This window comes from Coffea eugenioides, chromosome 8 (genome assembly GCF_003713205.1).
Source record: "Coffea eugenioides isolate CCC68of chromosome 8, Ceug_1.0, whole genome shotgun sequence".
NCBI classification, from domain to species: domain Eukaryota; kingdom Viridiplantae; phylum Streptophyta; class Magnoliopsida; order Gentianales; family Rubiaceae; genus Coffea; species Coffea eugenioides.
In genome coordinates, this window is record NC_040042.1 from 41,570,820 (window position 1) to 41,626,182 (window position 55,363).

Consider the following 55,363-nt stretch of genomic DNA (forward strand, 5'->3'; position numbering starts at 1 on the left):
TCATGATTGAGGCCTTCCACTCGTATATTCAAAAAGAAAAATTAAGAGGAGATTAAAAAAATATGGAGAGGAGATTAAAAGGCGTGGCAATTTTTTGGCTTCGTGTTTGGCTGATTGATTCATCATCATCATGATGACAAACAAACAGACTATCAAGTTGTCCGCCTGCCACCCTCGAACAAAGCACCGCCGCCCTCCAATGCCTCCAATGTCCATACGATACATTACCACGACCTTTTGGGTACATTCGAATGAACATATCATGCTTCTTCATACATCTCATTTCTTGTTTTGGGATTTAATCTGATTGTAGGAATTTATTTTTAAAGGGATTTTCAAATTGTGCTGTTTTAATGCTAAGTTAATCGTGACATCTAACTTCTGTACTCGTTGCCAAGGTAATTTTTCAGTTTTTCTTTCTTTTTTTTTTTTGTGATAAACCATACAATTTCATTCATTCACGGAAAATTGCAATAATGGGGATAAATACATCAAGAACATGCAATACATATATAGATAGAAGTTTTATGCATGATTTTCCAATGAAGACATTAATTTCACAATCAGTACCATTTTTTTTTCTCTCTTTTCAGGAAGTAATGATCATCAACTCAATGCATAGATGCTAATAAAAAATTATCTTACCCATATGCATTTTTACCACTCAATATATATATATATATACCTTTGTTGTGTTTGTGATTTTCATGCTGCACAGAATTTTGGATAATAAATTATTTGAAATAATTTTTTTACAAACATACTGTAACACTTTTTTGGATGTTATTCTTTTTGATATGATATATATGAAATAATAAAAAGGTGATTGAAATATTTATCAATAATGCGAGCAAAAAATTTTTTACAAATAAATTCAATATCCAAACAAACTTAAGTAGTGAGGCAGGCAAATGCTTCCACAGCATGGGAGAGGTCAGCCATAAGGCCCGTAACAATAACGGCTGGCATTTAAAAAGAAAAGGCAATATAAATAAATCTACACAATGTGAATGTGTGGAGAATAAAAAAAAAGCTGCTCATACATTCTCCTAAAAATAAAACAGATATGTTTTACAAGCAAGGATACTTTATACAAGCCCTGAATTTAGTTGACTGGAAGAGGGATTGACTGATAAGAAACTACGAACTTGAAAAGATACATAATTGGCAACAGCCCTGACAAGAAACGTAATTGGGTATACTCAAAACAGGTTTGGATTGAAGTATCAACTATCATGATTACAAATAGTACAAGATATAGTTAGCTGCAGATACTACACTATACAGCAAAAAGCATTTGGAAGAATGAGAATGCAGATATGCCATTCCCCAGGTAATCGTGGGCAGAAGGCAGCCAGTAGCTGGTGTTGCCTATCTATCATCAGGTGGCAATGTGGGACTTTTAGAACACATGCTGGTGTTATGAAGCTCCTTCATCCTTGTAACTGGATTGCAGAGACCTAAGCATTTGGCCAGAATCTCTAATTATGCACCACCCAAATTTAAAAATTACATCTTTATCTTGAAGATAACATAACTAGGAAGATATAAAGGAAAATAAGAAGAAGGTTAAAACAATCAAAATTCAGTAAAAGCAGAATCCTGAAATCCAGATGCGTAATTCATGGTAACAGAATAATGAGTCGATAGAAATGAGTGGAGCAATATAATCCTTCTTTTATTGAGAAATATAACAGTAAGACCTGTATATAGTTTGTTTATCATGAACTAACTAAAAGCCATAAAGCAGAAGACTCGTCTCATTATTTCAAATGGTTGAGATAGAGCAATAAGCTATATCATGAAGTAAAATATGTAATTTGCATTCATCGCTGCTGCACCTGAAAGTTATACAATACAGAAGAACATGAAAGTACTATTACCAATTACATGTAAGAACAGGATACATTCAGGAAATATTATTTTCAATTAATTTGACGCACTGAGCCTGTTGATTAAATGTTAACTGCCTCAATGACCTTGCCTTCTAAACACCACTTTGTTGTGGCCGAACAAGGCCAAAGAACAAAACACATCCAATGACATGTACTACAAAATGATGATGTTGAAATACCACAGACATTGCATCAAGTCGAAACAATACAAGGATAATGGGAAGAGATTTTGTGGAGGAAAGCCCGTAGCGTCAAAGGTGAGTGTAGCAGTAGAAGGCTTTAAGAGAGATTTGAATTTTGTGAGGCTGTCTCCCGATAATCTAACTCAACTTAATGCGAGTCATGAACTAGAGACTACATTGTTATTCTTTTCTGAAAATTAAGGGGAAAAAAAACCATGTAGTTTCATAACTTTAAATTATCTGACTTGTATCAGAAGGAAAAAATTGGAGAAGGATAGATGATTCAGCACAAATCAGGCAATCAGGTCGGACACAGGTTGCCAATCTATGTTTTTTATGATCTTGTTGATGTAGATCTTATAGTATGCCAGAAATTGGTTAAGACTTTAGCATAAGCTTGATATATAGGCAGAAATCTGTCGGAGATGCATGTTATACCTCTACATTTTGCGACTTTAACCATGTTACAGACAAAAATACAGTAAACTCCAATGTGGACTCGAAATTATTTTGATCTCATGAAAAGGTATAACAGCATAGCAGCACCTGAGCATTTTGGGATATCCCAAACTGCGATTGATGTTGGAGTACATCGAGGATCACATATTGCTCTATTATCTTCATGGTCAACATTCATAGCAAGCATCCATGAGCCAATTGTGACATCCTCATTGCTAAACATTCTCAAGCTGTAAAGCAATTGTGTATAATTTGATCAGTGATATAAGAGAAATAAACCGAAGAGTGTTTGGAAGAACAAGCATGCAGAAATGTAATCAAATTATGCATTTTTATTCCACAAGATGTCTGTCAAGGTCTTCTCCAATACAAGTTACAGGAAAGGCAGACTGCAACATAACTAAGAGAAACAGCAACTATCAAGTGATGAACAATCAACAAAACAATTATGAGAACAATTATCAAAAGAAGTGCACACTTGATAGGAGGTTTTACAAAGAAGATAATACATGGATCCATATAGTATATTACACACCTGTTATTTCTTGCAATTGCCAGGGATGCGACCACCTCTGCAGAAAGAACATAGATAGGACCGTAAGCATGCAGGAAGTATTCATTTCCAATTAGATGTCCAGATTTCTCATACCTGAAAGTTTTTATGGTACAAAAAGTTCAGGTAAATGGTACCAGAGATGAAGACTTTTTAGCCTCAATATTCTCTGTCTTATAGCTGAAAAGACTCATTCATAACGCCCTACCACTTCAGTTTTGGGTCAGTAATCACAGGTCCCTTCTTCATGCAGCCAATATAACTGAGTTTATGGGTTCTCTCCTTAGCCAATAGTGTTGCAAGTCGATCTGATGGAGCGAGGTATTAGTAATACGATGCAGATTCATGAGCTGGAGACAGAGGATTATCCAGAAAAAAGCTCACCCGGACGAAGATATATATCATCATCAGCCTTGACAAAATAGTCAGCTTCAAATAACTCAAAGGCAGCCTTGAAGAATGCTAACCTACAATAGGAGGCAAAAGCACTGATAAATAAGCTGCTTAAATCCCATGATACAAAACAAGAAACCATATGCTCAACTATACGTTTTGTATGGCAGTTTGAAATACTCTTCCTCCACATCAATGATCATAAAATCCTGAAACTTCTCAATCTCTTTCTCAAGCTCAGCCATCTTCTTTGCGTCTTTTGATCGTCCAATGACAAATCTAAATGCCAAACCAGTAGCTTGCTCCAATCTAGGGTTAGAAATGACGGGCATAACAGCAGGTCAGTTTATTGTAAAATTCTAGAAAACGGTACTTACTAACATGCCAAATTAATCATTGAGAGAATGCCACTGTATACAGGTTCTCAAAATTAAGCAGCCCAGCACCAGATGCGGAAGATCTTACCTCATACTTGAGTTAAAGAAAAGGACATTGAATTGCTTAAATCGACCAAGATAATTCTTAACTTTCTTCCCTTTTTTTAAGGGGCCCAAAAGGGTTTGGAGGGTGTTGAAAGTTCATCAGAAGCAAGTAGCCAGAGAAAATATATTATATCCAACATAACATTTTTTCTTATCCTTTTCTTACTTGTATTTTGTACAATAAGCATAGGCTAACATCGTGAGAACTTCCTCTTAGCAATACAATTAACGACAATAACCATCCATATTCACCATCCATTCTGACTTCTAAAACATGTAAGGGAATCAAGCTTTTTTTTTGTTAGCATATAACCAATATTTTGGAAATTACAGTAGGAAAATTAACAGTAATTGGCTTGACCAACTTGACTGGAGATTGGTATCAAGGATGAATACTGAAATCTGCTACAATCAAGAATTGGTAAAAATCGATCATAGAGTGATTAGACCAGTCTTTTGTCCTCTTGATTAGTTTATAAATTTTTTCTCCCAGCAAACTGGATTGCGTCAGAAAAGCAGCCCAATTGAACCAGTTCAAGCTCAATGCATACAAAAAGAAAAAAAGAAAGAAGAACTGATTGGAAGCACCTAAGAAGACCCTCAGGCTCAGAAGGGAGCCAAGTACTCCTCAAGGCCTCCCGGCGATCTGCCGAGGAAAACCCCGTCTGAATTCCGACGAACCCAAGCAGCTTCCGCCGCTCCATGCCAGTGGCATTTCCGACGCCGGAGTCTCCTCCTCCGAGTCGCCAAGCGCTGGAAAGAGAATAGAAGGCCCTGAAAGTGTCCTGAATGCGGCCACAGCGGAAGACTGGAGCGGGCCTGGGGCGGAGGACGGCGAGGAGAAAGAGGCTGATTCCGGCAACGCCGATGAGGAAGCAAAGAGCTGAAATTACGGTAATGGGTAGGGGAGTCCGAGGTCGGGATGGGATTTGAAGGGGCCTTTTAGTCTTTCCGGTCTTGGAGTACTCGTCGGAAGTGGAGAGTGGCAGGTGAGAGTGTGTACGGGGCATTTGAGTAAATTTAGAGAGAGTAACGGGGAGGGGTAGTTTTGGAAGGCGAAATTAGTGAGAAGTTGCTGATGACGATTTCGTACAACGTTAGACTTTCACGACTTGACCGGAAGTGATGAATCTTTCTGCTTCGATCTATCGAAAGTTGAAGCTTGCCAAAGCTCAGATACTACTGCTGAACTGTCTTTGTACAGCTAGTCTGAGATTGAAGACCGAAGTGATCAAGGCAACGTGTAACCAAGAATATGAATTTCTTTTGGGAAACGTTCTAAGAGCACAATGGGTAACCAAATTGTCTTTATTCCTTTGTAGCAGCAGCCTTTTAGGCTTCCCTATTCTGTCTATCCCACACCATTCTTGGTGGGTTAAGAATTGGGTAGTTAAGTCTTCAGATTTGCCTTAAAAGTTACCGGCTTTTGAGATTAAATTTGGGATTAGGTTTAATTAAACAATTTCTTACTTCTGTAAGAAAAGGAAAAAGGATAAACAAAATGTCGTAATGGAATTTTTTTTTTTTTTTGGTGATGCGTTGTTTGGAAAGGGATTTTTCACCAAAAAAATCTATATATTTTTCGTGAATATATTTTTCAATTACCTTTTTATCTTACATATATTAAATTACTACAGTATATTTTCTACAAAAATTTCAGAAAATGGCAATCCAAACATGTCCAATAGATGCAAAGGGATGGGAATAAATAGAATAGGATTAGATGTTATCCATCGGTGTCCGTCAATAGTTAATGCAATTATACAATTGATAAATTATCTATTAGAATTTAGTATCAAAGAGAGGTTAATCCAATAAGAGTATGATAAGAGATCCCAAAAAAAAAAAAAAAAAAACCGATACCCCACACAAACATACAGAGACATCATCAGGGGTTGGAAAAAGCATATTCGATTTTATCTTCTAAGGCATTCTTAACTCATTTGGTTCATATTTCATTTTCACCATTTGGAGACAATCATTGAAGTGATTTTTTCAAAAAAAAAAAAAAAAAAGAAGTTGTATGTGATAGGATTGTGAAACCATGATTTTAACTTATGTTTTTATTTTGACGGGACGTTTTAATCTCGATGTACTAAATTTTTGGCTTAACAAAAGTTAGCTTCTAGAGTTTTTGAATTATTTAAATATGTGTATCGTAGTTTCATGAATGATTTGATAAAATTGAGTAGCGAGTAGAAAGCATCTGATGGTTAATCCCAAACCACAAGCGAGAGCATGTTCAATATCTCTACAATAATAAAAGTAGGAGCAAGTAGTTTGATATAAACAATCTAATGTTGCTTTTTAGAATTTCCTTTTTACCCTTTTATTTATTTCTTACCATTAACCCATAAAATTGAGTAACGAGTAGAAAGCATCCAATGGTTAATTCCAAACCACAAGCAAGTATGTTCAGTAATAACAATTGAACCTGTAAGGTTAATGATAGGATTTTTTAAAATAAAATATCATAATTTCATTAAAATCTGTACTAATGGCAGAAATTATATTATCTAGATAAAGGATACTCGATGAACAATAAAAATTACATTATAAAATTTCAAATTTAAAAAATGAGACAAAATACTTGTAAGTTCATGAACATCTGGGCATGCTTCCAATTGTCAAATCTGTTGATTAACTGATTCAAATCCAAATATCACGGTGAGATCTACCAAATAGATCTAAAAAATTCCAGATCTGATAATCAAAATCTAAAAAAAACTTAGATCTAATAAAAAAATAAAAAAATTATTAAAAACTCTCACTAGTAATCCTTATGAGAGAATAAAACTCTCACTAAACAACCTTAAGGAGAGAAGAAACTCTCATTGGAAAATCTTAGAAGAGATTTTATTCACACATATGAAAATAATATATAGAGAGGGATCCTCCCATAGGGAAAGATCAGAAACATCTGATCTCTCTCTCCATGAGAGAGTTGAAAGGAGTTTTAGTTAGAGAGTTTTTTTCGATAGAAAAGAAAGAAAGAAAAAGGAGAAAGTTAATGATAGGATTTAAAAAGAGACTTATTTAAATGTGTAATAATTTAGTAAGAGAGATTTTGCTAGATAATGACAATTGAACCTATAAGGTTAATGATAGAATTTAAAAAAAAAAGACTTATTTTAAATGCGTAAGGATTTAGTAATAGAAGTTTTAGAGAGCATCCCATTGATGCCATCCTTATGTATATGAGATAAAAATGAAATCAGAAAATATAATAAGATGGTTGAAAAAAGGGCATAACTAGAAATACAAATTACTGGGGGGCCTTGGGGGCAAACTTAACATATTAAATTATGCTGCTTCCGTCGAATTTAAATTTCTGATAGAGGATTCTGTAACTTCTATCAAATTCGTAATAAATTTTCTCCATTTGTAAAAATGAAACAAAGAGAGAGCAATCAATTTTGTGGTGGAAAAATTGAATAAAGAACACCATATGATCACTGAACAAATAATAGGTCTGGTTTACCTAAACATTTGTCATTAGGTTAAAGGACACTATAATATTCTTCTGTTCAACTTAACTAGCTTTTTATGAACCATTTGGCTGGATGTTATATTCTACGCATGAAAACAACTTTAGACCAAAATCAATTTCTTAGATGAATTGGCATTTGAACAAATCTAATTCATTTGCACAGTATGGTTTGGTAATTAATAATTGCGATATCTTTTTTTTTTTTTGCAACGATAATATTTGTATAACTTGTATAATTTCATCTATCCTATTCTAGAGGGAGGGAGAGCCTATATAGACCTGACTAAACCAAAGGAGTCTATTTTATTCTAGAGGGAGGGGGAGCCTATATAGAACTAACTAAACTAAAGGAGTACTCTGACACCTCCTTTAAAATTTGTAAGAGACTGGGGTTCGAAACGACGATCTCCGATCCAAAGAGGAGCTTGGTCCCTTTTTTATGATCACTCAGTTTTGATAACTGCGATATCAAGTAAAGAAAAAAAAAGTGAGAGTGCCTTTGAGTTGGCCCAAAATCTAGGGCTGGGAGAAATTTAAATGACTTAGACTCATTTTCGTCCGTCCAAAATTACAGTGACTCGTCAGAAATTGATCAGAACGGAATTGATCTCTCAATTTTTGGATCTTGGTCCCTTTTTTATGATCACTCAGTTTTGATAACTGCGATATCAAGTAAAGAAAAAAAAAGTGAGAGTGCCTTTGAGTTGGCCCAAAATCTAGGGCTGGGAGAAATTTAAATGACTTAGACTCATTTTCGTCCGTCCAAAATTACAGTGACTCGTCAGAAATTGATCAGAACGGAATTGATCTCTCAATCATGATCACTCAGTTTTGATAACTGCGATATCAAGTAAAGAAAAAAAAAGTGAGAGTGCCTTTGAGTTGGCCCAAAATCTAGGGCTGGGAGAAATTTAAATGACTTAGACTCATTTTCGTCCGTCCAAAATTACAGTGACTCGTCAGAAATTGATCAGAACGGAATTGATCTCTCAATCAGCACCGTAAAAGGAACTTAAAGACACTTCTAGTGGCCTTAGCCAATGGTTATTACTAAACGTTTATTCGAGATTCAAGAATTTTATAACCTCATGAACATAAGAATATTACCTTAACAAGATAAGATAGAGGGAAGTACCGTTGCATTCACAATTTCCTAAAATGAAATTTTCAAAAATATTGACTACAAATTACGGCGTTGCCCTTGCCAAAAGCTTCCACTCCAAAGATAGATGAAAAATACTCCCTTCGTCCTAGATTATTTATCACATTTTTTAATTTCAACAATTTAAGAACAGAAGTTCAATGACGGTGGATTTGTTTTTAAAATTACCCACAAAAATTCAAAATCCAAAATTGAATTTAATATGAAATATAGGTAAAGGTGGGAATAACATTAAAAAAAAAAATCAAATGTAACTTTAACTTCAATAAGATAACAAATATTTTAAAACATTCCACAATATAGATAGTATGATACTTTCAATGGTACCTGGAGAATGAGTATACGATGACTTGTTGCATCAACTACCACTCAGTGGAGTCCTTTTTTTTTTTTTAAGGCGGGGAGGGGTCCTTCAAAAGAACCGAAAAAAAAAATAGAAAGAAACAAAAGCAAATACAAATACCTAAAACTATATACGCCTAATTAAGCCCAAAGTGCAAGCAAGGACATCAACCCTGCACCCAAAAACAGTGCAATATAAGAAGCCACTTGAAGTCTTGTATTGCAGCTCATTCTCTTACTCAAAAAGTCAGCAGCAATTAGATCAACTAAGGCCATGTAAACAAGAATGCCAGCAGATATAGAATCAAAGATGCCTTCAATGATCAAGGCTCTTGGACTGTTTGGATTGTAACTAGTAGAAATCCCAGTCCCCACAGCAATCCCCAGTGGGGTTGTGATGGCGAAAAAACATGCCATTATGGTAGCATGGACGGTTTTAAACTGGGCCTGAGAGATGCAGCCTCCAAGAGCAAACCCTTCAAAGAACTGGTGGAATGATAATGCCCCAATCAAGGGTCTTATGGTACATGGACTTTGTGACACTCCAAGAGAGAGCCCAATGATCACGGAGTGTGATACTATCCCCAATTCCAAGACCTGTCAATTAAGAGAGACATGAGTGAAATCCAGATAAACTTTTAATCTATATGCAAAAAAATGGATTTAATTGAGATATGGCAACTACAGAGTAAAAATAGGGCCGAGAGAGAGAGAGAGAGGGAGGGGGGGAATGCTTATGTTCAACTATCTTGGCCTATAGATACAAGAAAAACCTATAAAATCAGGAAAGCCAGCGCATAGCTCAGTAGTGATGATGCTGTGGTTTTCTACAAGGTCAAAACAATATTTAACTCGGCCACAAGAACTTTATCAGTCAAGCACACAAGGATGTGGAAGAAAATCCTCAGAAAAAGAGGATGGCGCTGAACTAGCAGTCAGACACTGCAAAAGCCACCCTTCAGCACACCAGTCTGCCCACAGCTGAGACTTGTATTCCCCAGAGAAATTTGGAACGAGGGAGATTAATGAGATAATATACATAATGTGCAGACTCCATTGTCACTGATTGACTTCCCAAAAAAAAGGAAAAAAAAAAGATCTGTAGAGGGGGGAGGGGAAATATTAAATCATAGCAACATATAGCATGAAAGAACTATTACGCCACAAATTCTCTAAAGTTTTGTTCCAAGTGAGGTTTCATTCAATGACAACTATAAAATGCATTTCATAATGAGCTAATATCTGGAAAAAGTAGCATAAAATATTCTACACCTGGAGAATGAATAAATGGTCATCATAAAATAAGAAAGGCAAAATTTTATGATCCACCTTCTGAATATTTAGCAGGCATCAGCACAAAGTATGATACGTAAGAATGAATGGGAGAGGAAAAGCTTGGTATAAGAAGAGTATCAGTCAAGTAGGATCATAACGAAATCAAGTTTGCTGGCCTCCAACAAAAACTAGAGAAACTTCACAGAATCTCTTCAATAAAATGCTAGAATTTGGGAACCATGAAGTTCCAAATATCACTCAATTTTGTCAATTTAGGTTTATTCCCCACAAAGATTTAAAGAAATTGTTGACAGTCAGAGCCTAAAGTAAGATTGCATAATGAATGGGGGCCTTCTATGGTCTTTGATCATGAGTCCAAATCTTATCCCCAATCCTCTATCTATTTCAAAAAAAAACTAACTACAACATAAAAAGAGCACAAATAAAAACGTTTTGAAGAGTATTAGCAATGAAAGTGCAAAGATGCTGCCAAAATGAATGTAACACACAAAACAAAGCAATTTAAAGTACCTGTGAAACAACTACATGCCTCTTACTACCTTCTTCATTCCCATCATCTATCTCATGTGAATGTGAATGACCGTCTGAATGACTCCTCTTATTTCCAGCACAAGCTCCTTGCTCTTGAGGGTGGTTATGTCTATGATGTGCTGCATGTGCATGCATCCCCACAATGTGCATGCCACCACCTTCTTCTTCACCAAACACTTTCCCATTCAAACCTTCATTCTCTGCTGGAACAATTCCTGACTCCATGTCCACTGAATCAACCCGCACAATTTGGCTTTCTTTCCCTTGTTTACGCTCATAGTACTGGGTTCCGATGAACTCAATCAGAAGAGTCCCCAATGCCGCCATCATTGCTATAAATCCAGAAAATGGAAATTTTGACCATGGAATTTCAGGCAGACAAGAGTCAGTCAAATTTGACGTGGCATCTGGCAACATGTGCACAAAACCTGTAGCGAGAATGACGCCACCTGCAAAGGCCTTGGCTGCGACAAAAAGGTTGGAATCTGTTCCAAGGAACCAACGTTTCTTACCAACTAAGGGTATTGCAACACCGCATACCCCAGCAAAAAGGATTGCTGCAATCGCCACCATTTTCAAGGTGAATGCTGTTCCCTCATCTCGGCAGCTGTCCAATTCAGAATCATGACTGGTACAGGTCGTGTTTGCCATGGATTGAGAGAGGTCCTGCAGAAAGGAGCCTTTTTTGGAGCCCCAAATGGAAGACACTAGAGAATTTAGAGTGCATTTCAACTTCCAAGATGATTATAAACAATCTAAAAGTCATCAACAAAAGAGGCTTTCTGCTCTACAATCATGAACAATTCAAGTGAAACATAACCACCATGGCATTAGTGACCTATAATAATGGACAAGCAGCAATTACTTCAGTCGTCCTACCATTCTTTTGTAATTGAGAAAGATATTGAACAAAAACACAAGATACACAACTTTTGTTTTCTCCACGATTCCAACAACAGAAAAAGTAAATGATGAGGCAAATTCACATGCATGCAGCTTAAGAAAATGCATTCTCTTTGTGATCATACTGTAATATAGCAAAGCAGACTACCTTTCTTTCATCCCAACTTAAACTAATGATTAAGTCAACTCAAATACTTTATAGAATTGAAATTTCTAGACATTCGAGAAGCCAAATAAACAGTCAACTCAGATAACTAAGGTAGAAACATCAACTCTTCAGCTCCATTTTTTTTTTTTTTTTTTGGTCGAAATATACTGCATGAAATATACTCTTCAGCTCCATATTTGTGTTATTCACAAATATACTGCATGAAATCAAAACACCAACAAGAAGAAGAATTTAATTCGTCATCTCACGTTTATCAATGTACAACATCAGAAATAATAGCAACTTAATAAAAAAAGATGTCTACTTATGAATTGAAACAGAATTTTCAACAAATTGGAAGCAAAACATGCAAGAACCAGCTTGATAACCAAATTCTTCCAGTTGTTTCTCAATTTTCTAGACAAATAAAGAAAAGGGTATATCAAATTCTCGTTTTTACCAGCAAAAGCCAGAGACTTCCCGGTAATTCCCTTCAACTCAATCAAAGGCAATATATCCTGAAACACCAAGAAATCCCAATAAAAATCACAACTTGATCAACAACCACCTACCCAAACATCAGATTACGAGCAAGAAGGTAACCAAGAACGCTGAAAGAAGAGGAAACTCAAGGCAGGGAGGAAAGAAGAAGAAAGGATCAGAACAGAGTACAACACTGAGAGAAGCCTAACCTCAATGAATGACATGGGATGCAAGCTATAAAGGGGTGCACAAAAAAATGAGTTTCGGTATTCTCTTGAAAACCCTCTAGCTCTCTTTTGAAGAGAATAATAAAATCAGCACGAATCTCAACACCCTTCTCAACAGTGGAACTATTTATACCTCCAGCTCCACTACGAACCTTGTGGCATCAAGAATTCACGAACGAAAAAAGGTAATCAAAAAGTATGAAAGATGATGACCCCCATTGGGATTGGGGATGTGACATCGACGAACCGCGTTCTTGTGGCAAATGTAACCACCGATTGGTACAAACAAAAAGAAAAAGATAAAAAAGCAAGGGGCGCACAGGCAGAGCACAGCAAGAGCGAGCAGAGCAGATGGGAGAAAGCTCTTGCGGTTGGGTTGGGATGTCGACATACTTGGAGGATCCTGAAAGAGGGTGGAGAGAGTGGCATAGGCCAGAATAGTTGAATTTGGGGGAGGAATGGAGGGTTGAGTGTCGACACCTCGACGTAACGCTAACTAAATTTCTAATGTACTCATAATTAAGTATAATATTTGTTGGATCACGTACTACTAGCTTTCTTTTGTTTATTTGTTACCCATGATAGCAAGGGGAACTTTATTTGTTAGTTTTTGCTGTTATTATACTGTCTCCTCCTGCTAACGCACTTTTTTGTTTGTTTGTTTGTTTCTTTTTAGGGTAAAATTCACAAAATCCCCTTGTGGTTTGGGTTATTATCATAAAATCTCCTCATTGTTTGAAAACCCCCAAAGAACTCCCTCATGATTTGGACTAATTTGGACAATGAACGGAAATTGTCTAATTTGACGGAAAATATGAAATTCCTATATTAACCTTGTTTCAATCTGTACTAAAAGTTAGTTCAAGATTCACATAAGATTTTAAAAACTTTTTCACTTCATTTGAGAATAAAGAAACATCAAGTGGCTCATTTGAAAATTTCAAAACTTATCATCTTCTCCAAATCTCCACTTTTTCCTTCGACAACAGTAGAACAGCCACCAATTATCACACCCACCATTCAACTGAAAACCCATTCTCCTTCAACTCGGCTTCCGTCACCGCATCCACCTCAATCGAGCCCATGTCCGCTGGCGTCACAGTCGATAACACCCCCCCCCAAACCATTATCCGAACCTAGAGTCGCAGCTGCAGCGGAAGCAAAAGCTGAAGTTGAAGGTGCCTCCGGATCGAATGAGGCTTTGGCAATGAGAAGCTCCGGTAGTGCTGGTGTACGTAGACTGGAGGGTCTGAATTTGACTGGGAACTGGAAACTTCCGGTGAGGAACGAAGTTGAGGATCTTGAAAGGGATGCGAAATTGGGGAAAGTTGGTGAGGAGGTGGAAATGGATAAATTAATAGATTGCGACATTTTCCGGTGAGGTTTTACTAATTAAGGTGGCCGCTAACGGAGTTGAGCTTACGCCCGGAGATTGCAGGTGCTTGACGTAATAGCTAAAAATGGGAGAGACAATAATGAAGAGAGTTAGGGTGGAGTCGTACCAAAGAAAACAGGGGAGTGTGTGAGTGTATGTTTGTTACTAATTTGAAGGGCAGAGAAAACGAGGTGAGGGATGCACGAAGCTTTGAAGTTTCAGTCTGGAATTTGGGTGGAAATTGGGAAACTGTATTTGTGCCAAATTTCAGTTCAATGATAATAAAGTCCATCTGTATCACCGCAAATTGGAAATTGGGAAACTGTATTTGTGCCAAATGATAATAAAGTCCATCTGTATCACTGCCTTCAGTTCCAAGCCCGGCATTGAAACTTCAAACCCACCTGGTAGCGCCGGAGTAATATTACTGAGTAGAGAGTAAATTCACTAAAGGCGGTGCCGAAGTAATATTACTAAGCAGAGAGTAAATTCACTGGAATTTGGGTGAAGTTTCAGTGCCATATTCCACATCCCAAACCCACCTGGTAGTGCCGGAGGAGGAGGATTTGTCCCGCCTAGCAGCCCCCGAGTTTACAACTAAATTCATCTGCTACAGTGATGGAAGTGTACGAATTAATCTATCAATGGTATTTTTTGCTGCTTCAATTGCCATGGTAACCGCCTTCATCGTCATCTTCAACACCATTGGGTCTTAGATTTCATCTAAATTCATGAAATTTCTACTCCAGATGGTTCAGGAGAAAGAAGAAAAAGGAAGAACAAGGAAAAAAAGAAAAGAAAAGAAAACGTAAAATTATCACATTACCCTTAATGTATTGTTATCACACTCGCTTGTCAAGCGTGTGTAATTGACTTTCCGTCAAATTGGATGATTTCCGTCCATTGTCCAAATTAGTCCAAACCACGAGGGGGTTCTTTGGGGGTTTTCAAACAATGAGGAGGTTTTATGATAATAACCCAAACCACAAGGGGGTTTAGTGTATTTTACCCTTGTTTTTATTTCTGTTATTATATTGTCTCCTCCAGCTAACGCCCCTTTTTGTTTTGTTTGTTTGTTTTTATTTTGTTCTGGTTTAAATTTCAGGGCCAGATTTTGCATGTACATGAGGTTTTTTTTTTTTTTTTTTTTTTTGTTCTTCCAAGAGTCCAAAAACAAAAAAACAAAAAAATGGTTAATCACGAAAACTCCCCCAAAGGTGGTAGTCATTTGTTACACTTTATCCTCTAACATTATTTTTTTCTTACCTTACCCCTAAAATCGTTAGTCAATTCTAAAGTTGTGTATTAGTATTATAAATCCCTAAGAATTAACTAAAGTAAATCCCCTTAACATGTAGCTTGTTTTGCGCTTTATACTCTAACATCATTTTTTCTCAATTTGTTTGTTTGTTAATAAAATCGTTAGTGAACACCAATATTTGATAACACCCAAGACAAAATTTGTTATTGAAAGATCAAAATGTGAAATAGCTTTAAAAATCTAAAAATGGCCAGGATATTGTCAGTTTCTCCATGTACAAAGCATCATACTTCTAACTATTATCATTAATAGGTTGTCCTTAATTCTTGGGTAATTTTCCATTATTTATGTTCTTTGATTGACATGCATTTTATGAGCTACCAAATAACAAAGAAATGAAATAAGAGGATACATAGAACAATAACAGAAGAGTGTGAAAGCGATAGGATTCGTAAAAACAGGAACAATAATGTCAAAATGAAACTCTATAAAATAATTGGGAGTCAGCTCGGGCAGTAAAGTTTCTCGTCAACAATAAAAATATTGGGAGTCAGCTCGAGCAAAAATTTTGTAACGAGTGCTGCCGTGGGTGGGATATCCCTTCCATTAGTCTACCTTTTTATTTTATATATATAGAGAAAAGATCATTTCATTCAATTAATATACATTAATGACGGAAATATATAAAATCAAACATGACATAGATACGTACAGATCTAAAATCAATAGATATAACAAAAAAACAATCTTAGAAGAGAATAAAATTTTCACAAGAATAATTTAGGAGAGGAAAAGTCACACTAGGAGAGAAGAATCTTTAATTAGAAAATCTTAGGAAAATCGAATTTCTAAAGTATTATATGGTTTTACGCGATTTCCTGTGTTCTAATCAAGAAGTGCAAATTATAGTTTTAGCTAATCAACTTTTAAGAGCATGTATTTACCCACTAAATTATCAAAAATATAAATTTCGACAATTCCGTTTATTTTTACCATCACGTCTGCGGACTTGCACGAATCACGAGACATAATTGAGAGGCAATTTACGAAGTACGGAGTGCATTTGCCCACTAAATCATCGTCCGAATATATATTTACTCGCTAAATTACCGTGCAAGGTCTTAGATTTGACAGACTTGACAGTAAAAACAAATGAAACGTCCCAAAATTTATACTCCCGCTTTTGATAGATCAGTGAATAAATATCTACTTTTAAGAGTTGAATAACCAAAACTCTACTATTTGAAAATTTTAGTGGGTATCCGAGTGATTTACTCAATCAACAATGGTTGGTCTCTTTTCCTGCACTGGGATGATGAAGTCAACTATAAATAGCTTTCTTTTCTTTTTTTTTTGATAATAACTATAAAGAGCTTTCTGAACGACACTTTACAAAAGTAACAAAACTTTAAATAATAAAGATTCTACCGATTAAAAAAATAGAAGCTGAAAGCAGCCCAGAAAGGTAGATCGAATTATATATTGCTCCTAAAGTCAAATTCCAGCTACATACACCTTACCCTATGAATATTTCTTTCATGCATATTAAGTGCGTCGACACCTTCAATCATTTCTGCCTCCATGAATAGCAAGAAAGGTAAACGGCACTGAATATCGTGCAAATTTTTTTTTTTTTTTTTTGTAGTGAAAAGGATCTCTTACGAGGATAAAGGGAGAGGAATGGTTTTCAATATAATTGTTGCTGAATTCTTCAACAGATTGTAACTTATTATCAAGTGTTTGGGGGGCAAATTTAACATGTTAAATTACACTACTGCTTTCAAATTTTAAATCCCTGATAAAGGATTTTGCCATTTTTTCTCTCAAATTCATAATAAATTTGTTCTATTTGTAAAAATGAAACAAAGAGAGAACTAGCAATTTTTGTGAATTTCAGTGTGTAGAAGGGAAACCATTTATGGCAACTTTTCAAAAGGAATATTTGTATTGTAGGAGCACATTGAGAAAAGGAATTAACAATAAAGGTAAAATTGAGTCTTTGTTGTTTGATTTTTATTTATTTGTAAGATGTGAAATGGGTCATTTTTTTTAACTGTTGACATGGTGCATATAAAATGATAACAAAGAATAACATTAAATATATATGTTATTAAAGGACAGTAAGTGCAATATTTTCTAATTGTAGGGGCAAATATAAGAATTCGTACATGTAAACTGCATATTTCAGTGGGTTAGTTGGTACAATTGCCCCATTGTATCTTCGTAATTGATTAAAAAAATATATGTATGTGTTTATGATACAAATAAATTAATATTTACAAAAAAAAAAATTGATATCTAAAGAAACCCAATAGTTTAAAAAGGAGATTCTAACAAATAGTACACACTAATCGGAATAGTTAGGTTGGGCAGCAGCTCGGTCCATCACATTTCCATGTGTCATGTGGTGGAAATATTGAACAAAGAATACCATAGAATCAATGAACACGTAATAGGTCAGGTTTACCTAAATATTTGTTAATAGGTTAAAGGACACGATGTTCTTCTTCTGTTCAACTCAAGTGGCAATTTCTATCGTTTCTGAAAAAAAAAAAAAACTCAAGTGGCCTTTATGAACCATTTGGTTGGATGTTATATTTTTCGCATGAAAACAATTTTAGACCAAAATCAATTTCTTATATGGGTTGACATTTTAACGAATCCAGTTCACTTGCACATGTTTTGAACTAACCTCCCAATTTTTGGACCATCTAAATAGTTTGACCCATCTATATCTATATGTATTATTTTTTTTTTTTTTTTTTTTGTCAACACAGGGGTGTCCGGGTCAAGACCCGAAGGCGGCCCGACTAATCCCCTGCGCCTGGAGTACAGCGCCATATATCTATATGTATTAGAGGACAGGTTTTGTACGAGAAGCCTCCACAAGCGTCAGAAATCTGAATCTCATTTTACTACAATTTTAAATTTATTTTAATTCAATAATGCTTATTGCTTCTCCTTATCCCTTCTCACTGTCTAATTTACGTGATCCACTAACCCATAAAATCAAAACTCCAAAATTTGAATTAACGGATAATAATCATCCTTGCAAAATCTCATCCAAAAACTGATAGTAATAACGCCAAAAACTTACAACAAGACTGATAGTAATAACCAATTGATAATTTAAGAAACTCACTACTACGAAAATCACATATCCAAAATTTAGGAGCCCGTTTAAATAACAATTTTCACAATTCTACGTATCTTATTGTCATAGCGTAGTAGGATAAAATTTAACGGAAATTAAAAAAATGAAAATTAAAGAATAGGAAAAAAACGTTAAATATGCCTTTGCAAAAAGTATAATCTGAGAAATAATATGATTAGTTCCATTTTTAATCATTTATATATTAATATTTGTAGCACTTTCCTTCCCGGTATATACATAGATTTGTCAAACATTCAAATGACATATTCAATTATAACCATTCTTTAGCCATTTTACCTATTGCAACTAAATCAATTTTTTAGCCTTAAACTTATCCTATTAAATGATTATTCCAACCATCCCTGCAAAATCTCATCTGCAAATCCCAAATCACATCTAACACTTACCCCAAATCACGTCTAAAACTTACGATATAATTGATAGTAATAACTAGTATTGCAACACATGCTATGCACGGATTTACATTTAATATAATAATAATAGTGAATGAATTATTTATATTAGTTACATGAAAAAGGTTTAAAAAAATCAAAAGAGTGTTTTTTTTTTCAAATAAGGAGTTAAAATTATAGTCATCAACGAAAAGTAATTGGGAATAATTTTGATGAAATACTACTATTTTTTGTGACAACCACCCTAGATAATTTTTTAAACAAATATTTGTATTAAAATTTTTGATAAACACTCAAAAAAAAAACATCTAATTGCACCTGATATTAATTTAAAATTCATATAAAAATTTTGTTTTATATGCATTTTCTGTTGTACACGTTATATGAAAAATTATTCGGATGAAGTTTTGCGCACGTCAAAAATTATCTGGATGACGTTGTATGTCAGAATATTTATTTCGTTGGTTGGAATAATCATCTAATAGGATAAGTTTAAGGCTAAAAACTTAATTTAGTTGCAATAGGTAAAATGGTTAAAGGATGGTTATAATTGGATATGTCATCTGAATGTTTGACAAATCTATGTATATACCTGGAAGGAAAGTGCTAAAATTGTTACTATATAAATGATTAAAAAATGGGACTAATCACATTATTCCTTAGATTTGACAAATCAATCTTTTTATTAAGCAAGGAATAAAATAGGCTAAAGTGTTAAAGTTGTAATGGGGTGAATGATTTTAATATGGGACTAATAAAATTATCCAAATTTATTTTCTTTACTTATGGAAGGAAAAAGGGGTTGAAGTCTAAAAACAATCTATAAACAATTTACTAAGCATTCATTTGAAGTGGGAAAGAAAGTTTTAAATTTTAAATTTGAATTGCCATAGGATTAGTTGTAAATCATTATTTCAAACTTTTTTAATTGAATTTATGTATTAAAATAAATAAAAAATCTAGAAAAAAAGTATGGGAGATTTGGAAGCCATCCAAGAGGCCTTCACTAAAACCTCTCCCGCAATACATATAGACAAGTATTCTGACCCGTGCTATGCACGGATTTATATTTCAATTCAAAAATAATACTTATATATTATAGTATAGAATAAAGTATATGACAAAGGCAAAAAAAAAAAATTCAAAGAAGTGTATGCTTCACATATTAATAAAAAGTTTATTTCGTAAATACAAAATGGACTTTTTAATTTTAATATCTTAAATAAGTTGAAACCAAATTTTGTTAACCTATTGTTTATCAATATATGATAACAATTTGAATAAAATAATTTAATTTATAGTGATTTACATGATAGAGCAATTGTAAACTTATTTATCAATATATCATGTTGTACCCATATATCAAAATTTTTAACATCAAAAACATAAAGTATAACTAATTCATTTTCCTCAATTTTAGAAAATTATTTCTCCCATCTTGTAATCCTAAAATTGTTGAATGCTTATAGAATAATGTTCTTCATAAACTTTAATATAGATTTAAAATAATCTTTGTAAGATGTGTTTTTAAAATTTTTAAAATTATTAAAAACTATCATCCTTTCCATCCTTTTTTACCTGCTAAATGGCTATCTACTGCTTTCTATGACTTTCAGACCTTTTACCACGGTGCCATCTTTCCTGTCATATCTCCACGATCCCATCATTTTTTCTCCCTCTCTCCATCTAATCTTGTAATAGTTCATCCTTCTTTTTTGACTTTTTCACCACTCTTTAACTTCCCGTTATTATCTTTTTCTCGCCTATAGTTAGCCTCTAGTTGTCTATCATTGCCACCCAATTTCCTATTATTTTCCCTTCATCATTCTTCCAAACCCTTTGAATCCATAATTTGTTTTTTTTAGGCTAGTAGTACTTTGTTTTTTATTCAGTGACTTCATAATTTAAAATTCACAAGTGGTAATCATTATTGATATTTTAAATCCATGACTAATGAATATTTTTTTCTTTTTGCTTTTTATATAATTTGTCTTTTCAGTTAGGATTACTAAGTTGAAGGGTAAAATATTATTATTTACTTTTTTACTTTTAGTAGGGTTGGTGATTTTTCCTATTCATTTACCCTAACATTAATAAATTTCAAATCAAATTCCTATATAAGTGGACCACTTCTTACTTTTAAATTCAAAAGACATAAAAGGATATATAACAATTTTAAAAAAATCAAAATTCTATATAAAAAAGAGAATGAAGAGTTATAAGCATTCTGATTTAATCATCCTAAAAAGCCTCCATGCAATACGCTTTATCCTATATTTTCCCTTCATCATTCTCCCAAACCCTTTAAATCCATAATTTTTTTTAGGCTAGTAGTACTTTATTTTTTATTCAGTGATTTCATAATTTAAGATTCACAAAGGTTCAGCAAGTTCATTTCTAAGAAAAGACAAGTCTCGCTGAACATTTTTTTATAGTATGAACTTTACAAAATTCAATAGAGTTAATTAAACCACCAATATTGGCTTTCATACAAGATTATCAAATCGAATGTATAATGTTTGTAACTATTTCATTTTAAAATCAAATAAAATATGTGATTACATTTATTTCTATCCATATATAATTCATTTTCTAATATAAATTTCTATTATTATTTCAGGATCCATCTTACGCAAAAACATAGTTTTTGAATGATGTACAAAATTTATCACACTTTGAACCATTGCTAGACATATCTTAAATTTTAATTATGTTGATACAATTTTTTTACCTTTTTTTAATTCACATCCTCTTTTAATTTCTTTCAATAATGTCAATACCATGCGTAGCATGGTTATTCACACTAGTTTAAACTAAGGCGGAGAATTAAATAAACTAGGTCTGACAGAAATTTAAATAACTTGAGACTCATTTTTATTTCAACTACGACTCGGTTTTAACAAAGCCCAATTGACAAGCTACTATCAATAGGTTATCCTTGACGTCAACACCTCTAAACCATACGGATGCCTCGCTCCTTAGATTTGAGAAGTCAAGGCTCCGTTTGAATTATTATTTTTAAAAATTTTTGTAGAAAAAATGTAAGATCACACGGATGCCTCACTCGTTGGATTTGAGAAACTATGACTCCATTCGAATTGCTATTTTTAAGAGTTTTTTGTAAAAAAAAAAGTATAAACGATACAGATGCCTCGCTTCCCGGATTTGAGAAGCTTTCACACTAGCGAGGGGATTTGATCCTCCAATCAGCACTTCAAGAGGGACTCTAAAACCCTCCTCGTGGCCACTGAACCAATGGTTCGATGGTTACTGCTAATAGATTATCCCAGGTTCAAGCATTTTATAACCTCATGAACATGAAAATATTGCCTTAATTAACAAGGCAAGGAAGGGTGAAATCGTTGTGCATTCAGAAACTCCTGAAATCAAATTTCCGAAAATGTTGCCTTCTGCAAATTACAAGGCTATTACAATTGCCCTTCCAAAGGCAGAAGGGAAATAAGTGTGATGATGACTTGTATCAACTGCTCTCAATGCAGTTTTTTTGGGGGCCGGGGGGAGGAATCCCAAAAGAACCGAAAAGCAGAAAGAAACAAAAGCAGATACACCTAAATACACTTAATTAAGCCCAAAGTGCAAGCAAGGACATCAACGCTGCACCCAGAAACAGTGAAACATAAGAAGTCACTTGAAGTCTTGTATTGCAGCTCAACCTCTTGCTCAAAAAGTCAGCAGCAATTAGATCAACCAAGGCCATGTAAATAAGAATTCCAGCAGATACAGAATCAAAGATGCCTTCAACGATCAAGGCTTTTGGACTCTCTGGATCGTAAATGGTAGAAATCCCAGTCCCCACTGCAATTCCCAATGGGGTTGTGATGGCGAAAAAACATGCCATAATGGAAGCATGGACGGTATTAAACTGAGCCTGAGAGATGCAGCCCCCAAGAGCAAACCCTTCGAAGAACTGGTGGAATGATAATGCCGCAATCAAGGGTGTTATGGTACATGCATTTTCTGATACTCCAAGAGACAGCCCAATGATCACTGAGTGTGATAGTATCCCCAATTCCAAGACCTGTCAATTACAAGAGACAGCAGTGAAATGCAGATAAGCTTTTAATCGATATGCCAAAAAAAAAAAAAATTTGTAATCCTGATGTAAATATGGGGCCTAAAAGAGGGAAAAAATGTTTATGTTCAACCATCTTGGTTCACATTCAATTGCATAAAACACAAGAAAAACCCGTTACAGTCCATAGCTTAATAGTGATAATACTGTGGTTTTCTACAAGGTCAAAACAATATTTAGTTCAGCCACAAGAACTTTATCATTCAAGCACACAAGGATGTGGAAGAAAATCCGCAGGAAAAGAGGACGGCGCTGAACTAGCAGTCAAGCACTGCAAAGATTTAAAGAATTTGCTGACAATGAGAGCCTAAAGTAAAGCTTGCATAATGAATGGGGGAGCCTTCTATGGTCTTTGATCATGAGTCCAAATCTTATGTCCAATCCTCTATCTATTTCAAACAAGCTAACTACAACATACAGAGAGCACAAACAAGAATGTTTCGAAGAGTGTTAGCAATGAAAGTGCAGAGATGCTGCCGAAAGGAATGCAATACACAAAACAAAGCAATTTGAAGTACCTGTGAAACAACTACATGCCTCATAACACCTTCTTCATTCCCATCATATATATCAAGTGAATGCGAATGACCATGTGGATGAACCCTCTTATTTCCAGAACAAGCTTCTTGATCTTGAGGATGGCTATGTCTATGTTGTGCTGCATGCGCATGAATCCCCACAATGGGCATGCCGCCACCACCTTCTTCACCAAACACCTTCGGAGCAGTTCCCGACTCTAACACGTCCACTGAATCAACCTGCGCAATTTTGCTTTCTTTCTCTTGTTTACGCTCATAGTACTGGGTCCCAACGAACTCAATCAGAAGAGTCACCAATGCTGCCATCATTGCTATAAATCCAGAAAATGGGAATGCTTGCCATGGAACTTCAGGCAGACTTGGGTCCGTCAAACTTAACGTGGCATCTGGCAAGATGTGCACAAATCCTGTAGCGAGAATGACGCCAGCTGCAAAGGCCTTGACTGCGACAAAAAGGTTGGAATCTGTTCCAAGGAACCTACGCTTCCTACCCACCAAGGGTATCGCAATACCGCATGCCCCAGCAAAGAGGATTGCTGCAATCGCCACCATTTTCAAGGTGAATGCTGTTCCCTCATCTCGGCAGCTGTCCAATGCAGAAAGATGACTGGTACGGGTTGCGTTCGCCATGGATTGAGAGACGCCCTGCAGAACGGAGCCTTTTTGAAGCCCCAAATAGAAGACACTTCAGAATTTAGTGTGCATTTCAACTACCAACACGATTATAAACGATCTAAAAGTCATCAACAAAAGAGACTTTCTGCTCTACAATCAAGAAAACCTCTAGTGAAACATAACCACCATGGCATTATTGACCTATAATAATGGACAAGCGCAGGGACGAACCAGGATTTTTGGTTTTTTTTTTTTTTTGGGAGGGGGAACATATACATAATAGTACGAGTCTACCATATTTTAAGTCAAAATTTTATTAATTATGTAGAGGTAACACAAGCATCAAAAGAGGCGAGTGGGAAGGGTGTTGGGAGGGTCTGATTCTAAGTTTTTTCCTTGTAAGGTTCGGAGTCTCCTCTTAATTCGATTTTATTAAGTTTTCTAAATTTAAAGACTAGTAATGGTGAACTTTGTATTCAAACTATTTTTAATCTATGTTAAATTTATTTGCAAAAAAAAAAACTTTTAAACCGAGCTTATCCAAGATTATTGATCAATTGAAAATGTTCCAAGAAAAGAAAAATAAAAAGAAAAAATTTAGATCAAAAGTTTGATTTCAATTGATGCAACATTGAAATGAAATTTGTTCTTTCATCAACTTACTTCTCACAACTTATAGTTAATTTTTCTATTTTTAAAATTTTAGTTTGACTAGGTCTTAGTTTTTCAAAAGAAGTATAGTTAATTCACATGCATGCAGCTCAAGAACATGCACTCTCTCTGTGACTATACTGTGATATATACTGTAACATAGCAAAGGAGTCTACTTTACTTTCATCCCAAATTAAACTTATAATCAAGTTTCCTGAATTGAACTTTCAGACGTTCGAGAAGCCAAATAAACACTCGACTCAGAAAACTAATGCAGAAATATCAACTCGTCTGCTATCTGTATGTGTAATCTCACAAGTATACTGCGCGAAATCAAAGCACCAACAACAAGAAGAGGAATTTGATTAGCCATCTCATGTTTATCAATCTACAATTAAATCAGAAAATAAGAACAACATAATAAAAAAGATGGCTACTTATGAATTGAAACGAGAATTTTGAACAAGTAGGAAGCAAAACATGCAAGAACCAACTTGATAACCAAATTCTTCGCGTTGTTTCTCAATTTTCTACACAAATAAAGAGGAGGGCATCTCAAGTTCTCGTTTTTACCTGCAGAAGCCCGAGAATTCTCTGTAATTCCCTTCAACTCAATCAAAGGCAATATATCCTGAAATACCAAAAAATCCAAATAAAGATCAGAAGCAAGAAAATAACCAAGAATGCTGAAAGAAGAGTAAAGCCAAGGCAGGGAGGAAAGAGGAAGAAAGAATAAGAACACAGTAGCTTAGTGAGAGAAGCCTAACCTCAACGGAAGACATGGCATGCAAGAAAAAAATGAGTTTCGTTATTCTTGTGCTTTCCTCGAGAGAGTACTAAAATGAACACGAATCGCAACACGGATTCCCCAGCACTTGAGCTATTTATACCTCCACCTCCACTGCGATCCTGACGGCCACAAGAATTCACAAAAGAAAAGGCCAAAACGTATGAGAGATGACGACACTCTTTCAGGAGAGGGGATATGATATTTGACAATTGAAGAGCCGTGCTCTTGAGGGAATTGTAACTTCCATCACGTACGAGAAAAAAGAAAAAAGAGAAGGAAAAAGAGAAGCAAAAGGGGTGTATACTGCATAGCCACAGGCAGAATAGGCACAGCAGAGCAGACGACAGAAAGTTCTTGAGGTAGGGTTGAGATGTCGACATAGTTGGAGAATACTTAGAGAGATGGGAGAGATGGGTACAGGATACAGTAGTTGAATTTGAGAGGGGCATGATGGGGAGAGTGTCGACACTTGGTTGTAATGCTAACGAAATTTCTAACGTGATTATGACAATGGACAGGTGCTAGGAGTTTCTGCTGCATCATGTATGTACTGTACTGTGTTTCTTTTGTTTTGTACCAGTTCATTGTACTGGTTTAATTTCAGGGCCAGATTTTGCATGTGCCCCTGCTGTGTAGTACATGAATTTATGTTTTTTTTTTTCCCAAACCAACCAAGAAAAAAAAAGAAAAGAAAAGAAAGTTTCACAAACGGTGCGCATTCACATGTTGGGTGTAATTTACGTATGCTAATATTGAATAATCGTTAAAAAAACTGTAAAAAGAAAAAAAAAATCTTATGGATGGTCCAGACGTGCATTAAATATATATATATATATATAGTTTAACACTTAAATGCACATGTTGCATTTATTGTTTTGAACGAAAATCTAGTGATTGTTTTGATTTAATTTAACCTAGAAGATGAACAAATTGCTCGTTGGACAGACCTGAAAAAGGGAAAAAATCTATTTCCCCCTAATTCCAATTTTTCCCCCCAATTCCAATTTTTCTTTTATGACATGGAAACTTTGATAAATAGATATAGCTCTATTAATTAAGTGTTAATATTAATTTGTTTTTCGATGGCCACATTGCATCCCTCACCCTACCCCTTTCTTCCAAAAAAACAAAAAAAAAAATTGCATCTTAAAACTTTTGCTATGCCCTCTCCACTCTCTGTGCTAAATCAACGCTCTATAATTTCATTGAATATTTGCTCAAGATAAATTTTTACTAGACGAGTATTACAGAAAAGGGTTAAATGTATACGATACATAAATGAAAGAAAGTTACAAACACCAATTTAATTGCATAATGAAAATTGAAAAAAGTAGTTGGAAACATATATTTGGCACTTTTCCATTTGTCTGTGCATCCAAAAAAGTGTCATTAGCGAGTTCATGGTGGCTTGATTTTAATTGGAGGATAGAATAGAAAAAAATTGTAAATGTATTACACAAGCTAGATATGTGTTTATCAATGATTGAATAATACCTAAGATAATCATGTAATAAATATTTATATATTCGTTGAGGAAAATCAAATTAATAACAGCAGAACACAAGAAGAGTCCATAGTATGTTGTAAAGCCTAAAATACATCATAGCAATGAAAAGTTGTAAATACACTCTTGTAGAGATTATAATGAAATTTTTTTTACCAGTTCTAGAATAGAGATCTTCCCGTATCCCAAAATTCATGTGTTTGGATAGGTAATTATTTGGAATAATTATGATAATATTTTTTATGATGTGATGTATATGAGATGAAAATGCGACTGAAAAAATGAAAATGTAAAGTGAAAAACATATTTTTGATGCAAGCAAATAAATTTTTTTTTTTTGCGAATAATACCAATCCAAACACTTGATATTGAGTCTTCCTAGATTAAATCATTTCTAAGATGGTAAAAGTTGAAATTATGTGAAGCCCCAAGAAATTGAAGTAGGGAAAGTGAAACCTGATGGGTTATTTTGTTGTCATTTGATAAACATCAAGGGTTCTTGAATAAGAATATAATAAAATTCCATTTATTTTGTTGTCAAAAGAACCAACAAGTTTGACGGTAATTAAGTAGAAATTGGAACTTCGCTCGTTGATATCAATTTAAATTCATAAAAAGTGCGCTACACTCAGTCGTGCGTCGATGTTGAATTCAAGAAAGTCGGTCATGCATCGCTGTTCGAACATGTCAGTTTTGCACAACGAATGAAATGACCGCTGGCCAAACTAATACGTTGTGGTAAAGAATTTATGAGGGCATGGAGTCAAAGTATTGGAAAGTTGGAGCAGTTGTGTGACACAATGGTTGAACATCGTGTTGCTGAAATTACAAAAAACCATTACAAAGGGACGGACGAAAAGGAGTGGACCGAGGGCAAGAATAGTGAGCAAAAAACCATTTCGAATTATGTAGCATATTCTCACACGCAAAAGTGACTAATTGGAGCATGATCATTATTGCTTCCATGAAAAAAATGGGCTCCCTGAAATGAAACTTTACTCGAGGTTTTTGACAATTTCGCATTCTTGACTAGAGTGGACCAAAGGCATGAAGAGTAAGCAAAAGTGCTTCATTATATATATGTAGGATATTCTCACAAGCAAAATTGACTAATCGGAGCACGATCATTATTGCCTCCATGGAAAAATGGAGTCCCTGAAGTGGAACTTCGGCTAAGGTTTCTTACAATTTCACCTAAAATTTTTGAGGTTTTTAATATTACATTTGGCCCCCTTACCTTATGAAATGATCATAATAATTTTAATATATCAATACCTTCTAATCTTGCGTTTATGAATGGATTTTACACAATTAGACATTGAATGGAAACAAAAACGGGGTTCATTCATGAATAATCAATTATGTCATAAACATAATTTTAAATATATTATAACTTAATTTTAGTTTTGCTTGGGAGATCTAGAAATGAATAGAAAAAAGATGTGAGTTAAGGGTTTAAGAAGGACGAAGCCGGCGTTGGTACTTCAACATTTGAGGGATAGAGTGTTATGTTAATGTAGTCAATGAATTTTTTAAAAAAAATTTAATAGTGCTAATTTTTTTTTTCATTTAGCTTGAGGTTTTAGAATTTACAGACTGATGGTAGTGATAGTCATAGAGATAATGGTAGTACTGATTTGAGAACATGAAAGGTATAGAACGGTAGAGATGAGGGTTGAAAGTAGGTTTATGATATTATACATATTCCCTTTTTTTGAAAAAAGAACTTTTGGAAAAGTAAAATGAACTTCACAATTTCATGAGATCATTTTGAGTTATTCATTCAAAACTTTAACCACTTTATATTTTCTTCCACCAAAATGATAACTTGAAAGGAGATATTTATATAATTTTTAAAACCTCAAGAGAATTAGATGAAATTGTCAAGAAACTACAAGGTAGGTTTCCAAAATTATTCCTACCTAAAATATATTACATGGTTCACGTAATTTGCCGTGTTCTAATCAAGAACAGTGGTTGGCCTCTTTTAATTGCGTACAAAAGTAACCAAGCCTCAAATGAGAATAGACTAAACCGATGCCTAAAATAGCGGCGGGAAAGCAAATCGATCAAATATTCGTCTTTGATATGATGGAGAAAAAGAAGACGCAGAGAGATCTCGACAACGCACAGCGCGCAACGCGACGATGTGAACGGTTGTTGAATACGCATTAGTGTAGATCAAATGACAACACTCCTGTCACATCACATAATATATGAGATAAAAAAAATTGTTGAAAAACTTTTTAATGAATAATAAAAAATTGCTTGCATACCCTATCCAAACACCTTTTTATATTTCCAACCACCTTTTTATCTCACATACATCACATCACAAAAAGTGCTACAGTAATTATTCCAAATAATATTTCAAATAATACCCTATCCAAACAAACCCATTATTATTCCCAATACTTGATTATAAAAATTTGTCCACTTTAATTATCTAACTAAAAAAATATTTTATATTTGTGCCCTACCTCTGATATTTTTTTCCCACTATCTATAGTCCTAGATATCATTGGTGATGGCATAAAGAAAATTTTTTATAGAAAATTTTTTATTTTTTTGATGAACATATTTTTTAATTATATTTATGTTAAATTATTATATTATATGTTTATAAAAAGAAAATATACAGGAGATTCCAAACTTAAAAAAGACGGGAACAAAGAAACAAAGAAGCTGTGCAGCTGCAGTAGAGTCAGTTGATGGGTTATGTTGGTGGTGGCCCAGATTTGGCCAACAAAATTTGTACGGTCCAGATTTAAATATGTGCGGGACTCACGAAATATTTGTTATAGTGTTACTCGTTATTGTTCTAATATTACATTATGTACAAATAATGTTATAACGCGTGCATTTTGCACACAAGCTTAGTGATAGGTAACTTTGCACCATAAATCTGTACGCTGAATGAACTCATAAGTCTCGTCAAGCGATTTGTATATCTTTGATTTACAGCATTCCGTCAGGCCAATCATCGTGTCATACTGACCTGTCCGCTAAACAAAGCGGTCAAATACGTAAATTTCAGCATTCATTCTTCCTCCCGTAGAGCGACTCAAATTTTCCGCCATAGAATGGTCCATATTAAGCGTGCCGACGATACCTACAATTATTTAACGCCTTCAAGAATAGCAAGAAGGGTAAACAGCATTCAATGTCTTGCATGCACAGAGCATATATAATGTTTCATGTACGGGGCTATTGGAAAAAGCTCGCCCGTTAATGCCTCAAAGGTAAATAAGATTTTTAAAGGGGCCATGACAAATCATATATAAAGGAATTAGTTTGGAACTTTCCAATCAAAATTAGGGGATTGAGTAAAGTTTTGAAAACTTTTGGGTTTGTTTGGATAAAGTATTTTATTTGAAATATTATTTAGAATAATTACGGTAGCATTTTTTATGACATGATATATGTGAGATAAAAAAGTGGTTAAAAAAATAAAAAGATAGATTGGAAAATGTGTTTATAACGTAAGCGAAATATTATTTGAAAAGGCCTTGACCTTAGAAAAGGAGACTATGGGCTCCCTCTCATAGATTCCATTTTTATTTTGTTTTTCTAATAAAATCTCTTCTAAAATTTTTTAGTGAAAGTTCTTTATTTCTCTTAGAAGTTCCTAACGAGAGTCGTAAGAGTTCTTAGTGAGATTTTTTGTAGTTTTTTTTTTCTTATTTTGTTATTAAATTTGAATTTATTTCAGATTCGATTATCAGATCTGAAATTTTTTTTGTTTGAATCTTGGATCCATGTCGACAGATTTCATCATCATTATTGAAATGTAAAATTGTTGATTAGCTGATCAGATAATTGTCACATGTACAATAGGGAGTTATAATGATAAATTTCTTGTATTTCTTAGAGTTGTTCATAATTTTTTAGATCTTTATATCTATTAAATGTGGTATTTCTACCTCATGTTTGTCCTACCATTAATGCAGATTTATATGATGTAAATTAAATCAGTGCAGAACAATTTCTAACAATTTAACTAATGAAATTCACTTTTTATTAAAAAAAAAAAGTAAAACTTTGGGTATCAGCCTCTTTGAGCAAGCCATCATTCATATTGTTAAGTAAAAATAGGGACAACTGAGAGAATATTTCCACGAATTTTTTAAAGGGGGAATTGTTCCTTTGAAGAAGGGGGAGGGTTGGGTTGGGCGGTACGGGGGAAGGGAGTGTAAGTGAGAGGTCTCGGGTTCAAGTACTCCTGCTTACACAAAAAAAAAAAAAAAAAGAAAGAAAGAAAGAAAGAAGAAGAATAGTAAGCACCGTTTCTGAAATGAAATGGCGACAAATTACAAGAAAATTCATCATGACACAATTGCCATGACAGTACTATCTAAGAACCTTCATGCATACACTTGCAAAAATATGACAGCAGAATTACCAGCCATGGAGCTGGAATCCCAGGTGTCTTCTTCTATCATGCGCTATGATTCGATTCCATGTCCATGCAAACAAAATATTGCAACTTGTGCGAGTTGCCACTTGCTACGTTCATTGAACTTTTCAACAAAAGCAAACAAAATTGATGAGTAAATCCTTTGCTTCTATTTCATATCAAAAATAAAAGGCTTGCCCGGTGAGCTGCATCTCATCTGTCCCCAGTCGCACTCACTTTGGTAAGTATCGTTGAATTTGGATGTGCCAGTTCTGTCTCTGTTTGGAGCAACTAGAGAAAATGTCGACATTTTGGAACAGTTGGAGAAAATGTCGACATTGTTTCAAGATCTTTTAATTATTCGAAGTTTGACGTGAACCAGCATAATTTGGGACCATTTCTCTGGGTCTGCATCGAATCTTTATCATCTCTGGGTTGCCACATAAAACCATTTGACATCACTCTGATGAAGGCAGATCTGCTCAAGTTAGAAGTTGACAATGAGCATAAATTGAACGAATTTTTTTTTTTTTTTTTTAACACCCATACATGAGTTTATCAATTGTCAACGTCACTACAGCATATTGAAATCTCTATCCCATCTACGGTTTTCAGCAAGACAGCATTTCACTGCAGCATTTCGGTATTTGGCATGTTCCAAGTCCCAGAGACGTCTCCAATCCGAACTGAATCCTGTAGCTGTACCAGGAGCCGATAATTGTTGTTCCTTCCACCCGCTCACCTTACTCCAAATCCAGTATACTTTGCCGCACCTCAACTGGTTCACTCCTTGACCTGAAGCTGCTCCATGAATATCAAGAATTGATAGAATAGCTTGAGCCTCCTCTATTGAGGCCTTTGCAAATAGCAGACAGACAGTATCATGATCAGCAACTGGGAGGTGAGAAATGGAAGGTACATCGTCTCCAATTTTGATGCCCTGCAAAAACACCACATTTGCCAACCTCCTGAAATAGAGGTGAAAATGCCTCTGCACACATTACAAAATGATATGGCGATAATGGGTACAGGCAGCGAAATTTACCTAGAGATGATAGCTATATGTAAGCACAAAAAAGCCTAGTAAAAAGTGTAGACAAATAAATTCTGTTTGGATTAACTATTTTTGGGGGTATTTTTGAAAAATTTTATGTTGTTCACCTCTTAACTGTATAGAAAAGAATACAAAAAAACGAACAAGGAAAGGATATGCACTCTAACTGTAAGATGATAACCGATGGCCTTGAGAATAAAAAGCAAGACAAGCAGGGAAATTGGACAAAGCTGTTACAAAAAGGACATTTAAGGGGCATGAAATTAAGTTGGAGGTCAAGCAGCATAGTGACATAGGGAAATGATAGAGGCAGAACATATACAACAAGCATAGAGATAAAATCTTACTGAGCGTTAAAAGATGTATGAGATAAAAAAGATAGCACATAAATACATTGTACAGGACCAGTAAGCTCCAAAAGAAAAGAATACCTAGCCCAAAAATAACAGAAATGGTTGATAAGTATTACTATGAAGTAAAAATTCTGGTAACAATACAACTCACCTGATGAGTATTAAGAATGCAGGGGAAAACCACATAGAATAAATATGTCCCCAAAAATTAGGGATAAAAAAAAAGGAATTAGAAGAGGTTTCTACAGCAGGTACAAGTTTTGATTTCCTAAAACTAAGGATAGAGCCAGCCCATAATTCATTCCACTGGGAAAATTTCTTTTTCCCACTATTTGAGATGCTGCTGTCCCTTGGTGTGAAAGCTGATATTTTTAATTGATTTATTTGTTTTACCCCCCCTCCCCCAAGTCACACAATGGAGAGTTTACTAAGGATTTCTCCTTTAAGCAGGAAGGAATCATAAGCCTGGGGAAGGGGTCTTTGGCAAATGCTTCAAGCAAGCATACTAAAAGCATAATAACAGCAGCAACATGTAAAATGCAGTATAAGAAGAGATGAAGAAAATTTTTTTTCCCATTAAATGATTTGCTCCCTTGCTCTCTAAAACTAATATTTTTTTTCATCCCTCCAACCATGCAACAAGGAGATTACTAAGCATTTGTCTTCTAAGAAGGGGGAATCCCGAGCTTAGGAAAAAGGGTGTCTTGTTAGGGTGGTTATCTAAATCTAACCACTGGTGAAAACCATCACCTTTAAACCCAAGATCTGTATGGCGATTATTAAGAAATACATTAACTGTAAAATGGCGGAAGCGTACCTGAATCCATATTGATAAACTTGATACTTGAATCCCTAGAGATTTGGGGTGGCCTTCCAGGTCAACAGGTATTCACCGATCCTTTGAGAGAGGCCTTTAGTTTCTCTCTGGTATCTTTCCTGACGATGGGATATCAGGGAAGAGGTATTTTGTGGTATTAGGGAATACGACAACTAAAACGATGCCTGTGACCTGGGGACCATAACCCTATTTATAGGTAACATTCCTGTTACCTTTGGAGCCCTATTTCAGCCCATCATTGAAATAGGAGCCCATAAGTTTCTACACATAAAAGGGCCCACATCCTACTAGATACATTAAATCCAAACTATATTTGATCACTTTAATTGGGTTTAACCTTAATTGACAGTTTGCAATACATAATTATTCACATATAAGTCCAATGTTGGATTAAGGATCCAACAATCTCCCACTTGGACTATATGTGTAACCTTATAATTATGTTTTGCAATTAACCGTATGAGCTCAACTTTACTGTCATTATCACAATGTATCTGTAACCAATTCGGTCCATCAATTACACCAATATAGGATAAAAGCGGCCTTTATTACAATTTCGTAACTCGACCCATCAATGGTCACATATATCAATGCAATTGAATGACATGAATTATGATGTGGATGTGTAGCATGGAAATTTCATGTAATGTGATCAAAACATGCCTATTTCCAACTGGTCCACCTTAAATTTTATGAGATCAAATCATACCAAAATTAGAGTGCAAAAAAATCCAAACTTTATTTATGCATAAAATATCCTTAAATCCTTAATAACTGAAAAATATCATAAGAGCATTTAAAATAACAAACTCCCACTAAAACTATACATCGTTTAATACGACACCCATATGAGCAGTATGCTCATGAAACATTTTGGGTGGCAATCCCTTAGTAAGCGGATCCGCAACCATAGAGTTTGTCCCGATGTGCTCTATTGATAACTGTCCATTCTGCACTCTTTCTTTAACAGTCAGGAACTTGATATCTATATGTTTAGATTTGGTCGAGCTCCTATTGTTATTGGAATATAAGACTGCTGACTTATTGTCACAGAATAATTTGAGTGGTCTTTCAATGCCATCCACTACACGTAATCCTGTGACGAAATTTCGCAGCCAAATTCCCTGGTTGGATGCCTCATAGCAAGCTATAAATTCTGCAGCCATAGTGGAAGATGCTATGAGGGACTGTTTAGCACTCTTCCAGGATATGGCACCTCCAGCCAACAAGTAGACATAGCCTGACGTTGACTTCATAGTATCTTTGCATCCAGCATAATCGGAATCAGTATACCCAATGATCTCCAACTCATCTGACTTCCGATACGTGAGCATGTAGTCTTTTGTTTTCTGTAGATACCGTAAGACCCGTTTGGTTGCTTTCCAATGATCTAATTCAGGATTACTCAAATATCTACCCAACATCCCAGTAATGTACGCAATATCCGGACGCGTACATACTTGAGCATACATTAGACTCCCTACTGCTGAGGCATAAGGAATCTTTTGCATCTCTCTTTCCTCAAAAGCATTCTTGGGACACTGCTCAAGACTAAATTTGTCTCCTTTAGCCACTGGAGTGTCACCTGGTTTACAATTTTGCATGCCATACCTTTTGAGAACCTTTTCGATATAGCCCTTTTGTGATAGTCCTAAAATACCCCGAGAGCGATCACGGTGTATCTGTATGCCTAACACAAAAGATGCATCACCAAGATCTTTCATCTCAAAATTCTTAGTTAGAAATTTCTTGGTTTCATGCAATAGACCAATATCGTTGCTGGCAAGCAAAATATCATCAACATACAATACCAGAAAAATATATTTGCTCCCACAGAACTTATGGTATATACAATCATCCACTAAATTCATCTCGAAACCAAATGAGATGATCACCTGATGAAATTTGAAATACCATTGTCGAGACGCTTGTTTGAGCCCATAGATGGATTTTTTAAGTTTGCAAACCATATTCTTTGGATCTCCTGATACAAAGTTTTCTGGTTGCACCATATAAATTGTCTCATCAATGTTACCATTGAGAAACGCTGTCTTTACATCCATCTGATGTAACTCAAGATCGAAATGTGCCACTAATGCCATGATAATTCTAAAAGAATCCTTTGAAGAGACTGGAGAGAAGGTTTCTTTATAGTCGATACCTTCTTTTTGTGTAAATCCCTTAGCGACAAGGCGAGCTTTGAATCTTTCCACATTGCCTTTCGAATCCCTTTTAATTTTAAATATTCATTTACAACCAATGGGTTTCGCACCTTCTGGCAATGGGACAAGATCCCAAACATCATTGTCCTTGATGGATTTAATCTCCTCATTCATGGCATCGATCCACTTTTGAGAATTTGAACTTTCTATGGCTTGACGGAAGTTGATTGGATCATCTTCCATCAATCCAATGTCATCCTCATGTTCTTGGAGAAAAACAATGTAATCATCTGGCACTGCACTTCTCCTTTCTCTAGTGGATCTTCTTAATGGCACTGGTTCTTGGAGAGGAAGAGTTTGTTCTTCTATAACAGTTTGTTCTTCGACATTGTCTTGATTTGTTATGTCATGATCTTGTTCAGGAATAGGGTCCAAAACAAGATCAATGACACCTGTGGGAATATTAATATATTCCTCTTTAAAGACAATGTCCCTTACTGTATTTTCTCCCCCAAACTCGACATCCTCAAAGAACCGAGCATTTGCTGTCTCAAAAATTGATTTAGCTGTGGGATCATAAAACTTGTAACCTCTGGATCTTTCAGAGCATCCAACAAAATAACAACTAATCGTTCTTGAGTCCAGTTTCTTTTCATTAGGCCTGTAAGGCCTTGCCTCAACTGGACACCCCCAAACATGCATATGCTTTAAACTGAGTTTTTTCCCTGTCCAAAGCTCATAAGGGGTTTTGATAGTTGCTTTAGTTGGAACTCTATTAAGGATATATGCTGCAGTCTTAAGTGCTTCACCCCAGAGTGACTCTGGTAAGGTAGAATGACATATCATACTCCTTACCATATCCTTAAGCGTTCTATTTCGTCTTTCAGCTACACCATTCATAGTGGGTGAACCCGGCATAGTGTACTGTGGAACGATACCGCATTCCTCTAGGTATTTAGCAAATGGTCCTGGACGTTGTTCACCTGAACCGTCATATCTACCATAGTACTCACCACCACGGTCAGATCTGACGCTTTTAATTCTTTTGTTGAGTTGATTCTCAACTTCAGCTTTAAAATTTTTGAACACGTCCAGTGACTGTGACTTTTCAGAAATGAGATATATGTAGCCATATCTTGAAAAATCGTCTATGAACGTTATAAAATATTGTTGACCATTCCATGCAGATGTAGGAAATGGTCCATAAATATCTGTATGTATAAGTTCTAAGACGTCTGAGGACCTATTGGTTTCAAATCTCCTTTGATTGGTTTGTTTCCCTTTTATACAGTTAATGCAATCATCAAAATCTGTAAAATTCAAGGGGCCGAGAATTTCATTTGACACAAGCCTTTCCATTCTCCGTTTGGAGATATGTCCAATCTCTTGTGCCATAATGCAGCTGAATTCTCATTGGCTAATTTTCTTTTAACTCCTCTAGTACTCAAATGCAGAGATTCATTAAATGAGGTAATTGTGTCAATTAAATATAGATTATCGTAGTGCATTAAAGAACCAGAACCAACCAATTTTGAATCATGAAACAATTCAAAATTTTCATTTCCAAATGAACAAAAATAACCAAATTTGTCCAAAGCAAAAATAGAAATTAAATTCCGTCTAAAAGACGGTACAACAAATGTCTCATTGAGATCCAAATAAAATCCGGTCTTTAACAATAATCTAAAAACTCCAATTACCTCAACTTGAACTGTTTTGCCATCGCCCACGTAGATATATCTTTCACTATCATTAGGCTTTCGGCAATTCAGGCAACCCTGCATAGACACACTGATGTGAGTTGTTGCACCAGAATCTAACCACCATGTGTGTCTAGGTACCGAAGTTAAATTAACCTCAGAACAAACCAAATTACTATATTTCATTGAAACAAGGCGTGTCAAGAGCGTACTAACTTCAGCCTTTTCGTTCTTGACAAACCTTTTTTCAATGTCCTGAAGGAACTCTTTAGCGGTTACAGTCGTTTCTGACATTGTTCCCCTGAATGCTTTTGGAACGGCCTTTTTAATGATCATCAGACACAAGCGATTTGATCTCTCCCACCTCTCATTATTTCTCTTTTCATCAGAGGTACTCTGATCTGTAAGAGGTGGGGGTGAATCATTCCTTAACGCAAGGTCGAGATCCATTACTCCAAGTACTATCAAGAGATTTTCTTTCCAGGACTTGAAATTTGTGCCATTCAGCATAGGAATATTATTGATATTGGAAGTAATATTTGTAAGATCATTCGCAATTGAACAGAAAACATAACATAATTAAAACAAGCTCACATAAATCAAAACAATAATAAATTTAAATAATGGTAGTCCCATCTCAAGATACCGATATTCCATTAATATTTCGTCTTTGGACAAAAATATTAACTAGTGAGTGATATCTTGGTGCAGTAATAAATGCTGATAATAATAACATGTCGAAAATAAATTTTCCTTTGGGCCAATTTATAAATCACATGTAAAATCCAAATAATTATCACGCATTTATTACCACAAGTACACATGTAATTTCATTAAATATTGACCTTCCTTTGGGCCGATCAATATTCATAAAATTACTAGTGCCCAACTAATTATATTTTAAAATAAATTAATTTCCATAATAGAGGTCACTTTGGTGGCATATTATTTCAATTAATTTATTCCAAAATATATATAATCATACCAATATTCAAATTTAAAATTATCCAAATAAAACAAAAATTTTGATCAAAGTCAACTTTGGTCAACTTTGGTCAAAACGTGGTCAAACATGGTCAAATTAATTAAATTAAATCATGACTTATTGGACCAAAGGTCCATATCCATAATTTGACCCAAAATTAACATCCAAGCCCAAAATTTTTCTTGAAATCCATAAGTACTTTATAAAAATTACACATTTAATGGGCCATACATATGGATTTTATAGGGCTTAAATGTCCTATTTAACTTTATTAGGGTTTACTTAAATTGAAGAAAACCCTAATTTCCTTAACATACATATATATGGAAATCTATTCTTAAACAAGGAATCAAGCCAAACAAAACAAAAATAACAACCAAAGTCCAAATATAGCCACATATATATATTTCAACAAATTTGCTCAGAATAAGTCCGAACAATACTTATCCCATTAGCCAAGAATCAGGCATGAATTGTTAATATAATCTTCAAAACTCAAAAGTCAAAGTAGGGGACAACAACTGTGAACTAAAAATTGTTAACATGAAATAAAAACTAACTTGTCCATAATGGTGGAGGAAAGGACAAAGGACTTCCCGTGGCCAGAAGACAAATTAGCTTACATCATCACTTGATTCATGTTTTAAGTAAACAATTTCAAACAATCGTATGAAGACTTATGTCTCAAAAGCATTGAGATTGTTGGAAGAATTTGACCGAAGGCCAAAAGCATCACAGTTCTGACCATGAATTTGACCGAAGACACAAGCACATAAATTGCATCAGACTAGCAGTTCATGCCTATTGATTACGCAAGCATTCATGAACATAAAAACCGTATGAAGACTCATCCAACATGGGAGCAGAACCCACGGATTCCCTTTTTTTTTTTTTTTAATGAATCAGAGGCCGAAAAACCAAAAGCATGCGTGGGTTCTCAATCAGCCGTCGGCAATTATAAAAGGGATCCAATTATCAACCATCAGCAACCAAGGCTTGCAAATCACTAAATCAGCCGTACAAATTTACTGTAAATAACTAAATCCAAATTATTTCCTAATAATCAACCATATGGGCTCTGATACCACTTGTTAGGGTGGTTATCTAAATCTAACCACTGGTGAAAACCATCACCTTTGAACCCAAGATCTATATGGCGATTATTAAGAAATACATTAACTGTAAAATAGCGGAAGCGTACCTGAATCCATATTGATAAACTTGATACTTGAATCCCTAGAGATTTGGGGTGGCCTTCCAGGTCAACAGGTATTCACCGATCCTTTGAGAGAGGCCTTTAGTTTCTCTCTGGTATCTTTCCTGACGATGGGATATCAGGGAAGAGGTATTTTGTGGTATTAGGGAATACGACAACTAAAACGATGCCTGTGACCTGGGGACCATAACCCTATTTATAGGTAACATTCCTGTTACCTTTGGAGCCCTATTTCAGCCCATCATTGAAATAGGAGCCCATAAGTTTCTACACATAAAAGGGCCCACATCCTACTAGATACATTAAATCCAAACTATATTTGATCACTTTAATTGGGTTTAACCTTAATTGACAGTTTGCAATACATAATTATTCACATATAAGTCCAATGTTGGATTAAGGATCCAACATGTCTGGCAAATGCTTGGAGCAAGCACACTAAAGGCATAATAACAGCAATAAAATATTAAATGCAGCATAAAAAAAGATGATAGACCATAAAAATGGTAATAAACAAACGAGAGAGCAAGACAGGAAGGAAAAGTGGGAAGCGCTAAAGTTAAAGATGGTAAGCAAAAAACAAAAGTTAAGAATGCAGAAGAAAGCCACAGACAAAAGATTACCAGTAGCAAGCACGACGATGGTCAGCAATTTTTTTACACAAGGGGAAAGAGGAAAAAACTTCAGCTGGCATCATTATCAATAATATAATAGGCAAAAGCAATAAAGTGCAGGGAGTTGTGGGACTGAAAGCAAGTAGATTAAGAAGATAGCAAAAAGGAGTTATGAGAAAGTAATGCAGCTGGAAAGAAAGAACAGAGCTAAAGAAATGAGCAAATAACGGTGACCATCTCTTCCACCAAATAGAAAGTCACGTGTGGAGGAGCACCTTGGAGGACGACGAAAACTTGCAAGGTGTCCAAGCAGCTTTTATCTAGTTGTACAACGAATTATTTGTATTGACATTTTGGGACATTCAATGTGTATTTTTTATTAACTTAGGCCCTGTTTAATACCAAATTCAGCACTTAAACTTAATGAATTCAGATTTTAACATATTCAGATTATTTAATAACAAAAAATTGAACATATAAATTAATTAAGTGGCGCTGAATTTTCTAGGCAAAATTTGTTCCCAAAATTAAGTAATAAACTATTCACTTATCACTCAATGTGATATGCATCCAAATGTATTAAATTTAATATTTAACAATTCAATAACTTAATAGATTTAGATTTCAAATTTCAAATTTTAGATTTCAGTTTTCAAATTTCGATTTTATTTGAACGCACCCTAAGTCAATTCACAACTAGACACTTACGGTTCACTAATGGAAGAGGGTTCTTTGTTAGAGATTTATTGACTTTGAGGGTTGTTCGGTAAAATGACCAAACTTCAGGGTTTAATTGATAGTTTGGTCAAACCACGAGGAGAGTTGATGTAATTAACCCTAATTCTAATGAAAATACTTAAATTCAATAAGGAAACTCATAAAAATGTTGCTCAATTGATTTGAAACATCTATTTCAACCTATGCAAACAGATATTCAACCCTCAAAAAAAAAAAAACAGATATTCAACCTATGCAAACGAAAAGCGCTGCTCACTTTGGTTTGTTTTCAAATGCAGAAAAATTGTGGGCTCACTCTATCCGGATGCCAAGATCAAATTCGTCCATCACTGTTTTTTTGACCCTATCAAGCCCATTCTAGATCAGGCTCCAAGCCGCTTGTAAATGGGTATGGATATGGATAGGGAAAGGCCACTCTGGTCGGCCTGTAATTCTTTTATCACATTTTGAGTCGTAGTTTTGGGTTGGACCGTAGTAATAAGAAAAATGTTCTAAGTGTAACCGCTAGATTTAGCACTTTAACGCACAACCAGAAAAATTGGGTTTCCGATAGGCAAAATATTGGCGCCTTTTGTTTTGTAGCCGATGAGGCGCAATGGGAAAAAATAAAATATGCAGGAGCTGATTAAACTTATTTAAATTTAATCAGAAACCATTTTGTATTGTCAGATAGTAAAATTTTATCATTATTTTCTAAAAACTGCACTACAGGAAATAATTAATATTTTATTTGTTGATTTAATAGTTTTCTTATTTATATGCGTGAATTTTTATGTTTTTCGCTAATTAACTGTCTTTTCAATAATTAATGGCACGAAAATGGAAATTACAATGGTTTAGATCATCTTTAAGGTGTAAGAATAGACGTAGGTAGGGGTGTGAATCGAAATCGAAATCGGTAAATTCGAAACTTTGAAATCGGAATTTTTCGAAATTTTGGTATCAGAATTTTCAACCGATTTCGATTTCAAATTCACCAATTCCGAATTCGAAAACGAATTCGAATTCAGAATTCGGTAAATTCCAATTTCACCGAATTCATGAATATAAAAATTATTATTATTATTATATAAATATTATAGTACATATATATATATAAAATATTATATATATGTGTGAAAACGAAATTGAAATCGAAATAGGAATTCCGATTTCACCGAATTCATGAATATAAAAATTATTATTATAATATAAATGTTATATTATATATATATATATGAAAAACAGATTTGAAATCGAAATAGGAATTCCGAATTCAATTTCGATTTCGATTTCGAATCAGAATTTCCGATTTGAAAAATCTCATTACCGAATTCGACCAATTCGAAATCGGAATTTTTCAATTTTGCACACCCCTAGACGTAGGGTCAACAAATAGTGTTATATTGACAAAAAAATAAAATAAAATTTTACTACCTTTGATTAAGAAAAGGATTTAAACAAAGAAAAAATCATTCCTTTCTTGTTTTAAAAACTTAATCATTGATAATCATCGAATTATTTTGTCTTTTTTTTTCCAATATTGTTAGGTCATTGTTAGCTTTAAACCTTTCATTATAGATTTGTTTCTTCGTAATTAGGCGATAGTTGCTTTCCAACTAGGGGTGTCAATGGGGTCAGGTTCGGGTCGAAATTAAAAATTCCGGACCTGGACCCGTTTTAATGTAGTAGACTCGAATCCGACCTGTATACTAGATGGGTCTTGATCCTAGAGTTCTGGAATTGGGTCTAAAAGGTTCAATTTTAAATTTTTCAAAATTAAATCCAAAACCAATTACAAATTCAATCTCCAAACTTAAACAAATCAAATTACAAACCTAAATTACAAATAACTCGCAATAGTCAATCCAAAATTAACCATAAATCAATCTACAAAATCATTACTAAATTGTTAATTTGGTAAAAGAATGTATTTAAAAATATTTATATTTTATAATTATTAATATTGTTTGGATCTGGGTCGAATACCGGTCGAAATCATATATTCCGTATCCGACCCGTTTTTTTGTTAGAGTAAATTGGTTTGCATCTGGGTTTTGGGTATCGAAATTATTTTTCAACCCACACCCGAAAAAGTTTATTGGATCTGGGTTGGATCCGGGGTCCAAACCCGACCCGTTGACACCCCTATTTCCAACCCCCCCCCCCCCCCAAAAAAAACATGTACAAATAAAATAAAGGAAAGTACCTTGCACAGCTGCTCTCAAAACCTAAGAAATTGCAACGCACGCATGGATAAAAAGTTTTAGCAGTATACATCCGCAAAACCAGTACACTTTGGTCAACACTAATATCAGCTACCAGCGTCTGATTAGGATTTTAAGATATCTTAAAGTCTTGGGGAGTAACATTAAATGCAAAGCTTTTTGAAGACATGGAAAACATGGATGTGGTAAGGCCTGTTTTCTAAGTATTAGTCAAAAAACTACTCTTTCATTCACTTCTGACTTCTGCTTCTGGTTTAGTCTTGGCTTAAAACCAACTGTAAAGAAGTAACCTTCAGCAGTGTATACTTTGTTGGTCTTCAAAAGACATCTGTTATATTCTTCTCTTGCTTCTTTTGTTTATTTTCTTCAAGAAACACACTAGTTGTACAAACTTTTTATCCCAATATGGAGATTAAACGATTTATATGTGCCTTGTTAGAACCTACTAATTCTGTCAATTACTGATGCAGATACAGACACAAAGGGGGTGTGGTCAAAATCATGGTAGACGACTTGCAATTTGCAAAATTTGCCATCTCTACAACCAAATCATCAAATTTAAATATCTCAAGTTTTTTCTTTTTTTTTTTTCCTTTTATCCATCTTTCCTCGTGGTCTAGTGTCCAGAGTTCACACTGGTTTTGATTCATATTTTAATGCATCTGAGTTGGCGTCAATATTTTTGGGTCAATTTGGTTTGCTGGCCTTTAATCGGGAATCCTGCAAAGAAATCAGTCAGAACTCAGAAGATCCTCCATTTGCCATTTTTATATTTGACAGCTTCCAGGCTAAATCATTTTGGGAACCACAAAACCAAAACGGTTACAGCTGCTTTGGCATGAAGAATTCAATGATGGTAGCTGCAAGAACAAATTGAAGGTAATATATATAATGGTAAAAAACAAAAAAGCTCATTGTGATAAACCTAATACACAGAAAAGCGTCCATGGTTTTAAAATATACAACACGACCCCTCATGCTTTGAACTAAATTGTAAAGGTGACGGAATCCGTTAAAGTTAACGGAAATGGACAAAATGACCAAAATACCCTGATATAATTAAGCAAAAGACAGCTCAAAAAAATCATTTGTTTTATTTTCTAAATAGAGAGAATTGAGGGTTAAGGGGTAGAATAGGTATATTTGATAAAAATTAAGTATAAATTTTTTTTTTACATTCCAATAAGTCATTTCCGTTAAATTTAACGGATTCCGTCACCTTTGCAATTTAATTCAAAGCATGAGGTATCGTGTTGTATATTTTGAAACCATAGGGGGCTTTTCTGTGTATTAGACTTACCACAGGGGACTTTTTTATTTTTTACCCTATATATAAACAAATAAACAAGATAATTAATTTAGTAAATTGGGAGAAATGAGAACCGACTAGTACAACGCAGTGTTATTAAACACAGTTCGGTCTGACAGTTTAATCGATCAATTCGATGAATCAGCAATTGAGCCGAACTGGATCCTTAATTGAATCGTTTAAGCAATTAAATCGTTGACTTGCCAACGGACCGGAGATTCAATTAGTCAGCCAGGTGAATCTGCAAGTCTTGTAAGGAACTTGAGTTTATATATTGTTGTGGAAAAAAATTTGAGAATATGCTAAAATAATGCTAAAATTTTGTCGGCGGTTGTACATGTCGTCTTCTTTTTGTACACAACTGAGGTCATGATGATATACAATAGAAAAGCAGAAAAGATAACTACAACTATAAAGGTCCACAATAATAATAATTACTAATAAATGCTGATTATACACAGTCCATTATCTCCAGTCAATGAAATCAAAGAAGAGCTTTAATTATCCTACACCCTCAACAACCCAAAAAAGGAGCTATAAACTAAAGCAAGCAATTTTTTCTCCATCACTAAATAGGTGGTCACCAATCGATCTTAATTAGACAATTAGACAAATGAAACCAGATGAAAGCAGACCAACTAACACACTCTTAATTAGACAAATAGACAAACTGAACCAGATAAAAGCAGCACTTGTTCAGTGGCTTAGAAGGTACTTTTTTCTCAACGCAGGAATCTATAGACAAATCTCTCCACTTAGTTTCTAAAAAAAACTTCCGAACCCAACACTCCACAAAAGTAAAGTACATGAACAAACATCAGACATGTCATAATAGCAGTAGTATTAATATCTAAAAACTAAAACCATTTACCATTTTCAGTTTTATGTTAAACAAAGATCTAATAATCAGCTTTCTTTCTGTATTTGCCAGACCATCCAGTCGAGTCCATGTTCAGGCAGTCCCGCAATGAACAGTCAATACTACTACTGCTGCTGCTGCTGCTGTAATGCAGGCCAGTGTCAGCACGGCGTCGTCTTTTATCACTTTAAATCAGTTGATGACTTGATGCCCTCTTCTTCTTCTTCAGTATTTCTTAAATCCAATCCAACAAGAACCTCTCATTTACTGTTTTCCCATCTCATCTATTCTGTCCATTTCTTCCACATCCTCCACCTCCTTGTCTTGAATCTCTTGACACGTCTTCATCCACGATTCAACCCCTAAGATACTCCAAATTAAAAAATCACAAACAAACAACCCATCAAATTAAATTATTCAGAAAGATCAGGCCCTTAAAATGAAATAATTGTCTCCTGCACTTCAAAAAAAAAAAAATAATTATAAAACCCCCCTTAAGCAGCCCACCACTCACTCCTCCCTCTCTCTCTCCTGTTCTCCTCTCTTGCTTTTATCTTTGCTGCTCTCTTTCCAACCCTGCATTCCACTATACAAAATCTTGGCACTCTCCCTCCCACTCAAGCCTCTTTACTCTATTGTTTTTTTTTTCTCCATTTCTGAAGAACAAAAGTTGCACGATGTTTGAGGAATCTGTGTCAATCACTATACCTTCGATCTGGGCATCCATGAACAGCTGGTTTACTCCTGCTGTTCTCTTTGTTCTCCTCAATCTTATGATTGGTACCATTGCAATTATTTCGACTTTAGCCAACCAGAAACAGCACCACAACCATCAGCACCAGCAAAACTCCCAAAATGATCTTCATCCTCAACAACCCAAGCTTGCTAGATCACCATCTCTTCTCCAGCGTTTGAGGTCCATAAATTTCTACCACTACAGATCCCATGATTCTAGTTCAATTGCAAACCATTTCAAAACCACCCCAGATTCAGACACCCATTACGGTTTCGAACGAACCCATCAACCCCAAAACCTCGGAGAGTCTCACTCCCAGTACATTTTTGAACAAGCCCATCAACCACAAAACCTTGGAGAATCTCACTCCCAATACATTTTTGAACAAACCCGTCAAGAGAAGCCAGCGCTGTTCGTCGAACGAGTTCAAGAAAATCAGACCCATTACTTTTTTCAACAATCCCACGAAGAAAATGAGCAGGGAACTGGAACCCATTTCGCTTTTCAGCAAACCCACGAGGAGAATGCTGAAGAAAACGGAAGCCGCTTCCATTTTGAGCAAGGGCACGAGGAAAATGGAAACCGTTCGGATTTTGAGCAAACCAACGAGGAAAACGTTGAGGACGAAGAAGTGCAGACCTTGGATGAAGTGTACAGTCAGCTCAAAGGGCCGGGTCATGTTGGCAGGTCAAAGCCAGATACTAAGCCGATCGCCGGTGATGTTCCGGCGAGGCTACCGACAAAGATGAAGAAGTCAGCGAGTATGGAGTCTGCGTTTAAGCACTTGAAGGAGGAGGACATTGTGGAGGCTCGCCGTCCGGCGACTGTGCGAGAGACGGGTACCAAGTCGACTGAAGGTGACGACGGGTTTGATGCTAAATGTGATGTTTTCATCAACAATTTCAAGGAGCAGTTGATGTTGCAGAGGATGGCTTCTATCGTTGGGAACAAGGAGATGATTGGTAGAGGGAGTGGAAAGTAAGGTTGGGGTGATTAGTGGGGGTTGTTTTATAATTTACTATTAATTTTGGGGTTTTTTTTTTCAGAAATTGAATGGGTCAAAATCGTCAGTGAAGATGGTTTAATGCCTTTTTTTTTTTTTTATTGGAATTCCATCTAATGGATATAATGCTACTGTCTGTCTTTGTTGGTTGAAGATTATTTGGTCACATTCTCGCACGTTAATTTGTTGCTGGCAATTATCGTGTGGTTCTTGGGCATTTTGGCCTTCTGCTAGTACACGAGAAATGGTCATTGTCAAGAAATATTTTAGGTGTCTGGATGAGGATTGAGATATATGCTGAAGGGATGTCACTGTGGTCTTCATCACCAAGTAATTCATCAATGTTTAGGTGGTGGACTTATTCTGCCTAGAGATAAATCACTTTCATATATTGTTGATCTAGTGCAGCAGGCAGGCAGGCTGGACTAATTTACTCAAAATTGCAAATGCCGTCTTTTTGTTGATTTTCCTTTGACAACCGTCTACCCCTTAAACACACCCCAATAACACCCTAAAACATATTTAGGTATTCTACCTTGTTTCGATTGTGGTTTTTTGCTTAAAAAAATATTTTACGTTTCTCGTGAACACGTTTTTTAATTATTTTTTTATTTCATATATATTAAATCAGTATAATACATTTTTTTCACGTAACTCCGCTCCTAGTGAAGCATACTTTTCTAAGGTGTTTGCTTAGTTCTTTCTCTACCATTGTAAATATGCAATGTGTTGTGGCTGTTTTGGGAGAAAAACGATTGAAGAGGTAGGGATTCAAAATTACTTGGAGGAGGTTGGTGGATTTCTTGATTCCCTTTTGGGTTGTGGGATCATGATGGTGGGTAGGGATCAAGAATCTAGAGCATATGCTGATATACCAAATGGTGAGGTTTCGTAGGTGTGTTGCACTTGCACATGATGGGGTGCTCATCTTCAGTACACAACTTACACATATGTATCCAGGTTATGAATCTTTGAGATTCCTTTACCCTTTTCCTATGTTTCCATTTTGGAATTGTTACTTTGTTACAAGTGGTGAATCTGTGCTTGATGTTTCGTAGCTACAATATATGTAAATCTTTTTCACTTCAGTAACTTCTCTCTTTTTATATGGCAAAGATTTCTGGCTGTGACTAGGACCTGAGTGAAATGCTGACCGCTAATGAGTAACAACATTTATCATGGAAAAAATATATTTATTTTTTTTCAAAAAAAAAGACCATCTATTTATTTTTTCTGGCTGGTTTATTGCATTTGGATGCCATGTGGTTTGGCCATATTCTCATTGCATAGGGAACTGGGCACAGAAAGCTGTCAATGAAATTGTCTCGGAATGGTTTTGTTCATTTGAACACAGTGCAAATTTACATAAAAAAAAAAAAAAAAAATTTAGCAATGCTAGGATAATAGTTTAGTAGTGCAACCCCCTGCGAGCTTCATTCAACTCTTCCTCCACCCCACCTAACAGCCTTTCCGGTCCAACTATAAGCCACCATTTTCCAGTAGTTATCCCCTTCGTCTATCTTCCCTCCACTGTCAATTGTTCCCCAACTCTCCAGCCAGGATTTTAGCAAGAAATGCAAATGCCCCTGCTGCTCATCTGCTCTTCTTCCCTGTCTCTAACCTTCCACACCGTCCATCATTATCTGACAACAACCTCACCTCTTAAGTCTTCGCATTGTCCATAAGACCAGTACAACAATATCGGCCCCTTGTTGAACGGCGGTCTTGTCTCTTCACCATGGTATTTATGATTATATGACCAGAGTTGGCGCTTCCGTCTTCTTTTTTTTTTTTTTTTTTTTTTTTTTTTTTCCACCACCAACGTATTCATCAACTACAAAAACACAACTATGGTTCCCTTTTTGCCCAAGCCACAATGCCTCATATTTGTAGAGGCCATGTGCTCCAAACAATATATATAAAACCACCTAAAAACTCAATTTGAAATGTTTGATATTACCCTTACTTGTTTCATTTAATTACATGGGAGCAAAAGATAATGGACGGATTACCTTGCCTCCTAACATTAGACAGGATGAAATATAAACCAGTGTGTTTATGTCCAGTGGCAGATTTAAGGTGGGGGCACGGACTCCCCTTAAATTCCTACAATATTCATAGAATTTTGATATAATTTCAAGTGTGTCTTCGGAGTTTTTTTATGAAATAAGTGAAAGAATTACGTGGTCATTTAAATTGGTTCATGAACTAATATTCTAAAAGGTTTTGTGGGTCACAAAATTCCATTTGAATAAGTTCAAAAAAAGTTTTTCATTTTAACTTGTAGGTGAATATTTTTTTACTTAAAAAACTAAAAAAAAAAGTAGGTAAAAAATTTTAGTGTTACTTTTGCCCCTATTGAAAATTTTTTCTGGCTCCGCCACTGTTTATGTCACTACAATTTTATCTCTGTGTGTATCAACATATGTATATGTCATTAAGGACTTATTCATTCTTGGTTCAAAATACATTCTGAGGGTTAAAACGTTTTTGAGGCGTTCTTGAAACTATTACTAGTTTTTCTCTTATTTCAGAGTTGACAAAAGCCAGTTTTCAAAAGTGGCTTTTCAGATGCTTTTGGACCACCTTTCTTTGTCCTTTTCAAGACTTCAAAAAATATATATATGTATACATATATATATTTTTTCAACTTTTATGCAATTATTTTTCTATGAGCAGCCAAGATTCACTTGGCAGTGGATGATGAAGAAAGTGGTAATTACATTTCAATGAAGGGGAACTCAAGGCTACTCACCTCTTTTCTTCAGGGAATTTTGTTTGGAGTTGGGGTCGAAGGTCACAAGTTTTATATGTACCTAATTACTGACCAAATGAAACAAATCCAAATGTTGGTCTTTTTAGTGTCACTCCATTTAGGCTACAATACTAGAAGAAAGTAGAAGCGACTAAAATGGGGATTAATTAGGAGGGGGAAATCCCATGAACAGACATCTTACCAACCATCTAATCACTTGTAAGTGGTAACAACCAGGGAATATGATTCACCAATTAATTATGTGCATCTAATCTGTCATCAAAATGTTTAATGCAAGGTTCTTTAGATCTTAAGTAATGTGGATGACAAGCAACACAAAAATAAATTAATGCCGAGTACTTGTTCTTTATCTAACGTTACATGTTCTGGTTTGCAGATGCTATGTTCAAATACTCACTCATGAGTTGGTTGGTTTTTCCAATTCTTCACGGCAACGTCTTCTAGAGCACTTAGATAAGCTTTAGCCTTAGCTAGTGGAGTTTTCCATTATAAACTTCACGTTATACTTTTTACTATTTTTTATTTATCTAAATAAAATATACCAATAAATTATAATTTCATAGTGACTTTTTAAAAGAATAGAAGTAGAAGTATATATGACAATGGGTAGTTAAACATAAAAGAATAGAAGTAGAAGTGAATTTTTTTTTTTCGGCACCAACAGTTTTGTACTTGAACCCTGTCAGATGAGTTTGTTTGGATAGTGTATTATTTGAAATATTATTTGGAATAAATACTATAACACTTTTTATGATGTGATGTATGTGAGATAAAAAGGTGATTGGGAATATAAAAAGGTAGATTGGGAAATATGTTTGTGATGCAAGCAAAATATTATTTAAAATAATTGAGGTATCCAAACACTCCCATTAAATATTGTTCCGACGGATATATTCTGAGTAATTAGCCTAGTAGAGAGCCATGTCATATGTTCTACTAATTAAAAAACTCAACACCCCAGGAAAATAAAATAAAAATTGAAAAATAAATAAACAAAATAGAATTTTGGAATTTGGGTTCTAAAATAAATATATATCTGATTGCGCAATTTGTCGGGAATCTGGAACTCTTAGTCGCTGTTAGACGAAGTCAACAGATCAAAGAGACGATTAGTATATCGTCAATCATTCAATATTCAATGACATCAGTCATTTTCATTGAAACATGCAAAAAAAAAATGTGTTTGACAAATTTCCAGTGTTAGTTTCGGATTGTGGAAAAATATAAAGGCCCCCATCAATTCTGTTGACTCTTTCGCTTTTGATTACGCTCTATCCAACTTCCTGCGTCAAATAAAATAGAGAGTAAGATATGCATACGGAATCTTGAATGCGATGGCAGCAGCAATAATTCTGCATCTCCTGAAATTATCGGCCCACTTTACGTGTGTAAGTTAGCAGTTTAGTAAAGGGGTTTGCAATTTTGGGCTCAAGCGTTTCAAAAATGGCTACAGCCCTTTGTTTCAGTTGCTCTTCCAAGCCTAGTACTGTTACAGATAAGGATTTCTTGCCAGGAAGACGCAAAGCTGGAAAGATTATTGAAAACCTTGACGTTGGCATCAACGTGAGGAGTCCCATTTCAACCGGCGATTCCCCGAACATGACTAGAGGCATGAAATCCTCACTTGAACAACGTAGGAGATTACTGAGTTGTGTAGACTCGGGTTGTTTTGAAAATGCGCTCCATGTGTTTGAAGAAATCACTAGACCAAGCACGTTTATTTGGAATGTTTTGATAAGGGGATTAACAGATAACGGGTTCTATCAAGAAGCCATTGATTTGTATTACAGGATGGAGTGGGAAGGAGTTGGGTTAGACAAATACACTTTTCCTTTCGTAATTAAGGCGTGTGTTGGGTTATTTTCTTTGGTTGATGGACAGAGGATTCATTCCAGGGTAATTAAGATGGGGTTCGATAAAGATCTTTACGTTTGCAATTCCCTTGTTATTATGTATTCAAAGCTCGGCTGCATAGAGCAGTCGGAGAAAATATTTGCAGATATGCTGGTTAAAGACGCGGTATCTTGGAATTCTATGATCAGTGGGTATGTTGCATCGGGCGACTGTTTGAGCTCGTTGACTTGTTTCCGCGATATGCAGGCAGCACGGATAAGTTGTGACAGATTCTCTGTGATCAGCATTCTTGGTGCTTGTTCTCTTTATGGTTGTTTGTTGAAGGGAAAGGTAGTCCATTGCCAAGTAATCAGGAGACAACTGGATTCAGATCCCATGATCGAAACGTCACTTATTGACATGTATGGTAAATGTGGACTGGTAGAGTACTCTGACAGATTGTTTAATAGGGTCTCTCAAAGAAGTGTAGCTGTTTGGAATGCTATTATAGGAGCATATGGTCTTAATGATGAACCCGTAAGATCTTTTTCTTGCTTCGAGAGAATGCTAGAGAGTGACAATTTGGACCCTAATGCAGTGACATTGATAAACCTACTGCCATCCTGTGCAAGAATGAGAGCTCTCGTGCAGGGTAAGTCTATGCATGGTTTTGCCATTAGAAAAGGAATGTTTCCTCATGTAGTATTAGAGACTGCACTACTTGACATGTATGGGAAGTGTGGTTGCCTGAATTTAGCAGATTCTATGTTTGTTCAAATGAAGGAGACTAATCTGATATCATGGAATGCAAGAATCGCGGCCTACGTACAGAGTGGTAATGAAAAAGGAGCATTACATGTTTTCCAGGATATGTGCAGTGAACATCTTCACCCAGATGAGATCACATTTGTGAATATCCTACCTGCCTACGCTGAAATTGCCTTACCAAAGGAGGGCCAGCAAATACATGCTAACATCATAAAGTTGGGATTTGATTCAAGTATTTTCATTTGTAATGCCTTGATTTACATGTATGCAAAATGTGGTGATATCCAGGCTGCACAGCTTGTTTTTAACTGCATAGTGTATAAGGATGTCATTTCCTGGAACACGATCATTCTGGCCTATGGTATTCATGGATTTGGAGAAATTTCAGTTCGATTATTCTCTGATATGATGGCAGAGGGCATCAAACCCAATGGGAGCACATTTGTTTCACTTCTAGCATCTTGCAGTATTTGTGGCATGGTGGATGAAGGCCAGAATTATTTTAGTTCAATGAAAAAAGAGTATAATATTGATCCTGGAATAGAGCACTATGGATGTATGGTAGATCTTCTAGGACGCAGTGGTAACATTGACCTAGCCAAACATTTTATAGATGAAATGCCATTGGTCCCAACTGCAAGGATATGGGGATCTCTTCTGTCTGCAAGTCGATACCACAGAAACATAGAACTTGCTGAACTTGTCGCAGACCGTATTTTGTCATTGGAACACGATAATACTGGCTGTTACGTGTTGCTTTCTAACATGTATGCTGAACTAAGGAGATGGGCAGATGTAGAGCGCATAAGATGTTCCATGCAGAGCCAAGGGTTAAGGAGGACCACTGCATGCAGTTTGATCGAGTATAATGGGAAAGCTCTCCAAATCACCAATAATGATTGTTCGCATGCTGAGGCCAGCATGATTTATGACGCATTAGATATCATTTCAAGAAAGATAGGTGATGACCTGCATGTTTGTGGAGTGTTGAAGTTCAAGCCACCGGATCTAATCAGAAGAAGAGCACATTCTACAATGTACCACAGCGCAAGGTTGGCAATTTGTGCTGGTTTACTATCCACACCGGTAGGAACTCCCGTTCTTGTTAGGAAAAACGTTAGGATCTGTGAAGATTGCCATAATGCTGCAAAAATAATTTCAGAAATGACAGACAGGGAGATAGTGGTGGGGGATCCAAAATTCTATCACCGCTTTAGTAACGGGAAATGCACTTGTAAAGATTATTGGTAGCTATTGTCTAGGTAAACAAGTTTTGTATGCATAAATTCCTTTCATCATTAAAATATGGATTTGTACATAATGTATGCTCCATCAAGTTTCTACATAATATATGCACTTCTTGGATTGTTGTTTATACATATGTTACGTCTTTTGCAAGAACAGTACAAGTTTGACAATTCTCTCTGTATGTTTTCTTTTCTTGTATCTTGAAAATGTATGATGCCAAATTAGCCAAGGGCTTTTATAACATTTGGTATGCCTTTGTTTATATCGCTGGAAAATAGACACAAGCGGGAATAAGAATTGCCAGGGATATATAGAACTTTCTGTGCTAAAAATATCATTAACTAAATTAGGTCTTACAACTGACGGAAGAGGGAAGATTGAATTATACCATCTAACTCATCTAACTCCGGTGTAGTTTTGAGAACTAAAGATTCTTTGTTACGATAAGTTCTGCACTGCTAGAAACAAAACTCTGAGCTGACGCATGTGCTGGCCAGTCTTTGATTTCTGCAATCATCTAAATCACTGGTTAAAAACCCTTTAATGATGATCCGTGGTTGCAGTTGAGGATAATCTTGAATCACAACGGTCTTGAATGCATGTTTTTGTCTACTATCATTGTCTCAAACTCTGCTGCATGTATCAAATTCGGTAGAGTAGCATTTTGTCACATGATCTAACTGTAACTTTATCCGGGTTCAATTCATTTCTCCATTTCCTATTTACTTTGTTCTCTTGTTAGTCATTTGATCGTAATTGTATATTTTGTTCATCTCCTCTGAAGAATTCTCGGATTCATCTGGTATATACATTTCACCACAGCATTCTCAATCTCCTTATCAAGAAGCCACCCAGCCTAACAACCAGTCTTAAACCTCAAGCTGATTGTTAGAAGCTGTGTCTGTGCAAGTGAAGAGGATAATGTGCATAGTTTACTCTAGAACTAGAAATTAAACATTCTTCATCAATGATTAAAAGTACAGCTCTTTTCGCAGCGCAAACCTAGAGGTAAAGCAATGACTGCGTCCACAATTGGTCGGTAAAAGTGCTGATTGCTGTAACCGTCCAAAAAGGAAAAAAAAAAAAACGAGTAACATTCAAAGGCGAAAAGCAAAGCACTAGATGCTGCTCCCTTCCATCTTCTTTTTGGTATAGCTAATTCAGGCTGTGATCATTCTAATGATGTACAAGCCATGCCATGTGTATCAAGAAATGAAAGGTACAAAAGCGCAATGTCCATATGTGAAATCTAGTGACAATTAATATTGAGAAAGAACATCATAGATTTTGTAAGAATGGGCAAATGATATTGGTGGAGTGGGCTCAAATGATTAAAGAAAGCCCTCCCTACCCCAGCTCTGCTCTGAGTACCTTGCTTGGCCCCAAATCCAGTAGTGTCTCCTGTTGGTGGTGGGGCGTGAAGTGAACGAGCTGAAGATGATTGGGTCTAATGTGATCATTGGAAGTCTCTTGTGGATTCATTTTCTGTTTGTTCTTGTTCAAGCAGCAACAATTAATTGATGTTCCATAATGAAGTCATCATGTTTTACTTAACCAAATTTATTGACAGTTCTGTCATAATATGCAATACATAGGCATTTTAAATACCAAGAGTTAAATATCCCCG

At 35.3% G+C, this 55,363-nt stretch overlaps 6 protein-coding genes across 9 annotated transcripts; 2 read left to right on the forward strand and 4 right to left on the reverse strand.

The window, feature by feature from the left end:
• Window positions 1-1,022: 1,022 nt before the first annotated feature.
• On the reverse strand, window positions 1,023-5,231 carry LOC113779062 (probable beta-1,3-galactosyltransferase 12). The gene is made up of 7 exons (XM_027324483.1): window positions 4,553-5,231; window positions 3,639-3,791; window positions 3,474-3,556; window positions 3,298-3,397; window positions 3,072-3,185; window positions 2,624-2,766; window positions 1,023-1,460 (listed from the first exon to the last, which is right to left on the reverse strand). The coding sequence occupies exons 1-7, from the start codon at window positions 4,972-4,974 to the stop codon at window positions 1,372-1,374; spliced, it is 1,104 nt and encodes a 367-aa protein (XP_027180284.1). The 5' UTR covers window positions 4,975-5,231; the 3' UTR covers window positions 1,023-1,371.
• Window positions 5,232-8,867: 3,636 nt separating this feature from the next.
• On the reverse strand, window positions 8,868-12,933 carry LOC113781698 (zinc transporter 4, chloroplastic-like). Its single transcript, XM_027327669.1, has 4 exons — window positions 12,529-12,933; window positions 12,297-12,354; window positions 10,765-11,465; window positions 8,868-9,555 (listed from the first exon to the last, which is right to left on the reverse strand). Exons 1-4 carry the CDS (start codon window positions 12,541-12,543, stop codon window positions 9,100-9,102), a joined length of 1,230 nt encoding a protein of 409 aa, XP_027183470.1. The 5' UTR covers window positions 12,544-12,933; the 3' UTR covers window positions 8,868-9,099.
• A 9,140-nt stretch (window positions 12,934-22,073) lies between these two features.
• Window positions 22,074-25,625, reverse strand: LOC113781699 (zinc transporter 4, chloroplastic-like). The gene is made up of 4 exons (XM_027327670.1): window positions 25,415-25,625; window positions 25,221-25,278; window positions 23,361-24,040; window positions 22,074-22,788 (listed from the first exon to the last, which is right to left on the reverse strand). Exons 1-4 carry the CDS (start codon window positions 25,427-25,429, stop codon window positions 22,333-22,335), a joined length of 1,209 nt encoding a protein of 402 aa, XP_027183471.1. The 5' UTR covers window positions 25,430-25,625; the 3' UTR covers window positions 22,074-22,332.
• Window positions 25,626-31,214: 5,589 nt separating this feature from the next.
• Window positions 31,215-40,528, reverse strand: LOC113779845. 4 transcript variants are annotated; one of them, XM_027325590.1, is made up of 3 exons: window positions 40,269-40,528; window positions 31,887-32,305; window positions 31,215-31,800 (listed from the first exon to the last, which is right to left on the reverse strand). In XM_027325590.1, the coding sequence occupies exons 1-2, from the start codon at window positions 40,340-40,342 to the stop codon at window positions 31,912-31,914; spliced, it is 468 nt and encodes a 155-aa protein (XP_027181391.1). In that variant the 5' UTR covers window positions 40,343-40,528; the 3' UTR covers window positions 31,215-31,800; window positions 31,887-31,911. The 4 variants fall into 4 exon arrangements, 2 of the variants coding, with proteins under 2 accessions (XP_027181391.1, XP_027181390.1); XR_003469492.1 differs by having other exon boundaries at window positions 31,215-32,277; XR_003469491.1 differs by having other exon boundaries at window positions 31,215-32,328.
• A 5,521-nt stretch (window positions 40,529-46,049) lies between these two features.
• Window positions 46,050-47,090, forward strand: LOC113780802 (pathogen-associated molecular patterns-induced protein A70). Its single transcript, XM_027326581.1, has one exon. The coding sequence runs from the start codon at window positions 46,050-46,052 to the stop codon at window positions 47,088-47,090; it is 1,041 nt and encodes a 346-aa protein (XP_027182382.1).
• Window positions 47,091-51,325: 4,235 nt separating this feature from the next.
• Window positions 51,326-53,803, forward strand: LOC113781375 (pentatricopeptide repeat-containing protein At4g35130, chloroplastic). Its single transcript, XM_027327294.1, has one exon. The coding sequence runs from the start codon at window positions 51,331-51,333 to the stop codon at window positions 53,737-53,739; it is 2,409 nt and encodes an 802-aa protein (XP_027183095.1). The 5' UTR covers window positions 51,326-51,330; the 3' UTR covers window positions 53,740-53,803.
• Window positions 53,804-55,363: the final 1,560 nt, after the last annotated feature.

What these genes read in the sequence shown, in the direction of transcription:
- LOC113780802 (XM_027326581.1), top strand. Translation starts at nt 46,050, where the DNA reads ATGTTTGAGGAATCTGTGTCAATCACTATACCTTCGATCTGGGCATCC.
- LOC113781375 (XM_027327294.1), top strand. Translation starts at nt 51,331, where the DNA reads ATGGCTACAGCCCTTTGTTTCAGTTGCTCTTCCAAGCCTAGTACTGTT.
- LOC113779062 (XM_027324483.1), bottom strand. Translation starts at nt 4,974, where the DNA reads ATGCCCCGTACACACTCTCACCTGCCACTCTCCACTTCCGACGAGTAC. An exon ending in ACTGACCCAAAACTGAAGTG is followed by an intron (nt 3,186 to 3,297) that starts GTAGGGCGTTAT and finishes AAAAACTTTCAG; the next exon opens with GTATGAGAAATCTGGACATC. An exon ending in GCAATTGCAAGAAATAACAG is followed by an intron (nt 2,767 to 3,071) that starts GTGTGTAATATA and finishes ATTGCTTTACAG; the next exon opens with CTTGAGAATGTTTAGCAATG.
- LOC113779845 (XM_027325590.1), bottom strand. Translation starts at nt 40,342, where the DNA reads ATGATGCCAGCTGAAGTTTTTTCCTCTTTCCCCTTGTGTAAAAAAATT. An exon ending in CATCGTCGTGCTTGCTACTG is followed by an intron (nt 32,306 to 40,268) that starts GTAATCTTTTGT and finishes CCTCTATTTCAG; the next exon opens with GAGGTTGGCAAATGTGGTGT.
- LOC113781699 (XM_027327670.1), bottom strand. An exon ending in GAATTCTCGGGCTTCTGCAG is followed by an intron (nt 24,041 to 25,220) that starts GTAAAAACGAGA and finishes GGCTTCAAAAAG; the next exon opens with GCTCCGTTCTGCAGGGCGTC. An exon ending in GGCATGTAGTTGTTTCACAG is followed by an intron (nt 22,789 to 23,360) that starts GTACTTCAAATT and finishes TGTAATTGACAG; the next exon opens with GTCTTGGAATTGGGGATACT.
- LOC113781698 (XM_027327669.1), bottom strand. An exon ending in GAAGTCTCTGGCTTTTGCTG is followed by an intron (nt 11,466 to 12,296) that starts GTAAAAACGAGA and finishes GCTCCAAAAAAG; the next exon opens with GCTCCTTTCTGCAGGACCTC. An exon ending in GGCATGTAGTTGTTTCACAG is followed by an intron (nt 9,556 to 10,764) that starts GTACTTTAAATT and finishes CTTAATTGACAG; the next exon opens with GTCTTGGAATTGGGGATAGT.